This window comes from Pterocles gutturalis, unplaced genomic scaffold (assembly GCF_000699245.1).
Source record: "Pterocles gutturalis isolate BGI_N339 unplaced genomic scaffold, ASM69924v1 scaffold1898, whole genome shotgun sequence".
NCBI classification, from domain to species: Eukaryota; Metazoa; Chordata; class Aves; order Pterocliformes; family Pteroclidae; genus Pterocles; species Pterocles gutturalis.
Genome location: NW_010120104.1, coordinates 3,436 through 75,524, shown reverse-complemented (window position 1 = coordinate 75,524; position 72,089 = coordinate 3,436). Strand labels below are relative to the sequence as shown.

Sequence of the window (72,089 nt, the reverse complement as noted above, 5' to 3'; positions counted from 1 at the left end):
TGAAGCTAGTTCTGCAATATCCACCCAACTGGCAGCATGGCTTTGTAGTGAGCATCCATCCTTCTCTTTGCGTTCCTCATTTGCCCTTTGTGCTGGCTGTGAATATACGCTGGGAGCTATTTCTGCACACTAAACATGGTGTGTATCACTGATGGTGGGGGGGGTGAAATGCCAGATGACTGGGGCAAACTTAGAAAAGACTAAAGCAGCAGGATGACCACATTTGAATGTGATATGCAAAGCATTGAGAAGCTGCAGGTCATACCGAGGGATGATAAAAGCGGAGTCTGAAACAGGAATGTGTATGGACTGGAGTCATCCATGTGGAGGGTCAGAAATTCATCCCTGGGAAGAAAGCCAGAAAATGTGATTGCTAGATCAAGAAATGGCTAAAGCATCATCAAATGATTTGTTTTTGAGAAGCAGGGTCTGGCAGGTATCTATAAACAGAAAGCAACAGCAAGACTTATTCATGGCTGGAAAACAGGAGATGAATGGGACAGAAATATTAAAGATTAGCTTCAAGCTGTCATGGTGACAGTGAAGTAAATGACAGAAGAGGATTTAGGAGGAAGAAAACCCTAAGGAGATTTTTGAAGGCTTTGCACAATATAATGGTGAGCCTTCCAAGCTGAAAGGTCTGAAATGCTGGAGGCTGATGAGAGGAAGGCAGACTGTGAACACAGAAAGATCTGTTTAGTACAACAGCTGCAGCTGACCCAGCTCTGTTGGGACCAGACACCGTCTTACAAAGACAACGGAAAATGCATCTGGGCACTGACAGGGGACTGGGGCACTGCTGGCCAAAGAGCTTCATTTCATTCCTCCCATCCAGGCACAAGCCAGCTCCGGTGAACCATTGGGTCTACCATCTACAGGGTGGTAAAAGATCCCTACTGATACCAGTCGTAAAGATAGAGTTAAAACACCTCCTGAGGAGTGGAAAGGAATGACTGAACACAAGTCAGGCCAAGAGAGGGATTTTGCCATTTCTGGCGGTTGTTGCTATGATGTATTGCAATATTATGTTACAGTGCACCATCCAAGAGAGGAGAAAAGAATCCAGAACCGAGCAGAAGAACATCAAATCCAGCTACGCAGAAGCATGCATGAATCTCTTACGGGTTTTGTAAACCTATGTTTGTAGGCTTGCGTGCCTTGGGTAGCTGGCTGCAAAACTAAATAAACAAGGGTCCAAAATTCCTTCCCAAAATGGTTATAAGAAGCAAATCACAGAATCACAGACTAGATGAGGGTGAAAGAGAATCATCTAGTCAAACTTCTTTACTGAGAGCAGGGCCGTCACCTAGAGCCTGTTCCCTGGACGTGTCTGGTCCTGTTTTGAGTATCTCCAACTATGGAGACTCCACAGCCTCTCTGGGCAACCTGTTCCAACGTTCAATGGCCCTCACACTAAAAAAAAAGTGGTGGTTTGTGTTCAGAGGGAACCTCCTATGTTTCAGTTTGCGCCCACTGACTCTTGTCCTGTCACTGGGCATCACTGAGAAGAGTCTGGCTCCATTTTCTACACACCCTCCCTTCAGGTATTCATATACATTAATAAGATCCCCTCTGAGCCTCCTCTTTTCTCAAATTCCTTTATGCCGAAACATTTTATGAGGTATAAAATCTATCAGGTTGCCATAAGTCTGCGTAAACTATTCATAAAAGAGCAAGCAAGTGGGGGCTGGGAGTGTTGGATTAGAAGAGGGGAGAGGAGGGGATCTTTGCTAAGACAGCCCTTGCGCCTGCACCTCTGAGCAGCAAATGGATAAAGCAGGATAGGAGGAGGTAGGAATGTCCCTCTGCCAGAGAGGAACCTGCTTACTTCTCTGGCTGTGGCGTCTGCCTTTGCAAACACTCATGCTCCAGCCTAAGAGACAGAGGCTGGGTTTACTGACTCTGTGGGTGGAGAGCAGCAGGGCTGCTGGACCAGTACCAGTGCCACCACCAGGACCTTGCATGTTAGGGGTGGAAGTTCTCCATGGAAGGGCACATCCAGAACTTCTGTGCAGGTGACCATCATTAATTAATTTCATAGTTAATTTCTGGCATTAAAAAAGGAAGCTTCAGAAGACTATTTACTGTTCTAATGGCTAGTGTAGAATGTATGGGAATCTGCAATGTGGCACTTCTTTACTTTTTTCTATGCAATTTTTCCTGAATTGAAAAATGGAACCCATTGGTTCTCATGTCACTATAATTTATTTAGGAAAAAAATCACAGGTCATTACTATCTTACATTGCAGCAACAGAGGAAATTAATTTCCTTTTCTAAAGGGTTTTTAGCTTTCCTAATCCACTGTCTGGGCCATGGTTTGCAGGTGGTGGCTGTTTGTTCTACCACGTCATGGACAACCAAAGCATCCTGGATTGGGGAGGCACTCCAGTCTGGTTCCAGAAATCATGACCAGAACAGGACTTTGGAAGCAGAAAATAATATTAATAGAATCATTCTAGATTAAAGACATAATTCAGCAAAAGGTATAGTATGTACAATCTAAATTTCACAAAGATTATTAAAAGATAAAGACACTATGTCCAGTCCAATAAATACGCTCATTCTAAGAAGTAAAATTTTCAGATAAGGTAGGACATTCATTTTCTCTGTTTTATGCTTGAGTCTTTATAGCAAGTAGCAACTGGAACAAAAATTTATCTCTGCCTTTAGATAGCCAAGGTTTTTGATCTCTGTTGAAAAAAATTATTTCAGATGGGTCACTGCAAGATTTTTTCATGCAGTCATTGAAATGTTTGCTATGTTGATTAGTGTTATTAACATAAAGGTAAAAGATTGGTTAGGAAATGTAGCTTTTCTGCAGTATATGCTTATTTTACATTTTGGGACATAACTGAAGACAGCTTTGGTTAAAGGTATATTACAATATTAAAATTTGCAGTTGAGCTGGCCATTAAATCATCTCTCTATTTATTTTTCCTTTCTGTTAACAAAACAGTATTTTAAATAGATATTTTATGTATTTCTATGCATGGCAGAAAAATATGCGTAACAAATTTCTTCCACTTTGGTAATAGTTTTACAAAGCTGGGATAAAATCCTAGTGCAGTGGGTTGACCCACTGGGTTTGTTGCTGAGTGTCGTGTTATATGGTACGGACTATCCTTATGGACTCTTTGGGTCAGCTGTCCCGTCTGTGTCCCCTCCCAGCTTCTTGCTCTGCCAGCCTCCTTGCTGGAAGGGGGGGGGGGCTTATTTGTAGCACATAAATTCTGTTTTAGTAATCTGATAACTATGTAACTGATCAATGAATGATGGTTTCGGACCATTCCAGAGCCACACACACTGCTCAATGATAACGGCAGACTACTGAGAGGAACAATTTGATCCTTCTTGCTGCTTTCACCAGTGCCAAAGTGAGGTGTTGAGTGTGTTACTTAAAAAAAAAAAAAAAAAAAAAAAAAAAAGTAGATTAGTAAGGGTTTTTTAATGGCATTTATTTTTGCTTATCTGGTCATAATTTCACTTTCAGAGTGAACCTGACAACTTCAAACTTGTCTATGGTCATCTCAGGTTCAAACTTAAAGAGTAAGTCAACCCGTAGGTGTGTAAGTGGCTTCTCTGTCCATTGCTTTAGGGATGCTTTGTTTTCCTTTGCGTAGGCGGGGATGTGCCTCACTACCTCACTGCATCTCCACAGCAATCAGCCTGTCCACAGAGCTATCCAAGTAATGTTTTTTCACACTTCTCCACTGCTCCTGTCTTCTGTGGTCATCCACATCTCTGTGTGGTCTGTATTTTCCTCCTCTTTTGACAGTTGTCACACTCTCCACTATCTCTATCTCTATCTTCCCTGTGTGTACCCAAGCACACGGACCGGGACCCAGGTGTGGTGTACATTAGTACACAGTGCTCCCACGAGCCACCAGTGCTCTCCCAGGCAATGGCCAGGCTGCTCGGGGTGTATCAGTTTCCAGAGGGCAGTTTGGATGAGACCGCCCTGCTTTCCTGAGTTTGGGGTTTGGGGGAGGTGGAGGTGGAGCAGAAAGAAGTCCATAACTGTAGGGATGCAAGTGAAGTTGTCCTCAGGGCCAGACAATAGCTCCCTGCCCATTTTATTTACATTTTCCTGCACTGTGTCAAGATTTTTTCCTCTGCTTCTTCTTGCTTCCTTACATCCACAACCGTTCTTGCTCTCCAGTTTCTTGTTCTTTACATCACCCAGTCCCATCTTCTCTACAGTTATTTGCGTAACCCCCAAATAAATCTTCTCTAAAGGCCTTCTGTTTCCCTGGAAACGCTGAGAACTGATGCTGGTTTTACGAGGGCAGCAGCATGTGCAGTCGGCAGTGCCCACATCTTACCTCCTCTGAGCGGGAACTAGTCTGCAAACTGGGAATTTTGCAAGACTGCAATAGGGAGATTGTTTGACACAAGGATTAAAACACATACTATGATAAAATCAGGGGAGCTGGCCATACTGCTCATCTGGGGGCATTTGCCAGCAAGTGCCTATGTGTAAGGTGGCAGCTCAGCTCGTCCCCCTGATACCCAGAGAAGCGCCTCACCAGAGAGAAGTCTGGGATGTGACATCCCTTGAGACCCCCGTGCTGTGAACTGGTGCTCTGGTGACACCCATGTTAGATAGTTGCATGCTAGAGAAAAAAAGACGGGAAAATGGCAACCAGCAGGTCCGTGTTGACAGCGGCAGGTGCTGTGATGGAGCCCCGAGAAGCTGACCCCGAGTTTCTCTGGGGGACAGTGACACTGAAGTGACATTTACTCCCTGGGACAAAATTAAACGGGGCAGAGGACAGGGGTGCAGTGGTGCCAGGGGCCAGGAGAGGGAGTCTGAAACCGGGAGAAGGAAAGGGAGCTGAGAAAAATCCTCCTCACCTGCTTCCTTGGTGGTGGGATTGATGGTGGGGGACAGCAGAGCTGGAGCCAGGTCATTTCCATGGGGAGAGAGCCCGCCTGTGTGACCGTGCATCCTTGCCTACCAGCCAGGTCAGCAGGCTCTGCCTCTCATTTGATAAGGAGGTTTTCAGGGGTATCATCAGCCAGGCAGCAGTGAGTGGGTTTTACACTTGGGCTATTAATTACCGTGGCCACTTTGTTCTGTGAACATCAGGTATGTTGTTTCAGAGTGCATCCACTCTTTTCCCACCTTTATAATATGAAAATGGTGCAGGCTGTGGACGTACAGAGTTTTTAAACAGCATTTCTTTAGTTCTGTTAAATAATGCTTAAAAACTTCCCGACTTCAAAGTAATATGCACAGTGTGTTAACTTTTGAAAAAAACAGACTAAGACTAACCAAATGAGGGCCCAAGGAAGGGTGATGTGTTCATTTGTTTTCTATTTGTCTTAAGCTGAACTGGCCTCTATGGGTATATTTTTAAGAGTTTAAAGTAAGCTGAGGCCAGAGTCTGCTTTTGAAAATTCTAATTTGGTTTTCAAAATAGGTGGCATACTTTTGTCAAATTTATTTCGAGCCTTGAGATGTTCGTGCGCTGATCTCTGAAACCATTTTCTTTTCCTTACTCCTCCTACCCTTCTCCTTCTTGAACCCTCAGAGATAATATCTAGAAAGTATCCTCCCTCTTTTTCCTGGTATCAACATGTAAGTCCCTTTGAAACTACGAACAGATTAACAATCAGTTTTACTGGTGCCTGGCTGAGGGTAGAAGAGGGTTATACAAAGAGAAAAGAGTCCTAGGACCAATCTGAGAAATAACAGCAACAGGTTTTTCATCATCTTCGTCTTGTCCTTCCATAAATCCTTCGCAAGACAGCCATCACCTGAGTGCCACAAGCGTTTCCTAACAACTGTCAGACCACCACCATCACCAGTAATGAGTCTGACCTTGCTTCGGTCACCCTTGTGATGGTGCCACGGGTTTGTCATCAGTGGCTCTGACCTGGCCACAGGTGGGTTCTGGCAGGGAGCTGGGCACGGGGTATCTGCTGGAGCCCCCGCCGCCTCTCAGACAGGAAGGAGCTGGTCTAAACCTGGCTGGGATGTTTTAATAGTGTGGTTAAAACATCAAATTATACTGCTTTGTTGTGACGGACTAGGAATCATGATACCTAATACCACATTTTACATTTATTCTTACTGAAAAGCCCCAATCCAAATCAGATCTGTTCCTTGTGGACTGGGAAATCAGATGCCAAGATGTGGAGTAAAGGAATAATTAACCTTTCAGATGTGCCCAGCCCTTCTAAACACAGTAAATAGCTCTCAGCTGAAGACTGCATGCACAGAAACAGTTTGAGATGCTCCTGGCCTTGGTAGTGGCCAGGTGAGGTCAACATGGGGCACAGAAGCATTTGTGCCTGGTCACATACAGGAGTTTCTCTTATTTCTCCTCTCTGTACCTTAAACTAAGGAGGAATTCATTGCAACAAGCAAGATGTCAGCCTCATAGCAAGGCTCACTACTGGATTTCCCAGGGTTTCTTTGACTTTGGTTACTGTTTTTTGCTCTCCAGGAATGATAAATATTCCCCATTCCCCATCTTTCCCTCGTGCAGCAGACACAAGGGTTGGCTGGATGAAATTCCTGCCTTTTGGTGGCACCTGACCCACATCACAGGCTTATGTTGGGTCACCTTTGAAAAGTAGTGACAGCAAAGTTTCTAGGAGGCCGGTGTACTTGGGATTTTTCCTTAGCTCCGTTATTGTTTACGCTCAGCTTCCTTTTCTACCATGTCCTATAGGGTAAACCCCCCCAAAAAACCCCTTGTCATTTGCCCAGAAGGGGCATTCTCAGTTGAAGAAGACACGTATTAAATGTTCTGTGATTATGATGAATCGTGGAGCTGAGAGCAGACAAGTGTGCACATAATGTTTCTATTATATTGTCCTTTTAAAATTAAAGCTTGATGAGAATCAATGCCAGTGTCCTTGCCCTTGCAAGAAAAAAGGTAATAGTTCACCCAGAAGTGTGAAAGTAGTCAATACTTCTAAATGGAAAAAGTTAGGGATGGAGTATGTATGTAAGAAATACTGAACCTAAGGCGAAGGCACGTAGTGCCCACCCACTGTCTGAACATGGATAAAGATGTGATTTCTCACCCCTGTTACTTTATTGAAAGGATATAAGAGACTTTCATGGGAAGGCAGGCTGAGCTGGCTTTACTCTCCAAAAATGACAGAGAGAGAATGAGCAAAGTATATCTGCAGCAGGAAGGAAAACCAAGGAAGAGATAATTGCATGAAGTTATCATTCTCCGTTAAATTAAACTTTCACTTTTTTTTCTCGATTGACTAATCTCTGCAATTTGCCAGATTTTGAGCTGGTATTTTTTAATACCACAATGTAATGGTATCTGTTCCTCTCAATATGTCTACTTAAAAAAATTCTGCCAAGTAGATTTGAATCTTCTTTTAATGCAAATACTTTACTTCCAGCTTGATGCAGAAGCATCTGTACATGATGCTATGTTTCACTTGAAAATACATTCTCTAAATTAATTTCCTTAGACTTAGAGAGAATGTAGAAAAGTAAATCTTCGATTTATTTCTTTATTCTTATGGATGTTCCAATTGCTCTGTTAAGTTGAATAAAATCATGTTATAAATGTTTCAAACTCCCAATGAGTTATGGCATCTTAAAAAGAAGTTATGACTGTTTGGATTAATTAAATAAAAATAGCAATAGCTGTTCCTATGGTGGTGCACAAGGTAAAAGTTGCTGTTATCTGTTCTGGAAGGCAGTTCAGAGGCATTTTGCAAGGGTCGAACAAAAAGGTATCATAAAGCTGCTCCATGATGCACTTTCTATCCTATTGTGCAGTACAGTATTTTGGGTGCATTTTTTTATGGATTTGCTTTAGGAGATGCAGTGAACTAAGCGATAAACTTTCCACATTTTGTTACACCAAACACAAGTTTGTCTCCGGAAAGTCTGCTATACAGATCAGGCTGGACTGCGTAGGGTCTGCTAATAGTAATCTTTGGTTTTCATATTTTAATTTTTCTAATACAATTTGGAAATTATGGCCATAACTTTAAAGGCATTTTGCACTTATATTCCGTGATAATCCGTGGAATTAGACCTTGAAACAAAGGTAGTTGAGCTAGTTCTGTTATACTTATGTAGTTAATACACATAATCAGGTACCAGGTTCTAGCACTCCTGTGGGATCTCTGCCTCTCCCCTCATCTGTCGTCTTGCTATGCTTTCTTTTCTATTTATTTTTTCTGCTTTCCTTCTTGTCTTTCTTCTTTGCCATCTTTTACTTCTGCTTTCTGTGTCTCTCCTCTCCCTTCCTATACTCCTTCCTCTTTGCACCTTCATATTTTTTCTCTTTCTATATTCCTTTCCACCTCCGTTGTTCTTTATTGTCCTTCTGCATTCTCCAGGGTGTTCCTTTTCTTTCGCTCCTTGCTCTCTTGATCTCCCTTTCCCAAGTTCTCTTTTTCTTTTCATATCAAATTATGAGAGCAGAGTCAGCTGGACACCAGCATCTTTCGCCGTGGCTCCGTTCTAATGGCAAACACTGCCGACAAGGGTGAATGCTGATACCCGTGTTTGTACACAGACAGCATGTGAAGGAATAACACTGGTACTAAGGTAAATTGTGATAGGTGTCCTAGGTGGTTCACCAACAGAAAAGGAAACAGCTTCTCTGACCCAGTAACCTTCTAATTTAGCAGTAGAAGATGATGAAAGCTAAGCTTAGAAAGGCACAGGACATGCTTCCCTTAATATGTGGGTTTCCTTTGTGATTCCATCACAGATTTAACACGTGGTCCTGGGCAAGCCATTCAGTCTCAGCGCATGTGTTTCTTCATCTGAAAAGGTGAGGATCACGCATGCCTGCCTTACAAAATGCTGTGAAAGGAACATCAGTAATCCATGTCTCAAGTGTTATGGGAGGGTCCATTAGAATTGTGAAGTATTGGTATTTATTTTTCTCTTAAATTCAGGATTTTATCCATCTCTTGAAATACAATGCATGCAAGCACAACAGGCCAATTATTTCCTGATGTACTCAAGACGGTCTTATGCATGTGTTGTACTGCAATCACTCAGCATCTGTGTGTCTATAGGGATCAGCTTCATTGACTGCCTGATTTTTGATAATCACTGCTGCGTAATCTGAACCTCTCCACAGCCTTACAACCAGTTCTGGCCCTCTAAGAGCTTCTTAAGGATTTAACTCTCTGCACTGTTGAGACAGCTAAAAAAATGTGTGGAACAACAAACGCTCTGTACAGAGTAATTTTTGCTTGGGGTAAACCTCTCAAGCAGTGGTATCTTTGCATACTCACAGACATAAACACACAAGAACATAGACTTTATAGAGACAGAGGGATAAACACCAGCTCTGGTAGTGAGGGTCTTTGTTTTGCTTATCCAGTAGTTGTTCATGTATAGAGTGTGATACCACAGGATTCCTTTTTCACACGCATTTAAGAGCTGAAAACATTGTGTTTACTTTGCTGACACAATATGTCCCAACTGCTTGATCCTGGGGATCTACAGCACACTCACGTGTTTGTTTGGTCTGTAGCAGAGCCAGTCCAAGCATTTCCCGACTGTTGTGAAGCACAGAGTCACTGGAGTTGGAAGGGACCTCTGCTCGAGGCAGGAGCAGCGATGTGGTCACACAGGGCTGCTCGGGGCTTCATCCAGTCAGGTCTTGAAAATTTCTAAGGATGGAGACTGTTCAGCCGCTGCGGGCAGCCTGTGCCACTGCCTCACTGTGCTCATGGGGACAAAGGGGTTTTCTCAGGTTCGGTTTGAACCTCCCTTCTTTCAACTTGAGCCTATTACCTTCATCCTCCCCCTTCACCTCTGTGAACAGCCTGGCTCCATCTGGTTGATGACCACCTCGTGGATTCTCCAGGCTGAGCAAACACTGGTCCTGCAGTGCCTCCCCACAGGGAGAGTGCCCCAGCCCCTGGCCATCTCAGTGACCTTCTGCTGAACTCACTCCACTTGATCGATGTATTTCTTGTCTTGGGGGCTCAGAACTGGATGCAGCATGTACATGTGGCCTCCAGTGCTGCATAAAACGCAATCATCAGTTCCCTCAATCTACAGGCTGTGCTGGTAAGGATACCACCCAGGATGCCCTTCCACCAGAGCACATGGGACTCATGGGCCACTTGCTGTCGGCCACAGCCCCCAAGTGCCTCTTCATTAGAGAGGCTGTCCCACCAGTCTGTCCCCAGCCTGCGTTGCTACCATTCATTTTTCCTTCCCAGGGGCAGGACAATGCTGTTCTTATTGGATTTCATAAGACTCCTGTTGGCCCATTCCTCCAGCATGTCCAGGTCCCCCTGGATGGCAGCTCAGCCTTTGAACATAGTGACTGCTCCCCCCTCTTTGGTGTCATCCACACATCTGATGAGGTGTGATGGCACTTCCTCCAGGTTATTGATAAAGGTCCCAGGACAGGCCTCTGTGGTGCTCTGCTTCTCACCATCCTCCAGGTGGAGTACAACCCATTAACCACCACCCTGTGAGCCCAACCATCCAACCCATTTCTTTACCTCCCCAGTTTCCACCCCTCCAGACTGTAACATCCCAACTCGAATACAGTACTGTTGCACACAGACTCTAGCCTTGCTAGAGTCAAAGTAGATGACATCCCTTGGGTTCCTTTGTCCACTGTCCTCATCATTGTGGCACAGGAGGCACTCAGGTTGGTCAGGTACAATTTATCATTGGTCAATCCATGCTGGCGGTTCCCAGTCACCTTCTTCTCCATGTTCCCAGGAATGTGCTCCAAGAGCAGACACGTCACAATTTTGTGTGAAATAACCTCACTCTGTGTTGGCACAGAACTGCTGCTGGACAATAACCTGGACTGAAACTGTTTTGGTTTTGGCTGGATGATATCTGTGCTGCAGTTTCCTGCCGGGCCACACTTTCACATGGGGCATGACACCAGTGGGAGAGGTGTGGAGGTGGGAACCAGTTCAGGGCAGGGAGGGGGTATAAATGCATATGAAGCTTGCTTGGCTGTGGCTTTGTAAATGTTTTTACAGCTTCCTGCAGAAGATAGTAGCGTATTCAGTGGGAAAATGACACATTTGCAGCAAATAATTTTTCCCTTGCCTGTTTAGTGCATGCAGTCACAGTAAACAGAGTAGGATTTGTGTTTTCTTACGCTTTTTGTCCGTGTGGTACTGTGCCTTCATATGGTAGGTTGTAGTCTCTTCTCAAGTGAAAATGGTATGTCAACAGACAGTTTGGAGGAAAAGGGTCTTAGGGCTTTTAAAATATTTCTCCAGAGGGAAAAAGGAAGCCCGCAGCACAACAGTGAAATCTGTGCAAACTTCCTATATCCTAGTCCCGGTGCCTTAATGAATACACTTCTTAATAACTGCAAAACCTTGTGTTCTTCCATGTACTACCTCAATGAAAGACAAAACAAACAAGAAATACTATTTGTTGTATAAACCAAATTAAAATTTGAAAGTTAAAGAACTAAAATTAAAAAGAGTAAAATATCTGCTATGCTTACTTTATGCTTCTAAAGTGTATTTACAACTTACTTTATGCTTATAAGAAACAATGAGTTAGGACTGCATTTTGGGCAATCTTTTAATTTGAGCAAATATTCCAGCAAGCTTTTTTGCATAACATATACCTCAAATCTCTTTCTTTTGAAAGTGCCAAGTGAAGAGTGCTGAGTGTCTGTGTTAATTAAATACTCCCGCTAGTCCTTCTACGTGGTGTAGTGCGATCACTGCTATTTGTTGCTGCAAAGAGAGCCAGTGAGGATCCCAGTTCCAAGAAGGGCACGCAATCCACTTTTCTCTAAGTAAATTGCAAATAATAATGTAACCACAATGCTGTAAAGATATAAATGAAGTTGCTATAATTAAAGGTATTGTTTCTCACTACAAACTTATCCTAAAGTAAATTGATTTCTTTAGAGAAGTAGCAAGTTTTATAGCACTTTGGGTAGGCTGAAAATGCTAAGTATAAAGGAGATGAAGGCAGAGGTTACAAAAGAATAATGGACAAAAGGCAGCACAGGACTTTCTCTTTAAGACTTAGTAGAGAAATCGCAGTGCCCCAGGTGCCTCTAGATGCAACATAAACTCCAAAATGAATTTGACATATTTAAATGGTACATTTGAGTTCACTCTGCTAGTCTATGTGAACTCCATGTGAAGAAATCAAGAGAGTGTGCTCAGATCATAAACTCCATGCCAGCCCACTTTAATCCCTGATACCAGTTCTGTTTGAGTAAGTCCCATTGAACCAGTCTTCTTGTTATATGATCCATGGCATTACCCAAACCCTTTATGGTACACATGCTTCCAGCTCGTCTGTTAACAAACCAGTTGAGTCACTAGTTTCAACAGCTTTGACATCACCTCCAAGCTGCGCTCCTACAGGTCTCAACCGGTTGTTTCTTTCAGCAATGCCTGGGTGCCTCCCAGAGTGGGGGTGGTTGTAATCACGCATCCCCACCTCCATCGTACTGCTTACAGTTTCTTCTCTTGCACGTTTATATAAGAGGAGAGGTGCAAAAGTGCTAGAGCAGTGGGAGGCAATATTTTCCATTCAGAGTCATAGTGACACATTTGCTAACAAACGCACGTTTGGCACCTGCACTCTTTTTGCATGCTCCTTCTCGATGCTCTTTTCTATTCCTGATCCCTGCTCTGTAATTGACTGGGTTCTGCTGTTTCCCATGTGTTGTTTTATCAAGAAAATTCAACTGAGCTTTCTAAATTAAAACATGTAAGGCATTTAATGCCTTAAATAACTTTTGTAATCTCTCTCTTTATAGATCAGGCCCTTTTGTGTTGCATGACATCAGTCATTGGTTGAGTCAAAGAAACCAGTCAGTACTATTCAATGGTCTATACAGAAAAGTAGTGGAGGATTTGTCACAGGAACGAGGCACTGCACTTGATGAAACTAGAAGTTCTGTTACCAATAATTTATTTCTGGCACTGGCCAGTAGGAGAGATATGTAGGAAAAATGTGTAGGAATATTGCTCCCTCCTCTCCTGGCAGGTTCTTTTCTGTGTTGCACAACAGCAGCACAGGAATCAGCCATCATAAGTTGATGTTCTGACTGTATATAAGAGGGGAAAAAATTCATCAATAGGAGAATTAATCATGGAACAAGTATTCCAGAGAGGTTGTGAACCCTCCCTCCTTGGAGATTTTCAAAGCCCTGAACAGCCTGGCTTGTATTCAGTGTTGATCCTGCTTTGAGAAGGAGTTCGACTAGGTGACCCAGGTCCCTCCAACCTCAGTGATTCATTGATTCTAGAAACCTTACAGCAGTAATTGTCCCCTCTGCAATCACAGAGCTATCACGTCCCTGAGCCGTTCTCACCCTGATTGCATGTGTCTAAATCTGTTCTTCATGAAATGAACAGCTGCAGTTTTATCTGTTCTACAGGCAACAGTGTTTAGAGTATAATTTCGTAGAATTTCATTCTGTTTGAGGCCATGATTATTTTTATTTGAACGTTGGCTCCAATGTCCCCCTTAGATGCATGGACTGTCATCAGCTGTAGCTATCAAAAAGAAATCAGTGACATTTGCTGTACACTGTCTTCTGTGGAAATAAGTGCTCTTGATAAAAACGTTTTTTCTTATGGTCCCATGGGGCAATCCTTTTGAGTACAGCTGAGGTGCATTTGATGAGATGCATCTGCTAAAGGTATCTACCCTGCTTTCTGTAATAATAATGCAACATTCCTCTGTTTGTGCTATGAACAGTAGTTGCATCCTGCTTATCTCTTCATCCACATGTTCATGGACAATAAGAAGTACTTAAGTGTTATTAAGTTCCTTGCACATTCAACATAATCTGCAAACAGTTGGAACTTTTTTTTATTGGTGTGATGCTTTGAATTTCTAGAGCAAACTAGAACTTAACCCTGCAGATTGGTGCCTTGGCAGTTACAGCTTGGACCAATAGCCCTACTCAGTCAGAAAAAAGGTGTGCCCCATCCAGTAGTTCTGGCAAAGCCAAAGCAGAGCGCAGTTAATTAGCATGTAAGCACAGGGTCTTGTGAATCTCCATTCCAGTGCAGACAACTTTAAAACATTTTTGTATTGTGAATGCGAATAATTTAATAAAAGTATTCTGTTAATATATTGATTTCAGACTCAGTGAGTGAAGATGTGCCTTTTGCCTATTGTTTCTGAAAAGAATCCATGGAGCTAAGGGCATCCAATGCCTGTCAGATTTCAAGAGGTATAAGTCTATTGCCAATCCAGGCATACACACAGGTTTTTGTAGAACTTGACTTGAGATGACTAAACTAAAAGATTTCCTGTCATGTTTGATGAAGAGGATGCAAAAATCATTTGTCCTTTACAATGTCCTAGGAGGCAAAGAAGAAATTTGAGAGACTGTCCAGCATGGCTTTGATGAGAAAGTAATTAAAGTCACTGACTGAGCTGTCCGCATGTTTGAGTCAGATAACAATGTAGTCGACTGTAATGGTCCCTGTGCTGAAGGACAGTAATCAGAAGATAGATGTGACTGAAACCAAATTTGCTAAGGGAAACTTTATTGACATTTCTAGCTAGTAGTAATAAGTAAAAAAAAATAATTGTACTATATGCCAGAGTTAGGTAGGCTCTGCTGTGATGATTTTCGAAGAGAAAAAGAGACCATAATTCAGTGTCTAGGTGATTTTCTGTTTTTTTCGTTATAATAACGTGCTATTCATAGTTTACAGTTACTATTATCATCTCCTTTGTCTTGCAGTGGTTCTCACATGTACACCTCAGCTGTTCTACCAACAGCAGCGGACTTTGCAAGTACTGCTGGTGGGCTCAGCCTACACCACAGCCTCATCACAGCATACTGTAGCTTTAGGAGTTCATCTCCTCCCTCTCCAAGATGGTTAGAAACTAATTTTAACTACAGGTAATTTTGTAATTTGCAGGCAAAGAAGTCAGTTTGACATACTCCTCTTAGCCTGATTGAATTAATTTTAAATGCTTTGGCAGCTTTTCTCCGTGCTGCTGTTTAAAGAATTGTAGATAACAACACAACTCATAGTTGATCTCAATCCTTCCTCTAAAGGAAGGAAAGAGCAACCCCTACAAAAACCACAGCCAACTTAATACTTTTTGGTCGTGCAGCTTGAATTGCTTCTTTTCTCCCCCCAGTTTTTCGTCAATTCACAGTCCCATGGTTATCTGGGAATGTAAAGTACCCAAGCATACATATTCTGATTTTTTTACTCTATTAGTTTTACTGGGTATGCTTAGAAAAAACCTAACATTTTCTGCTTCTTATGTCAATTTTTACAAGATTTCATGCTCTGAGTTATGTTGTGAAGCAAAAATTGTGAAAAGCATTTCTTTTCCAGAGGAGCCAGGGTGACACAGTCTAACTATAAGCCATCAGTCTTATTTTCCTTCATTGCAGTTTCATGCAGCTGTCATTCATGACCAAGCAGTTCAAGCTGTGCAACGTTGAACACAACACCTAAGCACCGTACCAGCCTTTACCCAAGTGGTCCTTGAGCCTCTAACAAATCTGCAAAGGGTGCTGCTGTTTCAGCTTGTGCATCACCTCAGTAATTGATGACTCTCGTCTCAGTCTTCACATACTTCTAAACAACAGCTAGGGGAACGAAAGGTTGCTTCTTCCTATTTTTCCCTCAAATCAGCTGGGAGAAACATCTAGTTTTGCCCCTGAAACTCAGTGCATATTGGAGTATGATGGTCATAGTTCTCTGTCAGTCAGTGATGTCTCAGTCCTAGGGAAGTTTTTGCTTCTTACTTAGTCAAAAGAGCACCAAGAGACCTTCCTATGAACCAGGGTTTTGCCCTAAATTTCACGTGGACAATTCTCATAGTTCCTGTATCCTAAAAGCTTGTTTTGCTTTTGAGACTACCCTGAATTTCCATTACTGGCAGCAAAAGCAGCACACCTTTTAGTTGTCCTTTCAGTAAACTGGGTTTGAAAGAAACAAATCCTGCCCCTTAGTTTTCTTGCAGTATTGTTCTTCCAATAACTTTTCAGCAAAGAACCATGCTTAAGGCACCATTTTTAAAGGAATCCACAAGCAGCCTTTAATTTGCATGTAAACTAATCATTTGCACACCTAAGCAGTAGAAAGACACCCTCAGCTTCCATTGTGTTCCCTTTTTACCTCAATTTTGAGTGACCTGAATAATGCTGAGAGTGAAGCAGAAAAGCTGTGCAATGTCTAATTTTCAGTGTCATCTCAGCCTCTCAGTCACTGCAAGACCTTGTGCTCATTTCCTAACCTCCTCCTCACCTTGTTTGCACCTCAGATAATATTAAAACAGTGAATTCCCTTACCAAAACCTGCATGGTGCACTCATCTCAGTAGCAACAGAGCAACTGAACATGCTTCACAGAGGCTTAGCAAGGATTACTTCTTTTGGACAGCACTTTGAAGATTAAAATAATTTATTAAGTTGTAAGGCACAGTGTAGGCATCTTACTTCAAAGGGTCAGTTCACCAAAACGAAAGGAAAGGAAACAACCTCCAAACCAGCCACGTTGCCCTCAGCGCCCTGCAGATTCCCAGTGCGTCCTGTCCTGACTGCGTGGACCCGTCTCAGCCTCATCTGCTTGCAAATACCAGTTCCTTCAAAGTTCCTGTGCCCAGGAGTTTTTGTAACTCAGCACTTCCCTCAGCATTTCCACCAGCATGCAGGCCGTTAGGGATCACTCCTTAAGCATCTACCTCATTTCACACCTCACCTAAGCCACGAGCAAAGCACCCGTCTCAGCGCTGGGGATTGCACAGCACCACACAGCATCCCGGGGGCTGAGGCTTTGGCGACGGGGGGTGAAATTATCAATGCAGTGTGAGCTATGTTTTCTAACCAGTTTCTAACAGATCTCATTTCCTTTCTGACCACTTTTCATCTTCGATCTATGCAGCAGCCCCTCCTTTTTAGGCTTTGCAGCCTTTTTTGTCTGTCAGCTGAGGTAGTGGCTAATTGAAATGATTGTCCAGTAGCTTCTTCAAATTGAAAATTATTTACTGTTTGGGGTGCAGAGCAAACAGAGGGAGAATAGACCCTAATTAAATCATGGTCCTTATAAGCTTCTACATCGGAGCAAGTCACCTGCTTCACTGTGCCTGGAGAAGTCAATGCTGTCACCTGCTGTCCCTCCCTCTCTCTGTCCCACTGTTGCAGCACCTACTCTCCCCAGATTTTGAGGAGTTTCTCTAGCTATTTAAGACTTTAAAGCTGTAGCATAAGTCATGGGTCCCCCAAACATGTGTACGTAAAAGCCATGACAGTATCTTCACCTGCTTCATTTTAGGAATGAACTCTTTCTCTGTTTGTTTTTCATCCGCAGTAACTATGCATAGCTTCTTCTTATTACCTCCATTTTACATTCAGGGAAGATGTTTTTAGGTATATAAAGTGAATATCCCATTTTTATCCAGCACAAAGTCGAAAACTCAAGGTCCCTAATTGCTGGGTCAGCGGTGTCTGCAGTACCTAGAATATCTCTAAGGTCTTAAGTTTTATGTTTTATTTCACTTAAATACCATTAACTGGAATCCTAGTGAGGTACAAGAAAAATTGAAAGTGGTCCAGAGCTGGACTGTTCTGTTACTTAAGTAGTCATGATACTAAAGAAAGGTGAGAGGAACCTTGGAAGAATTAGCGATGTGTATTGAGAAATGGCTAAACACTTTGGGCCATATAGTCCAGTACAAAGCACCTCGGACCCAGATTTACTGAGCCACTGAAGCATGATTTTCTATAGCCCTGCTAGAATCCCTAGAGCTATGGATCTGGAGCTGTTTTATTTAAAAGGTATCTTTACAGAAAGGATATACTAATGATTCTGGTTGTGTGAGCAGATTTTAGTTATAAGACTAAAATGATCACCAGTCTTTCTCTCTGTTTCTTCATGGCTGCTTAATATATTTCTAAATTAGGAGAATAACAGAACTGATGGTTAGTTGGGTTATGCTGTGGGGTTTTTTTTTTCTTAGATAACTCTCTCTCACTCTGCTTTAGTTTAACCAACAGTGAAAATTCATGGTCACTGAGTTTAAAATTCAGATCTGAAGTGTTTCTCATTCTGTCCACTCTTCTTTGTCACCTTATGTTAAATGTCAGCATGCTACTGGAGATCCTTATCTTTTCTTTGAAAGGCTTTTGTACCCTTGAGTACTTGGGAGTATTAATAAGCTCCTTGTTCATTCTTAAAGATGGCATTTTTAAGAGGAGTGCAAGGAAAGAAAAGGAAAGACAAGACCTCTTTGACATCAGGAGGCCACCAGTAATCTTTCTAATGCTGTAGTCTGATAGAAGTAATCATAAAATAAGAATTTCTCAGGCTGTGCAGAGTATCAAGGAATCAGCATTGGAAATGAATTTAGATGTGCAGATGACTGTTACCCTAAAACAAATGTAAATTACCTAGCCCTAGATGGGTAACTTGTTGGCATAAATGAATTTGTCACTTAAGTTTTTATCAGAAGCTCTTCATATCTGTGGTGACCCTTATGTGATTGCAAACTGTTGAGTCTGTCCATAAAGTGCCTGGTTAATCAGTGTTGTCAGCACTGTCAACGAGGCTCTTAGGAATGAGTCTGACATTACTTTTAAAAATGCGTTAGAGAGCTTGAACGCTACCTTTGAATGACGTAACTTTGGTTAAGCAATTCCAAGCATTCTGCCTGGTTGCATAAGTCCTCTTAACAGCTGCAATGGCAGTGCTGGATCAATTCATGACATACTTATCTGATCCACTCTCAACAGACACATTTGAACCGGTTCACATCCATACAGCACATAGGCAGTGTGCTACCTAACTGTGTTTAGATCAGCAGGGGCTGAGAAAATCAAGGCAGCTTCTCTTGTTACCTTTCCAGAGCCAAGAAGAGGCTCTGCTGTGCAATGGCATCGCAAACTCACAGCGGGCAAAGTACAGAGGAACGGGAGAAAGGAGAACTCGTCAGTGCAGACACACACAAGCGTGGTAAACCAGCGGGTCGTCATGGCCCTATGGACTGAGCCCCAGTGGAACACCTATTTGTACCGATTCAATACATGACATGACCTAATGTAAAGCCTTGCTATTAAAGGGGATTTCTGGTGCTGGATAAAAGCCCAAAGGCTTGCACCGGCCACTCCCTGTGTTGCCCCAGTATTGCAGTGGCCTGCAGAAAACTGGCCAAGGGTGTGAGCAAGACAAGAGAAAATATTGTGCTGTTTTCTGTTTCTGGTAAGTGGAAAATGGTTAATTGCCACAGTTTCTCACCAAGTGTTCATCAAGTTTATGAGCCAAAATCATACTGTGTGTCCACTGTATCCCTAACTGCTTCCATAGATCAGTTGTAGTTGTAGCTGGACTATCTAGAGGAGCCTGAAGTAATTTGGTTCGGATTACACTAAATAATATTATAACCATATAATGTTATCAGCACCTTTTAATATATATGGAGAAATACCGTGCCTACATTTGAAATATTTTTTCTACTAAACTTTCATAAGTTAGGAAAAGCCTGTCTCTTTTTAGAGTCATATTTCAGTTTAATTGAAATACTTGGATAAAAGTGAGACCAAAACTTTCACACTGAGGCATTCAATTAGAATATTTTACTTTTCATAACACCTTTAAACTGCTTCCAGATCTGACCTAGTTTGGCCCTCCATAGCTTACAAAATCCTCAGAGGCAAGTAAGAGAAAGTTCTAATCTCTAAGTAGGCTGTGAATGAATCATTTCCAACAAAATTTCTTTATAATTATGTCAGCTTACACCAACAAACATAATTAATATTATTACTACTTATATTTCTTATTTAATTGGAAAATTTAAGTATTCTTACGTAAGGACTGAAGGTCCTGAAAGCCTTCACAACAGAAATGTCTCAAAGGTATTAACTGGTTTTGGTTAAGGCTTGGATCAGCGATATATTCTGCATCCCATTACAGAGTATGTAGCAGATCCTCTTGCACCTGTGCCTGGGTTCGTACAGTGCTATCTAGCAAATCTGCTTTTTTTTTTAGCTCAGGCTGCAGTATGTTCATAATTTATAGTTATAGAGGTCCCTAGTTTAATCTTTCAAGTCTTGGCCAGCACAGATATCCTTATGGTAATAAAATACTTCAGCTACATAGCATTTCAGTGATACATATGACATCTAACTTTACCTTTATAAAATGCACAGCTTCTACTTACTTCAGAAACTATATCCAACACAAAAATGTAAACAGGATGCATGCACAAATGCAGCGGAAAAGCCTTAGGTGAATTCATTCTAATTCTGCTCACTTAAAAGCGAAAATGAGTTTTCAGACTCTGGGGTCCCTGACTGAATACACCTTCCCACTGACGTGCCTGTCAGCTACTGAAAAGGAGCTGTTAGTTTAAGCATGCTTTTTGCAGGTCCTGATGGCTATCTGATAGCAAGGATCTAAGTCAAATAGAGCTTTGTGCCTTGGGCTGTGCCTGTGAAAACCTTAGTGTATAATTAAGCAACTGTATCAGAGATCATAAACATCATTAAACACTGTATTACTGCTTTTAAATGCTCACCTGGTAGCCAAAGAAAACTTGGGGGTTTGCAAATAAAAGAAACATGAGAATTAGAAATTCAACAGCCATTCATGGGAATCTTAAAGTTATTGCATGCTTAATTACTCTTTGCATTTAACTGTTCTTATCTAAGGAGCCATTTGGCTGTTCAAATTTGCCAGGACTGCAAGACTATATTCATCCACAACAATAATACAAGCTGCCGCTCTAGTATTTTTTTTTCCTCTAATGTATCTTTGACACTTTTAGATGGGACAACCCTGGGATGAATATCAACTCCCATTTCCAGTTAGTATTCCTAATGAATAATGTTTACAATCAAGATACACTATAATGCTTCTGCTGCCAAACCATATGTTGTTATTTAGGAAACCAGAGGCAGACTTTTCTCTCAGATGATGCTTTTTTCTGTAACCTGATGAATTCAGAAAATCCCAAGTTCACTGGCCATGAAGCAGCACTCAAAGGGTTATCTGTTTGTCAAAGTCATATTCTTGTTGATTGGTTACAGTGGCGGATGGGAGCAGTTTTTCTGTTGCTGTTTCTTCAGTAGTAGGCCCTATGATGTTATTTTGAACATTTCTACAACTCATCACTCTTTTTTATTTTTCCTCATAGACTTACAGATGAATAGTCAGAGGAAATATCACGTGCACCAGCAGTTCACAATATCAAGAGTGGTTTCTTTTGCTGCTCACAAACTGACGTAGCTAGGTTTCCCTCATTTAGTTATTTTGCAGATTAGATATCTCAGATCTATACTGGCATAAAAACAGTACTGGAAAGGCACCAGTCACTGAGTCAGCTTTTGAGTGTGTCAATGCATGTTCTAGAATGACTTTCACCTACCAGACTGTGAAGACCATGTGCCCATGGTTGTTGGAGAGGGTCAGTGCTTCTCCTGGAAGGGAATGGATGAAGCAGTTCAGCTTTGCACAAAAACTCTTGACCTTTCATGGTGAAAGTCTTGACTGTTCTCTGAATTGCTCTTCTTCTACTTGTTTATGGAGGTCTTTTGAGAGGAGTTGCCAGGGTAGTTTTAGCTTCTAGTTTTCTTCTGCTTCTGTGATTGAACATGGAAAAGTAGTTGCATGTAATGTTCACTCATTCCTGGCAGCAGAAGGAACAAGTTGGAGATTTTTCAAACAAACTGGGATTTTTCTCGTTCTGCGAGAAGCTGTGAACTATTATGATGAAGGAGACATTGCAAGTCCTAACAGGGTGGGTGGTACAGTCCTTACATTGTTCTGGTTTCCTCCTCTGGCAGGACCTAATGAGTAGCTGTGGGTACTTGCTCTCCTGTCACGAGGTCTGTTTAACAGGGATTAGATGTGATGTACTCCCAGCTGGAGGGAGGTATGAATCAACCCAGACTGAAAGGTGATAAATGGAGAAAAGCTGGCAGAGATAGAGATATTAGCAAACAAGGATTACATGATTTGTGTCACAGGTGAACATACTGGCCTCCTTCTGCTCCGGCTACCTATAAGCAAATGCAATTTCTTGCACTTTTAGGCGGCCGCTGAAGTGCGCTGTCATTGCAGAGTTCAGTCTCTCACCTTCTCGCACACCACACAGCAGGCGCAGATGCCAAAATAACTCAGGAAACAAGACTTTTTCATGTTCTCTCTTTCAAGTAGCATGCCAGAACAACAGCTGTTATCACTTCCAAGCTGAGTAATTTGGTGCAACTCATTTCTTACTGCTGCAACTGGTATTGCTGAAGCACCGCAACTCCACTGACATCAGTAGGTGCATTCGGCCAAATACCCTTTGTGATGCACTTGTGAGCTCTAGACTGTGTCTCCTACATGATCCATTAAGACCTGTGTCAGTTATCTTACAAACTCTCTGGAAAGCTCCTCTTTAGCATAAGGCATTTATAGAGGGAGCTAGGTGTAGTGCCTAGGATTTCATTTCATTTCATTTCTTATTTGTCAGCGCATTTATTGTTGGGGGAGGGACTAGACTGATTGTGAAATTAAATGACATGAAAATACCCAGACTGTGGGGCAGAAACGTATTTGTGCTATGAATCTAAATAATGCAATAATTAATAATTCTTCAAAATAAAGCAATGACTCCTACATATGTTTTTGATAGAAACATGTCCTATCGACTGACTGAAAGATGTATTTATGACCCATAATTCAGAGTTGGCCTGGCCATCAACTACTGGCAAAAAAAGGAAGCAGAACAAAGCTAACCTTTCTACAAGATATCTTCAGTGAAATTATATTGAAATGTGTCAGGACTTGTCTTACAAAGAATCTAAACCTCCCTTAGTACAAAGGCTCCGATTGCCACACTCAGTCACCATAAAGGAAGAGAAAACTACCACTACGTCATCTAGTACTTCATTCAGGTAGTGCAAGTGAATCAGATATATGACATTTCCTCTGCTGAAGAATTGTATTTCTGGATAAGAATAAAATGGATGTGTTGAGCAAGTGGCTGCCGTAACTAAGGTGAGCATTGTATTCTGTTCAAACAGCAAACCGTTCGGACTTCCTACAATGGAAATTAAAACATAGATTCTCCCAGGTTGAGGGTTCTTCTTTTTTTTCCTGAGTTACAGGCAAGGCTTACTGAGATAAAGTTTTTTTAGTGTTCATTACTATGTGCCATAACAGTACAATATACTGAATATGTGTATTCTCTGTACCTATTTTCAGCTGGTAGTATATGCTACAGTGTACATTGCTCTTATTGCAGAATGTCACTTGTGATGAAGTTCTGCAAAACCATGCAAGAAAGGCACAAGCTGGCAATCATTGCCAAGAGAGCAGTGGCCGTTTCAGTCCCTATGACATACACACACGTAGCCTCCCTGCGAACCAGTGGGGAAATTTCCAATACAACCCATAGAAATACGTGCATGGAACTGCTACAGGAAAAGAAAAATCAGTTGCATGGGCCCTAATGCTAAAGTACATGTCACCAGTACTTTCCAAAGCCAATTGTAACTGCTGTTTCAGATATAATACTGTGACAGCTCTAGCGCTAACACTTTTAAAAAATTGCCTAATTGCCAAAATCGATTCTAAGCCAATTGTCCAGGCAAGCAGCATTTAGAGACTTTGAGGGCAGCAGGTCCTGTACACATTTTGTTGACTTCACCACGTTCTTCGGCTAATTCAACATAATCGCTGCTCTTACAAGAAGACTTCAATTTTACTGTTCTTATTTTCTGGAAGGAGCAGGAAAAGATAATCTAGTAATAAGAGAAGTTGAGGTAAGCAGGCTTAATAGCTTCTTTTTGCCTTCCATGCAAACCAGTTCCAAATGTATATGTTCAAATTGTGTGTTTCTTTTGAACTGTTTTCTTAAACTTCTTTGACTCTTCCTATAAATTACTTCTGGAGGCCTGAAACCTCAGACTTCATTGGCTCATCAACAGATACTGAGCGATGCTGAGCAACTGGTATGTCGCAGGTTTCCATTTTATCGTTTTATTTCTTGTGTGTCTAAGAAATACATGAGAGTCTACTGACTCAAATAGACCTGATTCTCTTCCAGTATCTTCCCTCATCAACAGGATGTGTCTGATGTATTAGTGTGTGCTGTGAGATTTGTACAGACTCAGAAACTGAGAATAAAGTAAGAAAAATCTCATGTTAAAGCTGTTCCTGCCAGAAGCTCAGTTCCGATGAGTTGGAAGGTAACTTGCTCTGTGTTTGAGGCTGACATTTTGTTCTCCAGAATCTCAGTTTAGTTATTCCTAAAGTTCCTAATCCCTATAGTCATGAAGTAAATTAAACCAACTCCAGATCAAGAAAGTGATGTGTGCCTGTGTTTGTAGAAAGTCTGAATAGATGCTGTTGAGGGCTGTGAAATATCTCCATTGTAACAAAGTGTTGTCAGGTGTTTAGTGGCAGTTACTGAACTAAAACCGCTCTGTTAACTATTTCACTGCTGATTACAGTACATAAAAATGAAGACCAATCTATACATAGAAAAAAGTATTATACATACAGATATTTTGTTTTGGTCTCATCCTTAGGGAGTTTACTTAAAAGCTTTATAATTTTCTCCCTCATCTTTCTGACTGGAGCAGCCCACTATGCAGCAGGAAAAACCCAACGTTGGCTTTTGTCCACACTCCACAAGGGATGAGTCAATCCTACGGTGCCTGATTCAGCTCTGCAGTCTCTTCGCTGTCCTAGTGGCAGTTCTTCTTCTCTTCTCTGGAGGACAAAAGTAGATGTGTTGAACACATATGGGCCATGTTTTCAGCCTCTTCTGGAAATTGAAAGATAAAACTGTATCGATCAAATAAGAACTTGTGAGTGCAATGAGGGGTGTCCCTGCTTTGGTACAAGGTCTGACAGTTCAGAAGGGAAGTTAGCAGACAGTAGGTTCAGAATGAATAAAAAGATGTGGCTTTTCATAGAGGGTGTATTTAAGGTGTGGAGCTCCTTGCTAGAGGATGTTCTGGGTGGTAAATATTGTGCAAATCCAAAGAGAAGCTGGGAGCGGTCATGGAAGAGAAAGAGAATTGAAGGTACCTAAAACATAAATCCACACTTGGGGAAAGAAGAGAGTATGGCTGTCCCATTTGTGTGCTTTTTCCTAGGTGACTGATCTGGACCTTTGCCCAGAGGTACAAGGCTCCATATACATTTGCCTGAGCCAGTGTGGCAACTCCTGTCTTCTTAATCTTGTCTTCATGGTTTATTATTTATGTGTGAGAGAGGTTTTTCTTTTGCTTTGCTATTAATAAAAAATGTTATCACCACTGTTCTTTGCAGGTCATCAGGTGCTTTAAAAAGATTCTAACAAAGTGGGAAATTATCACAAGATGGGGTCTCTGTCTGTTGAATCAGCCACCTAAATATTACGTGGTTTCTAATACTTCTGCCAACTAAATAAGCAAACATCCACAACACTTATCACCTCTCAGCAGCAAAGCCTAGATTTCCATCACCCTAATTCCCCTACCTAAAGGATGGTATGGACTCCTGCAGAAATTATATCAGCCATCTGAAACTTATCCCAGCCCTAACAATGCTCCAATGTCTTTGGAGATGCTCCCTCAACTCCATCAGGGAGTCAGTCCTGCTCACGAGAGGCAGGATGAGCCGGCATAGCCTGCCAGAAGGATGGGTGAAGGGTGGGGGATATGGGTACACGGGGAAATGGTCCTGCAGAGCTCATATCCTGCAACATAGGACTGCACACCATCCTGGCTGGTCTGAAAAGAAGACACTGGAGATGACTTAGCTTCACTGGTAAGCCTGCATCTGCCTGTATGCAATTAGCTGGTTCTTCTGGTTTGGCCTGCACAGGGCAGAACATTCTTTTGAATTTACTTTCTCTTTTAGTAACCCTTAAGGGCAACATTTTCTTTCAAGGCTTCTTTTTGACAATACTTTTTTATCTTTAGAATGTTTACAAAAACACCCTACGAGGAAAAAAAAAGGTGGAGATTAGAACACGAGTGAATGGCTTTTTTTTTTTTTACTCATTTTTTAGTGATCAGATACTATCGCTAGTACATCTCTATATAACAAGCAAGCTAAACAATGTGGTTTTGCAGAAAGTTAAGATGCCATGGACTGGTAATTTGCCTCTTTGAATTGTACTTTTGTGACCATCACAATATATTTACGTGAAAAAGAATATTGCATGTTCTCAAGCGTATTAAGTGCCATTCAGAACAGCTTCTAGTACCCTTACAGTGATCCTGAGTAGTGCTGCTATGTGGGAATAGGGCAGTGCTATCTAGCATGAGGGATATATGAACTCTGCCTACAGCTTTTTATCTTTCATTCACTGGAGATTTAAAAAGGCACGTATTTTTACCTACATGTGACCGATATTATCAGTTATACCGTATCTGCTCAGTGGGTTTTTTCCATTCATTTTATTCTTATCTTTTTGTCTCCATGGAACACACTTTCTGAAACATCAGGGCACTGCATGCATTTGAAGATTTATTGATGGGCTTAAGGGAAAAAGTCTGATGCTTTCTGTAAAATAGTCTTGACACTGGAATTGTCTGTTCTTCTTAGCAAGAGCAAATAGAGCCTTGTAGAGAAGGAATTACCTGAGACACGCAAAAATGGATTAATTTTGCAACTTTTCCCAAAGGTCATTCTGTTGGTTTGGACAGTTGCTGGTTCATAGAAATTAGGGTCCAACTATCTGTATACCACTATCCATTAAGTTTTACCTAGATACCTTATACCGAGCACAAGGACTTGAGTCAGATTGCATTTCATTTCTAAAAATACCTAACCTGGCAACATGGAGAGAATGAGATGAACTGATGGTTCATCAGTGCCCAGAGTATCAGAGAAGCTGATGAAATAAGCTACATTTCTTAAAGAAGTCTATGTATGTCTTGGGTTTTAATTTATAAAATGAGAATAGAGACATAGTAATACTTTACAAGGGTGTTTAAGGTTCAACCATAAATACTGAGGAGACTTTAATTGAGAGGGTTGTTTGAGAGTGTAGGCTCTATTAGCTGGGAGAGGAGTGCATCACAAACTGGATTTACTGACACAGCTCATATTTGCTTAGGAGATTGTCTCAGGACAAATGAGTGTGACACGTGTTTATTTTAAGTCTGCACTAAACTAGACCTTGAAAATCTTCCGAAGAATTTTGCATGCTTGCCTAGGATGACTGTGCTAGATGCCTTATAATTTTTAACTAATACTGTATTTAAAATGTATTTATAATAGAAATATTTACATACTCTCTAATGTAAATAATTGATTACTTAGAATAAACATTCATGATCTCGTGCATTCGACTCAGGATTACGTCAGTTGTGAGCCTATTCCCAGTCTTAACATCCATATCATTGACCTTCTTACAACACCCTGCAGATTTTCCATCCCAGCATTTTAAGTTGTAAATTGTCATCCAAATAAGCAGCTGTCTCCTTTCCTGCCATACCCACAGCTCTTCCTCTCTGGTGTTCTCTGCAGCCAGCTGGCATCCACAGGATGTCAGAGCACATCACAGCTGAGGAGGGTTAACCTTTCAAAACTGTTTACCTCCATATGTGACCAGTTTTTGCAGCACTGCAGTGTTGTGGCGCAACCTCTAAGTATAGCCTTCAGATGTGTTTCTAGGAACACTGGTGTATAAATACATACATTTGACAGTCTGCTGATCAAAAGCTTATATTTACCACAGAGGAGTTGACATGGTGTCATGTAGCATTCGACAATTAACCTTGAAAATTCCTGGAGTATGTTTGACATTTTTTTAAATTTTTTCTGAGTAAAACCAAAAATTTTTAAAATATAAACTTACGCCACGATATTCCTTTGGATTGCAGAAGATAATCACAAATGGTAAGCAGGCAATAATGATGTAATCTCCATCACAATCATGAGTAAGATTTTTAAATGATTTTTGTGTTTGCCATTTGATGTTTCCGCTGGCTGTACATTAGTGAAGCAGGCTGATAGGTTACTGCCTCTTCTGTTCCTCTGTATTCAGTTCATTCAGAAGAAAAGTTGGCAGTGTGTACTTGTTTTTTTCTATACCCTAGGTCTTTGCCAGTAATAGATCTGGTCAGATGGGTGACTGTCCTGTGTTTGGGGCAAAATGACCCTGGGAGGATATGCCAGAATGCTACCTATGCTTTATCTTAAATGCACAGTGAGCGAGCCCCTCTTTGCATTGGCCTGGATTTGATGGTGGGTAGAGCAAATTCCTGTGTGACTGCTCAGCTCTTCAGTAGTTGAAGGGAATTGCAAGGAATTAGCAATTTGTCAAGGGACTCTTGCTCTAGAAATATATTGCCTTCTGAACAATGTGTTCTCCCTCCTGGAAGGTTGTTCTAATGGTGCTTTTATCTTCTCTTGGATTTTTTCATTTATTTCTATTGTTGTTTAAATAGGACCTTCAGCAAAGAGGAGAAGCAAGTCCATGGGTGCGTGACTGACCAAAGGCAGAAAGGGACACACAAGTGTCTCAGCTAGAGAGAGCCTCTTTGTCTGTCCCTGGAAACAGCAGAGCAAGGTTGAACATTTAAAAGTTAGCAGAAGAAAACTACCATTCAAAACATAGTTCAAGTCTTGGGGAAAGTGTAATTTTCCCAGACAGGCAGTGAATGTGTCCTCAGCAAGGGACTGGGTCAATGTGCCCTCAGGTTACATTTCCAAAACTATTTAGTCTTCACAGTTCAAAAACTGTAGTTAGTATCTTTGAGTCAAAATGCTTGAGACACCAAATCTGTTTTTGTCTGTGAACAAGCCACAGCAGCCTCTGCTTCTAAAGAAGTGCCAATTTCAAATAGTGAAGTGCTATAAAGCAGGGACAGAAACTAGTGTTACATCAGGACATTGTTGCTAGATATTAATCTTAGTACAATAATTATTTTTTAAGGCCAAGTTATGAGTTTTATGGTAAAAACAATGAAAAAAAATCAGAAGCACCTAAATCCTAGGTAAATAAGGCATTTAGGAGATGTCAGTTAGAATTTTCTAGAAAATATCAACCCTGATATTAGCGGCAACCATCAACCCACCCTTAATCAGGATAAGCTATGTGAGAGAGCCTTTTCCACTGGCTTCATACAGTGAGCTGCACACACGCTTCATACTTGCAGTGCAGAGCTCTTCCACAAAGAAAGTATAAAGACTTGGATATCAAGGAGAAAGAGCTGTGAGGCTGGTGGTTCTGGACATCCTAAGCCTGTGATCTGCATAATTGTGTAATCCCTAATTACACTGCAAGAGGAGGAAGAATGACTGGTGGTATCAAGGTTGTAGTCTGAAGTTCCAAAAAGCTTTTGTATTGGGTTTGTGTGGTGGGGTTTTGGTAGCAGGGCAGGGGGGCTCCAGGGGTGGCTCCTGTGAGAAGCTCCTACAAGCTTCCCTGGCTCCAAGTCAGACACATCGCTGGCTAAGGCTGAGCCCATCAGCTCTGTGATAACATATTTAACAGGGGAAAAAAAAACCTGCTGTGAACTTGCAGTGGAGAGAGGAGTGGGATGCGAGAGAAACAGCTACGCAGACACCAAAGTCAGTGAAGAAAGGAGGGGGATGAGGCATGCCAGAGCAGACTCCCCTGCAGCCTGTGGCGAGGTGGCAGGCTGTCCCCCTGCAACCCATGGCGGGTAATGGTGGAGCAGGTCTCCACCTGCAGGACCCCTTACCTGAGTAGGTGGCTGCGCCCAAAGGAGGCCCGTGAGGAGGAAGGGACCCACGCTGGAGCAGTTCGTGAAGAACTGCAGCTTGTGGGAAGGACTCGTGTTGGAGAAGTTCGTGGAGGACTGTCTCCATGGGAGGGACCTCATGCTGGAGCAGGGGAAGAGGGTGAGGAGTCCTCCCCGTGAGGAGGAAAGAGCAGCAGAGACAACGTGTGATGACCGCAACCCCCATTCCCCATCCCCTGTACCAGTGCAGGGGAGGAGATAGAGAAATCGGTTGTGAAAGTAAGCCTGGGAAGAGGGGTGGAGAGAAGGTGTTTTTTAAGATTTGGTTTTATTTCTCATTATCCTACTCTGATTTGGTTGGTAATAAATTTGATTTTTTTTTCCCCCCAAGTTGAGTCTGTTTTGCCTGTGACCATAATTGATGAGTGATCCCTTCCTGTCCTTGTTTCGACACACCAGTCTTTCGTTCTGTTTTCTCCTCCCCATCCCACTGGGTGGAGGAGTGAGAGAGTGGCTGCATGGTGTTTGTGCCAGCTGGGCCTAAACCATGACAACTTTCCAACTTGAATTGGACCTGGCACTGAGGATTCAACATAAGGTTTTATTTTGAGCTGTAGTAGGGGTCTTATAGCAAACAATGTTATTTTTAAACATTGAGATCCTGGCACATAGGATTTCATCTGAAGTACTTTCATGTCTGATTGCCATTGGCATCAGAGGGGTTAAGTACCTAAATACTGCCAAAGATCCAAGTTTAAGTTACTTTTGAAACTTGAACCAGGACTTTTCACAAATTTCAACTGAAGTCTTTCCTATGATGGATTTAACATGACCCTACTGTATTATGTGTTGCTTTTGCAGCTTGTTGTACCATGCGTCACCATTCATCAAATGAAAGTAAAAAACTTTACCCCTAAGGTGAAATGTTGGCAGGTACAGTCAGCGCAAGAAAGAGCATTGTATTGAGAAACAGCTCTTTATGTTCCTTTGCATTGCTGTTTTCCTCCCGTGTGACTATGTGCCTGTACTGAAGGCAGTTCTGGAGAGCCTTATTTTTCCTCATAGAAAGAATCAGAGGTGTTTTCTAGTTGCGTACAACCCATTAAACCTTTGCTCCACTTTCCTCCCTCCCTCCCTCCCCCTCTTCTCTCTCAAACATTTAGCTAGGTGGTTTTCTGGGGTTTTGATGCTTTGTAACCGAGGGAAAAGCATTGCAATGCTTGGCAGGCTGACCTATTTCACAAACACAGGCAATCAATCCCGCCACAGAGCAGCCCTTAATGCACAACCCGGGACGGCAGGATTCCTTTCCAGTGTGCAACGATCCCTGATGCTCTGGAAGGCGAGTAGCTGTTCCCTCCCGTGCAAAGAACATGGCCCCGGGAAAGGCGACGAGGCTACACTCCTCCAAAGCTCATCAGCTGAATCAATAGTCCTTTAAAACTGTCAGCAGCAAAGGCATCTTCAAGCTGCTTTAATTTATACCAGGTTAGCATATTGGCAAACTCCCTCGCTCCACTCTCCAGCTGCTCTGAGGATGAGAACCTACATTACCTATGACAAACATGTGTGATTACTTAATCAGTTGTCTTCAAAGGTGCAAAGGGTGCTTTGATTAGTTTCATCCCAGGAAACAAACAAAAAAAAAAAAAAAAAGCATGCTAATTATATTAACAAGTTATTAAATTACGTGGCCAAGGTATGAAGTGTTTGGCTTTGGGGATGTAAAGCATCCTGTGCTGTGCTGTAGGTGCCTGCAGCCCACCTGGATTGGCATCCCATTTTTCCTCAGTTCTGTTATCAAGCATGCCTTAGAAAGTCATTTATTATACAAATTGGCTACTTCAGTTCCTTTTTCTGGATGGTGTTTGCATTTTTAAAATGCAATGTGGGGTGTTCGCTTATTAGCCAGTTTTCTTTAGCTGTCACTCAAAGTGACTGCATGACTTCATTCCCTGATGGTTAAAAAAAAAAAAATTCACAGAGAAGCTGCCAGTCAAGTTTACCAAACAGTCCAACAATAGAGAAATTGCAAGCCCAGAATATTCTCCAGTTTCTGTAATTATACACTGTGCAGAGTAATAATTGTGTGATAGCCTGGCATTCATTATGTGAGCTTAAATGCTCGCATTATAGACTTCTATTTTGAGGACATAATTACCATGCAGTAATAATTCTGTTCAGGTTGGTGATACCTAGTGTACATTTACTTTTATAGAGTTAGGGAAATTTGTTAATATTCTGACTTACAAATATGCCAATAAAATTGCTGCTTGATTTCTGTTCTAAAAATGCGAAAGAATTTTTTAAAGACAAGTAGCAAATCTTTCACTCCATTCATCTTGAATATTTCAGAAAATATGGATTCAAGCCAATATCCTTATTTAGCCAGCGTTGCTATTAAATTGCTATTTAAGCAGCAGAGTATATACCCTATGGCAACAAGTACAGAAGGACCAGATGTGACTGTGCTGGAATGTGCCATTGGCCAGAAATAATAAATTCAAGTCACAGTGTTTGACTGAATAATTTTGCTAAGTATATCAGAGAAGACAGTTTCGAAAGGCCCATAAGGTTTCAGCGAACCAAATTCTGCTAATGATCCATAGAATTTATGCTTATAAATACCCAGTCCTCAAGTCTCTGTCAGATGAGGAAAACTATTGAAATTTTACACTTCTGTAAAACTAATCTAAGAATTAGTTCATCTAACAGTTCTTGCCAGTGCATTAGCATAAAACCCATTAGAAGTTTGTTTGCACAAATGTGAAGTCTCGAACGAATCTATCACCACTGCGATAATCTTGTGAATGACATCTCAGTTTGGAAAAGGTCCAAGAAAATTTCTCTCATACTCACCCAAAGGGTGAGCACAGGCACAGAACTTCACCTGCAGTTGTAAGAAGATAAACTAAGCACTTCTCGATCTAGGCGCTGATAAGATGGTTTTATTTGTATAGCTATTGAGAAAAGCTAATTGTGGTTGTTCTGAGTTGTAATTGTTCTAGCCACGTGCTTCTAAGAACGAGATCCCCGTCACTGCCCAACACTGTTGAAGGATAATTTGAAACCGTTTTCTCCTTGTTGCCTTGACCTATTTTCCAAGCCCAGCTACTCCTGTTAGGTTGAATGGAACTCAACTGGCTTTCCCAGTACACAAGTTGTTTATCTTTTTGGTAACCTGATCACTCAGGAAGTAAGTTTCCAAAGATCCAACTCTATGCTGTAAGCTAAATTTTGCAGTGCAGGCAGATTGCAATGCTGGCTCAATGGGGCTCGAGCCCACTCATAAGCACAGGACCAGTGCAGACCAATAATTTGTTGTTTGAAATTGTGGCCAAGGAGTCTGCTGCAGAGTGGTACTGAGGTGCCACTGAAGGCATGTTCCTTGTGGCTAGGGTAACAGACTCTGCTTCAAAACTCCTGGGTTCTTCTTGAAAAGACTTCGTACGGTGATATTTCAGGCAAATCATTCAGGTCCTCTTTGCCTGGTTCATCTGTCAGGAGAATGGATGTCATACTGAGCTATTTGAGGAATAATGTAATGACTGTAGAGAATACTGAAATATTTTAGGAAAAGGTGTTAGATCTGCAAAGCATTGTTAAAATATCCCGTTCACAGGAGTGTGCGCATTCTGGGAGCTAATATGGTGCTCAGCTTGGAGAGCTTAGAGGAACACAATGGAGCTATAAGGGAAATTCTGTCACCTTTTCAGCCCAGATAAAGGAGACAGAATCTTATACTGGGGACAGAAATAATGTCTTTTACCAACCGAATATTGTCAGACATGTCTTTCGCCAGAACATCACTCGCATTTCCTATAAGCCTCTGAGATAAGCAGTTTATGAACTCTTGCAATTGAACTGAGACTAGGGTGTATTGAGATCACAGCTATAACTTTAGCTGTTTTAACACTAAATTATGAATTTATGGATCTAGATACTCTGTGAATAGCATAAATTATTTTAATGCAGACAGAAATACAATGTGACAGCAAATAATTACAAATGTATTCCTGCATTCGATGGAACTTCACCTTGATTACTTGACTACTGTATTCAGATTTTTTCACTACATTATGAGAAAGAGGGGTAACAAAAATGAATAGAGGCACAGGGCAGGGGTTATTCTGATGACGTAATTCAGCAAGGAGGAGTGTTAGTCAGAACAGAAGAAAGTGAATTGAAATGCCCTAGATAATGGGAACTGCTTTGGAAAAAGTAAGAAGCAGTGAATGCCCTTGCTCACTTGGTAGTTACTCATACAAGCAGACCTTTGTCCTCAGGATGACATCTCATAATAAAATATGAGGCAGTTAATAAAGCTAACACTTTCTTTACAATTAAGAATATTAGTTTCCTACAGAATTCATTGCTGTAGGACGATCTCAAAGGAAAAAAAAACAAACCCACACGCCATCATTGAAGAGGATGTGGAAAGAACTGTCTGTTTAAGAAAGGAAGGAAAAGATGAAGAACCAAAATGAATGAGATGTGAAACTATCCCTTCTGGTGGTTATTTTGTGAGAGGACAAGGAAGCACTGAGTATCTGAGAAACCATAAATTGGCTCTTGCACCTCACTAGACCTTACTGTTCAGAAACAGAATAAGGAAAAAACTCTGAAGAAGTTTGTACTCATATATTGTTCTAATCCTAAACAAAACAAAGCCCCTCTGCCTTCTGCCTCCCAAATCAGGTTAAGATTAAAAGTTAGTGATAATATGAATGATTTAGGTGAACTAGGTTATTGCAAGTGTTGCATTTATTCCTAAGCTAGCTTCAATGTCCATAATTGGTTGTTCCAAAATAGTCAGTAACAGAAAAATTTTAGATTCATTAGGGTATAACCAGGCCATAAAGTGCTTAGAGTTCAAATTAAATGCTACTATCTCAAAATATAGCTTATTTTGGTATCCTAACATTAAAAGTTGTAGAGACAATCTACATGCATACTGAATGGATTTCTGATTAATGTCATTTTTTTTTCCTACCAGTGCCTGAGTCTTTGGGGAAAGTTATTTTGCATTTGCTCTAACAAGAACTTCAATTATAACAAAAGCTTTTGCCTATTTACTTCATCTCTCTGTGGAAGATCACTTAGTCAAATAGATCATGACAAGTTTGGTTTTTTTTGCTGTAACTGGGAATGTGAACTCTTTGAAGCCTATTTCCATATTACCTTTCAAATCTTGAAATGTGATGTTTGTTTGTCATGATATTGGTTTTGATTCTTTTTTTTTTTAGCAGTGTATTTGTGGCATGGCTCAGAGGGATTTCTACGAACCCTGTTTTCTAGGAAATATTTCGTGATTTTGGGTCACTAGTGTAGATGGAATGCTTTGTTGTTGTTAACTGTTTGTAAAAATGCACCGGTGATGAGAATTGATAACTTCTTGATCACCTTCAGTATCGGAAAAAATGCCTTGCTAATCTGCTGTCACAGCATATCAACAAACCAATACATCAGATAAATTCTAGGTATGCAGCTGAGTGCCCCTTCCCCCTTTGTGTCTGTGTAGAGCCTGACTTAAAGTCACGCTGCTGTAAGACTAATACCCGTTTCTTTGGTCTTTGAGGTAGCTGCTCAGTAATCTCTAAAACGTAATCTGAGTGTCTGAGTTCCAGTTCTGCTTCCAATCTGAACTTTCCTGTCTCCAGCTTGGAGGATCCTGTTGCAGATGTCTATAGACAGTGAAATATGCATTTTTAACCAAGTGTTGGAGAAGCAGGTGGATTCCAGAAAAGCAGAATTTCTGTTAGTGTAATTTCATGGGTTCTTCAAGCAGCAAAAATAATGAAGACTCATTTCCTACTGGCTTCTTTCTATCCCTGCTATAGGAATAAAAACATCACAGCCTTCTCATACAATGCTGCCTGCTCCTATCCTGCCCTGAACCGTTGCCCTCAAAATATCTACAGTTTTTCCTCAGATCCCCTGGACTGCTGCACTGTTCACTCCCCTGCCTTGTTGCCAGTTCTCTCTCTTGACTCTGGGTTTGGATGGGTAAGAGGCAATATCTGCTGGGGTTAGCTCAGAGTTATGTCTATGTGGATCTGCCCGCTGCCAGGAGCGTATTTATTCACTTACTAATTGGTCCCTGGTTCTTGGAATAAAAATGCCTGAAGGCATAAAAATGCCTGAATTCTGCTTTCCTTTCAGTGGGAACACTTCTTCAGACCCTTGTCTAGCTGTCGTTTTCCCCAAACTTTAGAGAACTTGGTATCTTTGAGACATCTATGCCTGTGTCAGATTCTGTTGGAATCACTCGATCATTCTTTAAAATTACCATGGAGCAGACATGTGCTGATAGGTAAAGAAATGATTCTTAAAATGATAAAAGAAAAGGTGCACAGAGCTAAGAATAAGTAGAGGTTAGCCTGACATTAATTCAGTATAAAATAATAGAAAAGTTAAATGCATATCCAGCTAACAGTTAATTAGAAGCTAAATAGCAGAATTTTGCAAACAGTTGTTTCATGAATGTTAGGTCCTTTTACCCAGACCTGCTATCTTTCATTGACAAGTTCACAGGTTAGAACGATGACAGCAACTATAACAAATATTGTTTTGATTTTTTTTTTCATATGAGATCTTGGTTTGAAATAGGAGTGACTGGGGTTCACATTAAAACTAAAAGCTGTCTTCTAGATGGATATGAAAGGTAGGAAAGAATGAGTGAGGAAATGCTTAGCAGCACCTACCAAGCACTTGTCCTTGCTCTCATCTTGTTTGATAACTTTATGAATTAGGATGTGTAATATTTGCTGGCTGGGTTTCCAGTGACTAAGTTTTCCCAGGCTTTGCACAGAAATGTGAGGGTAGCTGACAGTGAGTAGGACAGATTACCATCACAGATTGATCTGAATCGTTTGGTCAAAATGATCACATCCAACTAATTATGCTTTAATACAGAAAAGTGTATTTGGCAATCGGAAACACAGACAATGCATATAGGATGGAAAATGTCTTAAAAAGCAGTAATTCAGATGATGGCATCGAAGTCATCAGAGAGAAGAGCTTTTTTGTGAGATCTCAGTGTCAGCTTGTGGCTCCAACCCTTATTTTAATCCTTGGATGTGGGAGAAGGAAGACACAGAGTAGACACGCTGAAGTGATCCTATCACTGTGAACACCACCAGTAAGACCACTGTGAAAAGCCTGTGCCCTCTTCTGTGACTCACACCTCCTGGAGGATGGAGCTACTGAAGGAGGCTCAAAGAAGAGAACAAAATCGTCCCAGAGGCCATCGATAAACCGTTGGGATATAAGTCTTTAAGGAACTGATTGGCCCAGAATATTGTGCAAAGTTTGAAGAAGTAACTCAATCACTCTCTCTGTGTACGTGTACGTGAAAAAATGTTTGATGGTCGGAGCCAGGGAAGCTTCTTCAATCTTCTAGTCAAGCACCAAAAATCGAAATCAGATTCATTTAATCTTACAATGAGGTGCAAATTTTTTTGCACAAGCCATAGATAAATATTGAAAAAGCTTTTCAGAGGAAATGTTGAGTCATTATTTTGCTTGGAATCTTCAAATTGCACCCATTTCTCTGTCTGTATGTAGTATATAAATCTAAATATATCATGCACACGGAATGTACACAGATACACAATATTTACCTACATATATCATATGGACATATCCTAGCTATATCAGATAGAGATATAGCTGGAGAGCTTCCTTACTGGTAATCGGGAACTTTTTAACTAACAGTGAAGACAAAGATATAAATATGAGATTTAAATAATCCAAAGCTGGGCATGAGCTAGAACCAGAATTAATCTACTGAATTCCCAGGATACCCAGAATAGTCTTCAAATCAGTTAGTTAGACTTCACTGCACTGTAGGTGAAAATATGGATTTTCTTTTGGGAGGGAAGAGAGGAGGTTAGTGATTATTTTTCCACTAACGTTAAAAAAGGGCTGCTAAATTAATTATTTTGAAAATGTATTTGAACTTTTTAAAAGTGAAAGAAACATAGGAAAAAGTGAGAACTATAATATTTCAGTTTGATCCAAAGGAAACTTGAATAGCATCATGTACCAAACAAAGCTAACAGCTCTGGTTTTCCCTCTGCTAAGCGGGATTGCACAAATGCTGCATCGATTTCTTTTTCAGAGTGATACTAATTGCCTTTTGTCCCAGAGCACCGTATCGGACATTATCCTCTGCATCTCTTCAGAGCTGAAAAGCTTAGAGAAGCTTAAAAGGCAAACACAGAAAAACGCTATATATATAAAATATTTCTTAGACAAATTGTGTCAAATGAGGCACTAACTTCAGACTGACTTTAATGGGCAAGGGGGAGAAATATCAGATGCTTAATGAGGCTGAAATTTATCCCTTCTCAGAAAGCCGACACAAGCCCATGAACCACTGAAAGCCAATCCTAAACTTATGGCTTAAGGGGAGTAATGGCCCCATGCTGCCTTTCTTCATGGAGTCAGGGTTTTGTTGCCAGTGACCTATTGATTTGTAATAAGACTTAGTATAAGGTATTTGGGATATTTTTCATGCCAAAACATTTATTAGCTTCTAGTCTTCTCTCTGTTGGATGCTGGCCACTGCTAGTGCAATATCTTAAAACAACCCACTCTCGTGTGTTTGAAATATTGATTTAGCCCTTCCTCTTCCAAATCCTCAACAGACATTTCTAGAGCCAGTGTGATACTTCTATGTGTATTTTATGATATTCAGTATCTCTTGAAAAAAATACTTACATAGTTTAGATCTGCCAGATACTATTTCTGATATGTTCCACCATACTGCAACCCGTATGGTCATTTCAAGCTGTTTTGCTTGTGGGATGCTGGTGGAAAACCCATCAGAAAGCTTGGTTATTTTTTACCAGCTCATTTCAGGCTTAGGAAAAATGTCTTCAGATTTTTAAAATTTCTTTTAAAGTTGCTTTGTCCATGCTCTTGACATTTCTATGGATAATCCTTCTGCCACGCAGATGATTAAGAGCCTAAGAGCAATCAGGAATAATGCTTCAAGCCCTCATTCTGAGGACTGTGTATGATGGGATGGGTGACCACAGTGACTGTGTGAAAGAAACAAATACTAATGTTCTCCCTATTCGTGCTCATACACTATTGTAGAGTAAGTACAATATCTTTTTGAAGAAGAATGTTTGCATATTCCTAAAGAAAAAATATATTTTCTTTCCAGAAAAGACTGAAATCATCTAAACGGCATTTACTCAGTACTTTTTTTTTCTGTTTTTTCGTTTCATTAATGTTTTTCCAAAGTGTTTCCAAAACAGAATGCCAGTTGATCTGTTGTTAGCAGCCATGGAGTGAAAACCTGTGTGGCTGGTTCCTTCAAATCAGTGGAATATACCAAGAGAAACTTCATCCAGAAGTTGCATAAGCAAAAGCATATAAAAGCTCAACAGAAAAATAAAGGTAAAATCACAGAAATGCGGATTGACAGAAAGGCATTTCCTCAAAACTTATGTTTTAATGGGATTTTTTATGTGTCTAGGAGACTACATCTTTTTCTCTGTCTCCTGCTGGGCAGCAGGGAGAAGCGCTACAGCTTCTGCCGTTGGCTGATGGAAGGTGTCCGTATCCGCAGTGCGTGGGACCGAGCAGGGCAGGCGGAGCCTTTTCCCGTAGATGGTGCCCTACCTTCAGCTTAGCGTTATCACCATGTTGTTTCTCCTCAAGAGGCAATGGCAGAGGTTTTGTTCTGCTTGGGGCTTGCTGCAGTTTCCAGATAATCCCTTGATTACTCTAAGCTACTTGCAGCAACCTCAAGATATCAAAAGCACTTTTTGCCAAAAAGAAAAGTACAAATCATGGCAATGAGCCTGTAGTCAGTGGGTATGTTTATGCTGCACGTACTTCACTGGAATATAAAGATATAAATTACCTGACGGGCAAGGAGTCTAACTGTGAAAGGGCCGAAATCTAAGTTTAGCTTCCTAACAGGCGAAATGATCCCATGCTGTCTTGCCAAGCCTGGCAGCATACAGACATACACAAGTACCGGATGGTTGTCGCTGCCTGGGAAAGACTGGACTTGATGCTAAGTTGACTTTCTTTATCTGTAGTGGATTTTATTGGTAGTTTCCAAAAGAGCTCCTCAGATACTAACAACAAAAGTTGGGTGGAAGAAAGACTTAGTTTGGATTTGGGGGAGAGGTGATGGGAAACTGTTCTTGATGTTAGCTTGCCATAAAATTATTACAGTCCTTCAGCTGTAGACCTGTTTAGAGCTATGAGCAGGATTGCTGCCCAGCAGAAGCATCTCAACAGAATGTCCAACAGTTAGATTTGCTAATTTGCTACCAGAAGTATTGGTAGAAAGCAGCTGAAAGGAATCACGGGATAAATTATTCCTATATATACTGGCACGTTCCTAAGCATTATGTTACACTTAGGAAAAGTAATATCAGACATAAATCTGATTTACATTTCAACAAGGAAGAGTTCCTGTCATCTCTTACTCTGCATTACCCGACCCCAGTACGCAGTGGGAGAAAGTTAAGCCGAATGCTGGCAGATGGGCTGATGAAACCATCTATATTGCCTTGAATATCCCCCGTTGTGAATGAAGCCTGTGGCAAACACTGGCTATGAAAGATGAACTGCTAGAGATGCATCCTTAGATGCTATCACCCCCCTCTTTGTGGGTAGCGAACAGTCTAAGCAAAACTACAGGAGTGGAATATCTCTGTAAGGTTCCTTTTCCATCTGGGCACAATCAGATCCTGTGGCCTCAAAGAAAGAAGAAAAAGGTCCCTTTCTGACCTCAAGCATCTGTTTTAATTGCACAGAATGCCTTTGACTATGATTTAGAACAGCTAATGTAAAACAGACTTGCTGATGTGGGAAATAGGATTATCTTGGCAACATGCTTATGGAGAATGACCCTGGACAACACGGCCACAAAGCCTCGAGTACAGAAAGATATGTTAAAATCAGCATACAGCACATTTTAGGGGGTTGGACCTGGCTGCAGACATTAAGTTAGCAGTGCTTCCCTCTTCTGAAGAAAGAACTGTGCCAGGAAAGACTGTCTGAGCAAGGATCCTTGTACACGAAATGTCCCTGACTCTGAAACCTGATGGCAGACACTTCAGGCTGTAAGGACGGGCTCCAGGACGGATGCTTCAGTACAGTGCTACAGCTAGAGAGGGCTACTGTTAGAGATCCTTGCCTTCGGTTCGGAGAAGCACCTGGCAGCTTAAGTATTCTCCAGCTGGGTAGGAAGCTCAGAAAAATAGACTTTCTTTAAAAATGTCTCATAGGCTCAGATTCAAGGCAATGTTGTCATGCTCAGATGTCCTGCTGTGTCTGGTATTCCTGCTTTTACATGAATTTACTCCTGGAAATGGTGAGATGAGTACAAGTTGAAGAAGGAGGATGAAGCAGAGGCAGAAGCCTTGGCAGGAGTTTGATTTCTGGAATCAGGTTGAACGTCCAGGTGCACTTTGTTGGATCCGTTCATTCATTTGTAGGGTTTTCAGCTGACCTGAGATATTCTGTACTTACTCTAGATAGGATTTATGGACTGATGTGATTAGAAAAAAAGTAGTTTATGGACCTGAATATGCCTCTACTCTCTCAAGTACAAATCAGGAATAAGATAAAATTTGTGTGAGAACAAGACCCATATTTTTTTCTGTTACACCCCAGTCTAAAGGTTCTGTTGTGGGAGTGGGAGGAAAATACAAGCTAGTAAATCACATACGCTGCTTAGACATTGAATTGCTTTCCTCAAAGTTAAATAAATTAGGAGAACCATAACGCAAAGGTAGAAGTGTCAGCAGGATATAATTAAGTTGTGAATTGCCCAGCAGAGACGTGATACGGAAAACTCTTGCCTGTTGTGAGCAGTTCGATTGGGATTATTCGTTCTTTTCAGTCAGATTTCTCACAAATACTGTTGAGGAGAACTTCGTTGGCTCTCCTGTAGCTAGTTGAGCTTGCTTGCCTTGATTAATATTACATTTGTGGGTGTATCCATCTCTGTATACATTGTCTTTTCCCTCATATCTGTTTGCTTTCCCTTGTGAAAGTCGAGTTCGTGGGTTTTTATCTTGTCTTTAATGAGCTCGTCGCAGTGTATTATGTATCTAAAGTGCCAGTACAGACCTGCCATGCTCTACAAAATGCAAGAACATCTCCTATACATGGAGACATGAATCATTTCCAGGGAAAGAAGTTAAAAATATAATCCAATCAAGGCAATTCTGGTTTTTGGGTTGGTTTGTTTTTTGTTTTTTTTTTTTCAGACAGGAAGTGCACTATCTTAAGGACATCTGAAACTCATCTGTAATTACAAAGTTGTCATTCCTTTATAAAAATAATACAGTTGAGTGATGCAAAACACTAACAGAATAAAAGGGGTTAAATTGTCTTTTTCACTCGAAACAGACTCTAGTTAGTTCCTGCCTGTCCTGATACAAGGCATGATTGGACAGTTTCACTATTGAGACTGTTGTCACTGGGCTAAGCTGCAAAGGCTGGAAGGGGGTAGGTATGTTCCTCACCTCAGGGGGTTTTCAGAAACAAACAGAAGCATCATTTGCCTGATGCAAGATGTGAAGTGATCTTTTTCCTGTGCAAAGCCTGCATTACTTTCCTCATCAGGACAGAACTTGAGAGACTAAGTCATATATTGCAGAAAAAAATTGAAGATTCAGCTTTAGAAAAGGAAGAAATGGGAACATGCTTTCGTGTTTCCAAAAGCCACTTTACAGAATTCCTGCTTTCCTGGACTTTTAATAGTCTGTAACGGATGAGCATATAGTTTCTTGAGTATATAATCACTGAGAATGGCTGCTTAATTTCCAAGATCAAGACCCTAAATACAAGACTCTGATATACAAGACTGTCAAATACAGCAGAAGCTGCTGCAGCACCCACGGAGAGGGCAGAGGCTGCAGCTGAGCGAGCAGGAGAGCTGGTGCTTGTTCCTCATGAACAGTGGCTCCCCAGCTCACGGTCCAGTCTCCTCCGTTCATTTCTGAATGGCTGTAAGCCTTCCCGAGTGCAGAAGTTAAGCCACCTGCATTGTTCCAAATTGTTTGTTTTCCATGACGTCTCTAGGACATCCTTTTTTTCCTGGTGCTGTGTTAGTGCCTTTCATGTTTTGGTTTGATAGTAATAGAAATTTATTTTAGTTCTTCTTTTGAAATATAGATAAAGAAGTTTATATGAACACATACTCAGCAAATGCAGCAATATGTTCTAATTAATGAATTATCCGTTCAGTGCTACAGTAACTCCCTTTATCTCTAACCATTCCAAGGGAATTATTTATGTAGTGACATTTCTTTATTAGCAAACTGCTGTTTGCATCACTTTTTCATTATTGCTCTCATTATTAATTAGATTTTTAATAATCCTTTAGTGCTTGGTCTCATCAATAAAGAAAAACAGACGGTGCCGATGAAGCATTTAGCCTTATCTTAATTCTATATCCCTAACACCATTGCCAATAGCACAAGAGTAGATACGTAACCCTTTAACTGACAGTTCGTTCTTTTTGTACATTCTCTTGTCTCCTTTTCTCTCCTCTATGCCAGTATTCCTGAGTTTGTTCTGTAAAAGCAAAGGATGCTTCCCTACTAATGACTATTTAAATAACAGAATTACCTTGCTATTGTACTTGCTTCTTTCGGTCCCAGACAATGACTATGAATTAATTACCTTTATGGAAATTCCGATGAATTTTAACATTTTATTTGGAACAGCCTGTGTGCATTATTGAATGACTTTATACCTCCTAATGCAAAACTGATGATATCTCTGCAAACCTCTGGGGGAGTGTGTGAGGTCATTAACGTTAGGTTTGCAAAGAAAATACATGGATTTCTCTCTCCCATTATTCTTTCCTGTGCTGATAATGCTATTTTTGAGCTCTTGCTCAGTGGCTCATTTGTATTGAAAGACTCTCTTATACTTTATCCTTTCCAAACTTTTCATTTCATAAGGGAAATGAACTGTGGTTTTCCAATACTTAAAACATTCTTACAGGAAAACGAGAGCTTAACATTTTCAGCTGTTAGTGTTGTCTGCAGATTTACTGGTCCCTGAAAGGCAGCCCAGCGTGAAAAGCAAATATACATGTCAGAAATTAAAATAACATTTTATACCATCTCTCCTTCCTGTCTTCATTGCTGACAGTTTATTCTCTCTGTGAAGGAGGATTCTAGAAGTAACGTTGGTGATTTGGCATACAGGCACCAGCGTGGGAAGAAAAATTATGAAATTTTATTAAAAATTCTCCCTGGACTCCTAAGTTTGTTCTATATTTTTGCTGGTTTTTTTTTTTTTTTTTTAATTTCATGGAAGTCATGGATTCATGGGAGCTCACAACATAATTAGCACCCAGCCGGTGACTGAGGGAGAAGCACTGGCAAACACAATCCCTCCTGAAAGCAATGAATCCCTCTGTACTAGTTCCTGAGCAAAATCTTAGTGTGTTAAGCCAGGTGGATTGCTTAAATAGATCTTTTTCCTTCAGAATCAGGTATTATTTCCATAACCTAAATTTTTTCTGTTTTAAAATAAACTTTTTTTTCCTAAAGTGTGTATATAGCAATATGTATTTAGGTTAAACGTACCACTCTGTAGTAACAAAATTTGCATAGGATTTATAATATTTAAATAATAGATTCTTGTTGGTTAGGCTCTAAAGAAAGCTGTTGAACGGGGAAGAAAAATGTTGTCTATGCATCCAGAACCAAAGGTTGTTGAAATGATTAAACAGCTTTTAACAGCAGACAAAATAAATGTTTTCTTCATTTCAGTTTGATTTACTTCAATAACTAGTTCAAAGTTAAAGAACTGTTTAGAAATCGAGTAAGCTGAAGCATCATTATGCTTGTATGGTCTATGAATAACTTCTCAGTCTGGGATGTTGAGACTTATGAATTCATTCATTAACTGTATATAAAACTTGCTTTGGTAATAAACCAGTTTTAAGTATAAAATCTTTTGATACATTTTTCCTCTGCACACAACATATTTATTGCAATTTTACCTAGATAATAAATACATTTAAAAGGCTGGGGTTTTTGCATTTCAATTGAATTCCCATTTCCATCCAAAGCAGCTTGATCTGAGTCATAAGCAAATAAAAATTAATCAACTACTAAAGAAGAACTATCATTCATTTCTAACTGAATGCTATGTAAGTGTTAAGCGTTTGAATAATTATGCTGAACTATATCACTGCTTAAATGGGAAGGTAAGGTGTTTTTCTGGTAGTGCATGGAAGTAATAGATTAGCTTAAAAATTAGATTAAGTTGCAAAGCAACTTTTTTTTTTAAGTTTACTTACCAACAAAAATCAAATGCACTTGAGGAAAAATAATACACATTCAAAATAAGCAGAAAGGGGTTTTTTTAAAAAAAAAAAATGGTTTTGTATTTAAATGTTAATAGGAATTATTTTCACAAAAATAATATCTAAAAATCACATGAGAAGTAATTTTATATTTAATTCTTTTTGTGAAAAATATTTTAAAGGTTTTCCAGAAATACTATAGTTCAGGGCCTTATAAATAGGCTCTTGTGTGATATATGGAAGACAGAATGGCTCTATGAACATTAACACATATCTCCCTACTTTAGGAACAGCTATACTCAGAATTTTAATTCAGTAAAATATACCGACATTTATAAAATTAATTTAATTTCCCACAGCAAGAAAAGAAAGTTTTGACATTATCTACTTCTTAATATTCTGTTTAAAAGTGGTGGAAATATCAAAATGGGCAACATTTTTTCCCTCAGCAAGAGTAAAGCCATTAGTTTAAACTTTGATGTAACAAGTGTTACATTAGTTTATTTTAAAAATGTAGATTTATGCTCACTTTGTTATTGATTTAGTTTATATGTATATGATGCTGGCATTTTAATTAGAAAGACTTGGTTGCTTTCTATCAAGCTTCTTTGATGACTTATCAAAATAATAAAATTCACATTCTTTAAAACAATAAGCACAGCAGATCTTGTTAAAGATCTTGCTCGAAGTCGTGAATTAATGAATTTGTTTCAAACGTCAAATTGCTCGAGGAGCATTGCAGAGCATCGTTTGCTAGCCACTCTTGTTTGTGCGAATCCAACACACCAGTGAGTTTATCAGGGGAATGAAATCTCAGCAGTAGAGGTCCATTTCTCAGTGTCGGCAGAACTAAAGGAGAAGGAAGAGATTTTATTGTGTGAGTGGTGAAGAGCACGTTTACAGCAGCAAGGATCTCCCGGGTTTCGACTAAGTGCTGCTATACTAATTATGCCTTAACTGCATCTCCTGTTTCCTCCTAGGTCTTACTGCTGCAGCATCTCTTGTCTCCTTGGCTTGGGCTTTGGCTTCCTACCAAAAGGCTCTCCGTGACTCCCGTGATGACAAGAAACCCATCAGTTATATGGCTGTTATAATCCAGTTTTGCTGGCATTTCTTCACGATTGCGGCGAGGGTCATTACTTTTGCTCTGTTCGCCTCGGTTTTCCAGCTGTACTTTGGGATCTTCATCGTCCTGCATTGGTGCATCATGACCTTCTGGATCGTCCACTGCGAGACAGAGTTTTGCATCACTAAATGGGAGGAGATCGTTTTTGACATGGTTGTTGGGATCATCTATATCTTCAGCTGGTTCAATGTCAAGGAAGGAAGGACACGCTGTAGGCTTTTCATTTACTATTTTGTGATCCTTTTGGAAAACACCGCCTTGAGTGCTCTCTGGTACCTGTACAAGGCCCCACCCATCTCGGATGCATTTGCCATACCAGCACTGTGCGTAGTGTTCAGCAGCTTTTTAACAGGCATTGTTTTTATGCTAATGTACTATGCCTTCTTCCACCCCAACGGACCAAGGTTTGGGCAGTCACCAAGCTGTGCTTGTGAGGACCCTGCTGCCGCCTTCACCTTGCCCACGGAAGTGGCGACAAACACTCTACGGTCCATCTCCAACAACCGGAGTGTCACGAGCGAGCGGGATCAAAAATTCGCGGAGAGGGATGGGTGTGTGCCTGTGTTCCAGGTGAGACCCACCGCACCGTCCACACCTTCATCCCGGCCGCCAAGGATTGAGGAGTCCGTCATTAAAATCGATCTGTTCAGGAACAGGTACCCAGCCTGGGAGAGACACGTGTTGGACAGGAGCCTGAGGAAGGCAATCTTAGCGTTTGAATGTTCCCCTGCTCCTCCACGGCTACAGTATAAAGATGATGCCCTTATCCAGGAGCGCTTGGAATACGAAACCACCTTGTAAACCAAGCAACACCACAGCTTGGAGAAGCTCCGACGTTACGTTCCCAACGAAGGGTTGACAGTAGGGCTGTAGGGTTAACTAAACTGCGTACTACAAGTAGAGCAGCAAGCTGTAGTGTTCTTAGCCTGGCTATCATCATGATTATCATTTGATCTGTCTGCAGGACACTGATACAGCAGCATCACCTGAAAGCCTCAAAAAGACCCCAAAGCCTGACCCACACGTAGATATATCGGTTACTTCAGCTGGGGAAACTCACCCACGACTCCTTGCTGCTGTGAAAGTCTGACTGCACAGTGCTTACAATCAAACCACTAGGAAGGCTCCGACCAGAGCTTTCAACTTTAGCCAGTAGTGCTTTTTATTTTAGAAATGAATGATTGGTATTTGCATAATCAATAGCAAAAACAAACAAACAAACAAAAAAAAACCCTTTTCAAAACCAACAAAACTGTAGCACTCAATGTTGCTGTTATGAAAACTGTTTTCTGGGGAAAAAAAAAAAATAGGAGCATAGAAGTCTTCAACACTCCCGTAAATCAACCATTCAGGTTAGAATAGGTTTGCAAAATAGTTCTTAATTAAAAAGATACATCGTCATGTTTGTAAGGCTGTCAGTGGAAAATAAACTAAATTCTGATTAATTAGGTCATAAACATTAATACTACCAGAACTGTTTGTTTCCTGTGGAATTTCAAAGTCTTTTAAAATGCAATTTAAGTTCATCATGTTACTTTCAACAGAAATCCTATGCAGCTCACTTCTGGTTTTCAGGAGGAATAAGGAGCTCTAGCACGTAGTGATGTACATTAAATGATAATCATGATTCAGTGTTCAATTTGCAAAAAAAAAAAAATATTATATATATATATGTAAAAGAACAGGGAAGTACAGTTTTCATATTGTAAACCTTTTGGAGGACCCCATTCAAATATTTCGGAAGAAATTCCAAGGAGATGAACACACTGAAACGTCTCTGTTTCAGGACTGAGGATGCATGATTCAGTGTGTGAATGTATGCAGGGGTGACAAGAGACTGTGCCATGCCATACCCTTCTAGTGCCAAACGTTGTATAACTGCAAGGTCGATATTGCCTGAGGGACAGATAACAAGTGGCACAAGCCCTACCAGAACGAGAAGCAGGAAAGACCAACCAAGTTCTCAACGTGTAGAGACAGCTCTGATTTTTCCCACCCAAGGTGCAAGTGATGTCTTTTAAAAGCTTTCAGCCACCTCTTAGTAAGTATATTCACCGAAGTATAATAGAAGCGAGTTATGTGGAAGACCCTCTTCTGCCTGTTTGAGACTTGTGTCCAGATACGTCTGAAAATTCTGTTGAATCTCTTGTAACAGAGTGTTTTTGCTGTAAGCTTTTGGGTTTTAAATACCTCCCTCTAGTCAATGGTATCCTCCTTTATGTTAAAAGTATCCCCTGATGGTGCTTTCAGATGCATTAAAGGTGCAAGTCAAAATTTGATAGTATTTTTTTTAAGCTGGTGCAGAGTGAAAAACTCATGAATTATTTCAATATTTTTGTAAAGTAAAAATATGGTATAAAAAGGTTACTTTTTATAAACCTCAAATCTTTTAATACATTTCATCCTATTTCTAGCTTAGATTTTAAGAATTGGTCCATGAATTTTAACAACTGGCTTCTGCGGGTCGATATAAACCTGGCTTTCACACATGATGGATTTGTTTTGCAGTGTAATGCCATATGAAAGCCTACATGGGTACTTTTAGAATATTCTATAAACTATGGATCCTGCTTCAAATGTAATGGCTTCTAAAGACATCAAGTGATTCCATAAGAAACAATTTGCTATAACTATTTCCATCCGTTTTAGGAGAGCAAAACAGAACGGAAGAGTTACTGTTGTAAATGGCATTGTCAGGATGGAGAAGACCTGATGATTGGTGTTGTAACCTTCACTGCCAGGTATATTCAGCGTAGTCACTGCTGTATATGTTGCTGGGTACATTTCAGTCTTTCCTGTTATTAATCTTTGTACTACAAAATGGCCAAGGTTACACAGCCTATGTTTCTTTGTATGCATTCAATTAGCCATTATTAATGTTATTATTTTTTTTTAATTACTGAAACGCTCAATGCCTAGTGTTCTTTGCTGGGGCAAGTTCCTCAAAACAGAACATCTGTGGAAGTGCAGGAATCTTGTGGAACTTGTACACAGATCAGAAAACACCCGTGCTTCAAGGATTTCCTAGCTATTTTCAAAGTAAGCAGTGGCCAACTGCCTCCATAATATTTTTTTTAATGAAATAGTTCTTTGATAGTCCAAACCTGAAGCTTTGTGCAAAGTGATTGCCCTTCCCTCCATGGAGCTGGTTATTCAGAGAAAAGCATTCATATTCTTTTTCAGAAAATATACCACTGTAAGAACTGCAAAAAAAAGAGATTTTGGGAGCAACTGTCAAATTCAGTAGAGCCTTCACTCCAGAATCCAATGCTAGCTTGCACAAGAAAATTGCTGGTTCTCTTTACAAACAAGGCAAACTTTGTAAGCCAAGATGTGAGGGTTTCTTTTACAAACAGTTCAATGTGTTTGCTGCTGGTTTAACAACTCAGAAATTTTAGCACGCACAGCATGCAGCACTCTCGAGCCCTTTGGTCAGGGCTTGCAGAATCAAAGAAATGTTGCTTCATACAGAATTTAAAGCGTTGGGGTCTGGACCAGTGCTTGCGTTGCAAGCTTTCCGAAGAAGGTTTGGGGTGAATTTGTTTCATTTGCTCTTGTTTGGTTGTGGAAGGAAGGACACAGAGGCATTATTTATCCATGTGGTTTTTATTATCTAGCATTTACTTTCTGTACTCTCCCAGAATTTTTAATTTTTTTTTAATATTTTTGTAAATTTATCTTAAACAAACTATGGCAGGGTCTGAGTGCACAGCGCCAGAGGTGGCAGGACGTATACGCAGCTTGTCTTCAGAAGTCAATCTGGCTGTTTGAGGAAGGGGGAGAAGTCATTTTATACGAAGTCAAAATTTGCTCTCCAAAATCTTGCTCTGTTACGTTCATAGGGTCAGTGATTTTTGCACTGAGAACAGGATGGCCATTGAAATCATAATGCTCAGATGACTACATGGACAGTTTCTTGATTTGCTTCGCTGTGAACAGTGGCATTAACAGGTGTAAGAATTTTTTATAGAAGATTAAACATAGTCCACGTTGAAATCCCATGATGGCCTTACGGACAGTTAATAATCAATATGCACTCTTCTTTTTACCACAGACAGTTTTAATATCTATTAATGAAGTTCAATTAAGACAGCAATAGCAAAAAAAAAAAAATTGTAAAAAAAAAAAAACTTCTGCTTTTGAAATAATGAAAAAAATCAAAGTCTTTTAAATTTCACTACAGAATAATACAAAAATATAAAAGTTCATAATTATATTCTGGTAAAGAAAAGCAATTACATCTCTTTTTTAGAAGTAAGAGTCATCTAAGTATTGTTCTAATGAATCAAATTTGCCATCAGATCTAACAGTAACTTGTCTGGTTAAAGACTTGGTTCTAAAATTTGGAAAGTTGTGGATTTGTATGCTACAGAAAAGACAATTTAAGTGGTGTTCACTACTCTAATTAGATAAAGGACAGGTAACACATACCCATGTTCATTCAGAAAACATACAAGAAAACATAAGATAATCTTTTTTAAAAAAAAATAATTATTTGAAAATATGTGCAATACTTTCTTCATGCAGATTTAATAATGAAAAAGCTCATTTCCACTGTTGTTTATGTCAGTTTAAATATGCTTCCTGTGTTAGAACAATGTGTCTGTGCTTGGGTTATATGGGCTTAATGGCATATAAATGCTATTTTCATTGCCAAATCAACAAACTGTCAATTAATTTCTAGAACATTTCAGAAAATTTTCCTTCCATAATTAAGTGCTAGTCTGCAGCTGCCTGATTTTGTAAAGTTTTAAACAGGGGAGGTAAATTATTGGAGCTGCAGTTTTAATAAGTGTTAAATAGCTATTAAACCCAAATTTGTTTAAAATATATGATCATCTAGCCAATATATCACTATGTCCCCAAAAGAGCAATTCATGAGTGGTACTGAAAGTATGAATGCTGCTTTATTTGGAAAGAGACTCCCAATCCCACAATATGTTCATTTACTTTTTATTGGCTAGCAAATATTCACAACTAGCCTGTTGGTTTTTTTAGAACCCAGATTAAACAATTTCGAAGTGTCTGTGATTTGATCATGCAACAACTCCTTAAGAGCCTTAAAAGTGGCGCTGATTGCATTTCAGTGGGCTCTGCCAGTGGTTCAGCTCCCAAAGCTCTGCCCTTTCTCTGCTCCATCCTTCACGTTGTGCAATCTGGACTGAGATGCCGTGATTTACTCTGCACCTCCTGCACTGCCTGCACAATGCCAAGGAAAAGACTTCAGCGGATTGCTGGGGTCCTACTGCTGCCTCTCTTGCTCCTGTGCACGGTGGGAAGCGGAGTAAATTGCGTTTGCGCATCCATCTCAACATGCTGATTTAGGTTAAGTTGCTACAAGAGGTGCGTGATGAAAATCATCACAACACGTGTCCATGACTTTACAAGCCCAACACTGTAAATACTAATTCTGTAGTATAACAATACAGAACGTGGGAAGAATTGTCTAAATACACAATAAGCCATTTAATTTTGCTAATTGTAGCAATTAGACCAGCTCGCATGAAGCCCATGCTCTCAGCAGAAAGCCAAATGGAGTAAGTGGCAAACAGCCATTTATATAGCAAGAGACATCATGTTATCAAATGCTCCCTTGATTGTTTATAGAACTATGTCTTTTCATTATGGCATTGAATCCACTTGTCTTTATTCCAAGAAAACAGATAAAATGCAAAATGAGAACAGAATTATGTGAATTAAAAAAAACCCACAACAGATTACTGACGCTCACATAAAGTGATTTTTTGAAACAAATTCCATCATCATTTTCAATTGGCTGCAAATTGTTGAGTGATCCGCTTCTAAGATGATTTCTCACATCTAGTATGAGCAGATTTCGTTACCAGAGAGACAGAGGTGACCTGGTAAAGCCTTGCTCGTGCCCAGTTAGGGAAACAGCATCACTGATCCACATATCATTTACACGTGAGGGGTCCCCTGGGACCATTTGTTTTACCATCACGACCTCACTGCAGGTGTTCGGTGGGATTTCTTCACAGTTACAGGGGTATGAATGTGAGAAAACTGGGCTCCTGGCCTTGAGCAAGTAACTGCATGAATTCAGACCACAGCAGTGAAAGTCTTCACCTCCCAGCTCCGAACTGAAGGCAGCTGGAGATCTGCTTCCTACCAACGAGCCTGACTGCCACTTGGCTCAACTAGAAGTGCATACTCTAAACCTAGTGCTAACTCAGCATGAATTGAAACAGTTCTTCTTCTTTCCCGTTTAGTCCAAACATTTAAGAACGTACCCATTTTGACCGAGTTGCCGTTTCGTGATCCTTTTAAGGAGACTTGGAACAATGTCTCTGAAACCACTCATTTCCAGTGATCCTTACAAAAGCCAATTGCTGACCTCTGCATTCATTAAAAGGAACTTTTTCTAAACATGTAAGCTTGGCTCCTGTATTTACTTGTTTTTTTCTGAATGCTTAGCATTTAATTCTCATGCAGAGGATCTAATATACCCAATTAGTAAGCCGTGTGCCTGCTCTGAATCGTGGAGCAAAGAGGAGAGGTATGGAGGATGCGAGGGAAAAAATCCTCTTCAGCAAATTATGGGGTGATTTGCATGAGCTAGAGAGGTAAGAGGGAAGCTTGTGTTTAATTACAACAGAGTTATAAATGCTGTATTCATTGATATTTACAAGAAATTGTGAGAGAAATGGCCAGCTAATAGAAAGATCAAATCTAAACTTCTACACGCAAGGCCCACTAAAATAAAAACAGCCAAGAAACTTTATAAAGTGTAACCAAAAATCTCATTTTTAGGAATGGTTGGGATAGAGTTAAAAATGTAGCAGATTTGTCAATGTAACTAGATGCTACATTCGTAGAAAGAAAGACATGACTGCTATGGATACCAACATTTTCTGTGTGGGTAGATTTCGGTCTCTTATTTCAGATATCTTTGGAAGCAATTGCTTCTGGATCTTACTTCTGGGCATGCCGTAGCCCTAGGCGTGCTAGCAGCCTTTCTACACCAGATCTGTTCTGCTGGAAGAAAGCCCACATCCTTTTAACAAAGTGTTGGGTTTGGGGTTTTTTTGCACTGAACTAAACCTCACAAAAGCATTTCTAGTGTGACATAGGTGTGACTGTGTAAAAGGTACTGCAAACAGAACTGCACTGAGAAGTTATCTCCTTGAGGTAAGAAAAGCTGCTAGTTGAATGTCTAGAAGAGGCTTCGGAGATGTAGCATTGCGCTAAGGCAAGGTGTAGGCTGTGTTTGGGGGCTACGAGTGCTCAGGACCAGTGATAGCCCAGCACTGTCTCTCCCACCCCATGCACCAAAGAGTCCACAGAGGGGAAAACCAAGTGCATGGGCTGGATTAAACCCACAACACACGGGGAGCAGGGACCTGCCATGCTGCGGCACGCCCGCAGAGGTCCGTGCAGGGACATCAGAGGCTCAGGCTAACACTCTGATCCTCCAAACTGCACTAACCAGGAGCCCCTGAACTTTCTATGCTAGACACTCAAGCACCTGGCCTTGGTCAGAAACACCTCAGCACAGATTAGCACAGCTCCTATCTCCCACCCAAGCCATCCAGGATCCCCTGAGCAGGTATTCTTCTGCCCATCTTAAAGGACTCAGGTCCTCTAGGGTGCTATTAGGTGGAGCTTTGCTCAGAAATAGTCATGACTGCTTTTCCAGCAGTAGATTTGTGGTAAGCAGAGACCAAGGGGAGCGCCAGGTTCACTTATCTCTTCAGCTAGCAGTGATTCACATTTCTAGCTGCGATCTCTCAGGGGAAGGCTATAGGGCTGCACATTACTGAGGAGAAGGGCATGCTCCCTCCCACGGATTTTGAGGCTGTTCTTCCTCCTTGTGGAAATCATAAAGGTTATCCTGTGCAATGTAGGCATACTTCTAGAATTTTGATGTATTTGGGCCCCTTAGTGTTGAGGACTCTGAAGCAGTTGCGCACATCCAGCGCCACTGCCCGCGTACAGCCAACGCCTACAACAAAAACTGGGGGCAGATGGAAAATCACTGCTCACCTTCCAACCTGGCCAAAAGCTGTATGAACATGGTTAGCACTGTGACAAAGCCTTGAATCAGGTCTGTTACTGCACTGGGTGCTACTCTAGCCACGTTCACCTGGTTTCTAGTTGGAGCTCAGGCAGACTTTACGTGTGCACCAGAGCTACACCATGGAGCTTGTCCGCAGTTCCCTGAGCCCACGGTGCACTCCCTTTGCAACCACAGTTCTTTTGACAAACAAAGATCAGTTTGGACTGAGCAAGGGGCAACCAGGCTCTGTGCTGTCTGGTGAAGCATGTGGAGCAGACGTGGTTTCTCTGGATGGTATGTCTGAACCACAGTTGTGGGCAAATTGGCAAATGTGAGAAGTAAGTTCAGTGCCCACAGTTTGGAGCATGCTATAAAGAGTACTCCTTGTGAAAGTGTTTGTTTTTCTCATGATAAAAATAATAGGATTGTGTCTCATACTTGGGAGAAATTTTACAGTACCAAATGCATTTATATCTATATATATCTACGTGTTTGTATATGTGTGTGCGTGTGCATATACATGACAATGAGTCCTGAGATTCTATTAGGATTCAATCTGACATTGGGAGGTGGGCCCGTGCTAACTTCATGAAGTTCAACATGGCCAAGGGCAAGGTCCTGCACACACAAGCACAGATACAGGTTGGGAGGAGAATGGATAGAGAGCAGCTCTGAGGGGAAGGACTTGGGGGTGTTGGTTGATGAGAAGCTGAACATGAGCCGGCAGTGTGCGCTGGCAGCCCTGAAACCAGCCGTGTCCTGGGGGCATCAAAAGCAGTGTGACCAGCAGGTCAAAGGAGGTGATTCTCCCCCTCTGCTCTGCTCTCGTGAGACCCCACCTGCAGTGCTGTGTCCAGCTCTGGAGTCCTCAGCACAGGAAGGACATGGACCTGTTGGACCGAGTCCAGAGGAGGGTCACAAAAATTATCAGAGGCTGGAGCCCCTCCCATGCAAGGACAGGCTGAGAGAGTTGGGGTTGTTTAGCCTGGAGAAGAGAAGGCTCTGGGGAGACCTTAGAGCAGCTTCCAGTGCTGAAAGGGGGCTACAGGAGAGATGGGGAGGGACTCTGCATCAGGGGGTGGAGTGAGAGGACAAGGGGTAATGGCTATAAGATGAAAGAGAGGACATTTAGGTTAGATATCGAGAAGAAATTTTTCACTGCGAGTGTGGTGAGGCAGTGTCCCAGGTTGCCCAGAGCAGCTGTGGATGCCCCATCCCTGGAGGGGTTCAAGGCCAGGCTGGATGAGGCTTTGGGCAACCTGGGCTAGTGGGAGGTGTCCCTGCCCATGGCAGGGGGGTGGAACTCAATGATCTTTAAGGTCCTTTCCAACCCAAACCACTCTGTGATTCTCTGATTCTATGATTTACATTCTAAGCTTAAGAAAAGCATCAGGAGCATCATCATCAAAGGAAATCAAGTGATAACTGCAAAAGAAAAGAACATTATTGGAAAACACATTCCAGTCCTTATTGGAGACATCTTTGCAATGTACTATACCAGTACTTTAATGAAAAGTTGTGGAGGAAATAAGTCTAATTCCATATTTCATCATCTTAAATATTTTGGTAAAAGAATAGAGTGGGGGGAAAATAAATTTGTACAAAATAAATAAGGATTTATCATATCTGCTTAAGGAATAAATAGTCAAATGGCAAAAGGATCAATTAAACCCTTGTTTCGTTTAATGTTGGTTGTATTTGTTTCACTCTGTTATCAATGTCAGTAGTTTACAAAGGAAATAACCTGCAATAATTAGGATGTTTTACTTGAATTTTGACTGAAGAACACTAAACAGTGTTTGTTACCCAAAACATATGCAGTTGCCTGATACATGCTGTCAGAAGGAAAGATTTGCTAGTTCATGGATTATGTACTGAAGATAAGTTTCAAATGCATGTATTTGAAAACAATACCCCTGTTAATTTAAATGTACCATGCATGCACAGTAGCTACTTCTGAAATTTTAATTACTGATGCTTTTTTTTCAATATGTCTGTGTATCCCAGATTGTTTCTTAGACAATGTCTGATAATTAATTTTAAATTTTAGAAGCTGAAGAAAAGACTACTAGCCAGTGAAGGCACTTGCTGCACTGAAGTACATGCGGAGTTCCTGCCCTGAGTCACCATTCAGCATTAAGGATAGTGTTTGAAAAATATGGGAACTTTCCAACAGGATCTGATTTATGGACAGATCGATCTAAAACGTTCACAGAGTCTGGGTCAGACAATGGCAGTAGCTACAGAGGGAAGGTTCAAGAGCAGTCACGCCCAGCGTCATACCCTACATTCCCGTTTTGGGATACATGTTGCCTTCCTGTCAGCCAGCATCCGCACGTGCTGTGATTGGTCCTGGTGCTGGCACTGCGGGTGTTTGCTCTTGCTGAAAGGGAAGACAACGTAGGCACTTCGTTTCCAGCTCCAGTTCCCACTGGGTTGGAGCTGGCCCACAGGAGAGGCATCACTGAGAACGCTTTAGCCACCGGTGAGATTGCCTCACCGATCTGGGCAGCATTTAGCCTTAGGACAGCACTGTACAGACAATGAAAAATCTTCCTTTGTCAGCAGAGAGGGCAGCTGCCACTATTTATAGTCGCAAAATGCCAGCATATTGTCATGTATCTACGGCTGCTATCGATTCCTCCTTTTTTATTTTATTGGAACAGCTTGGAACTTGTCAAGCTTTGCTTAGGTTGATTTGCAGCTAATTAATTCAACAGACATTTTTAATCTTGCAAATTTGTGACTTGTAATACAGTAATCAAGCTCCCGTGAGCAAACATTAATCAGTTAGGAGGAAAAAAAAAAAAAAGCCGTTGTTAGCCATGTTCATGGTGCCCACACTGGAAGGAGAGATCTAGAAATGCAACATTAGTAAATTCATCCTAGCTAAGCTTTCATCCTTCATCTTATGAATCATTCATCCATTTAATTTCTTTTGTACATGCAATGATTTGTATTTAAAAGACAATTGCTAGTTACCGTCAATAGGGAACTGGCCAAATTTCCTTCTGGTCAGCTATTTCCTTATCAGCCAAAAAGCCATTCTACCCAGCAGCAGTACGATTTCATTTCTGAGATGACTGCACTGGTTTTGGAACGGTTTATCCTGGAGAAATGACTGTGACATAACAAATACCACATTTAGCAACAGAACTAAGAACTGGGTGAATAAGGGGAGAAAATATTTTATCCATTGCTTTTAACAGGTGGATTTTAGCTACTTTGACGTGAAGCAGGGAGAAAAAGAATATTGTGTTGCTTATAGCGTACCTGATCTCTGAGTAAAGAAAGGCTTGTGATCAGCAAAGCCTTTAAGTCCTTTCGTAAGCAGGAAGGATGTAGGTTAGTACACTTTCAGTTTATAAAAATCCGTAGGAACGAGTGGGTGGTTTAGTATTTAACCTAACTCTGGTACTTGGAGGAACACCGTTACAGCAACATGGGGCTCGGCAAGAGCTCAGAGCTTGGCTGTACCCCTCCAGGTGCAGAGTTTTCAAGCAGGGGGCTGTCACAGTCCGCTCTGCTCCGTCTGCACGGGGTGCGTGTGTATGTACGTCAGTGGTTAATCCGTGCACCTTTTATTGTGGCAGCATCTCCACTGCTACCCTTGGCAGGGAGGCCAGAGATAAAAAAGACACAAAAGCAAAGAAATGATTCCTCCAGTCAGGATTAAGAGATGTTTGTGGGAAAGCTGCCCCTGCTGTGTCCGTGAATAAAGGGAGGAGCAGAGTCTTTTAACGGCAAACAAAACCCCAACAAACCTTCATGCCAAAATACTATTTATGGTGCAATGACTCTCTCCTCTAGGAAAGATGCTGACTGAGAAAGTTCTAGATATGTTACAAACTGACTGGAACACACAGTGAAAGATACTTCTTAGCTCTAACTTCATTGCTATTGACAGGAGTTGTTTGTTATCAATAAGATACAAAGGTGTCTCAAACTAAGGCCTCAGAGACAAGGATTTGGTATGGCTATTAATGCCAGTGATTGTTACATTTAGCAATCAGATGTGCAAATAGTGGATTTGCAAGTGCACGTTCTCTAGCGCTAACAGTCCTCACATCAGCTTGTTCCTGCATGGCTGAGGAGCACATCTGGGGGGTGGGAGGAGCTGGGTACACGTGTAAAGGTGTGTGTAGAGCAGGCAAAAAGCAGAGAAGATCAGTAGATGCTGTTCTGGAAGCCTTATTGTAATTAGGGAAGAGCTGTGAATCTCTAAAGTGAGCCCTCATGGTGTCTGTTCCTGCTCAGGTATGCTGTCACTCAGCTCGCCATGGGAATCACTGCTGAAGGACTTTCAACCATATTATCTGTTATCAATTTTTGCTTGTTTAGAAGCAGGAACTGTACCACACTGACTCCAGTAGAAATCACTATGGAGGCATCCACAGCCTCATGCATGATCTCTAAGGGTAGCATGTCATGACAGGTCTGTTTTCTTCAAACAAGTCAGCAAAATTTACTAGAAACTTTTCTCATTTTTTTTTTCCTTGCCTTCATTTTCTTCCTATGCTTGCTAATCTCATATGCAAACCCCACTGATGAGAGAAAACAATGCTCAGGTTATCTAGCAGATTTTTTTTTTTTCCTCATGCAGTACTACAAGACTCAAAAATTTATTTGCATAACACCTGGCTATTGAGACAACTTCTATAGATAGAGAAAGAAAAGCAAGTTAAAGATGCAGATACTGAAGTCATTTTACTGAGTGCAAAGCAGGAACATTTTTAAAGATAGCTGTCACATTTTGCTGCTCAGCTGCTCTTACTTCATCATTCCAGAAGCCTTGGTTTATGCCCGTATGTGCTGGCTTTGTCTGGGATAGAGTTAATTTTCTTCACAGTACCTTGTAGGAGGCTATGTTCTGCTTTTGTGCTGAGAACAACGTTGATAACACAATGGTGTTTTAGTTGTTGCCAAGCAATGTTTACATTAAGCCAAGGACTTCTTCAGCCTCTTATACTGGCCCTGCCCTCCCATCTTTTTCTCTCCAAGAAGCTGGGAGGAGACACAGCCAGGACAGCTGACCCAAACTGGCCAAAGAGGATATTCCGTAGCATAAAACGTCATGCTCAGTGTCTAAGCTAGAGGAGCTGACAGGGGGCACGATTGCTGCTTGGGGACTGGCTGGGTGTTGGTTGGCAGGTAGTGAGTGGTTGTATCACTTGGTTTTCTTGGGTTTTGCTTTTCTTGTTTTCATTACAATTCAATATTATTATTAGTAGTAGTAGTAGTAGCAGTAGTAATTTTTTTACTTTATTTCAGTCATTAAACTGTCCCTTATCTCAACCCATGAGGTTTCTTACCTTTTTCCTCTGATTCTCTCCCCCATCCCACTGGGGAGAGGGAGTGAGTGAGCGGCCGTATGGTGCTAATGCCAGCTGGGATTAAACAATGACACCATAGCAACCTAGAAGCAAATATCTTTTTTTTCTGGGATCATTTCTGACTCACAAAACAGCCACTAACTGGGAATCATGTTGGATTAGCAAGCATAGATCCACTATGCCACCGCAGTTCTTATTTAACAGGACTGCAGTTCCTTTAAATCAATTCCCATTGATTCTCAAGGGCAGAAACAGTCCCCTGTGTACTTTGTTCTATTTGAGGGGCAGATATTTTGCTGTCTGTTCTTTGAGTTGTGTATTATTAACAAGCTAATGTTTATCCTAACAAATGAGCATCACTGTATCTTCCTGCAGGTTCCATTCTGTGTATAAGGCTGTCTCAACAGTGAAAGCTGGCTCTGTTCTTCTTCCCATGCTCACTTATCTGCATATTTAATGAAATGCTAAATTAACAATTTTTATTTCTCATGCTTCAGAGCCACGCAAAACCCAGTGTGACTTCTGGATTTGACCCATGGCATTAGCAAATGGGAGAGTCATCTTCTCACTGTAAGCCCAGTGCACTGGAAATGGTACCCACTGGGATGCCATCAACATGGTTCCTTACCATGCTGATTTTATAGTAATTTTCCAGAGTACAGCTGTGCTTTAAAACTTTGTGCAGCACTTTCTAATCTTTTCATATCTAAATATATATCTATATAGTTGTCTTGAAATTTGTGATGTGCAAGGAGCACGTCAGTTAATTCACATTGGACATTCCAAATGGATTCCTACAAAAGCTATTAATAAACCCAACAGTAATTAAAAAGAGCATATTCTCCAGTCATTACAGCAAAATGTATACTCAGATAAGGCTAAGTTGTGCATGCTTCCACCCTCCATCTCTTAAGATACATACTCAAAGTTTGTTTTCAGAGTGACTGGCAAATTTGCTTTGTTTTCGAGAAGTATGTGCAATTCAGGCTATTAGTAAAAAAGGTGAGCCTTCCAAAGCAATTTCATGTGAGGCAAACAGCCCTAAAACTCAATAACAGCTGTGCTTACAAAACCTTCCTGAATGACCTACAGCCAAGCAAAAAAAAAAAAAAAAAAAAAAAAACACAAAACAAACAAAAAACCACCAAAAAACCAAACACCAAAAGACACTTTTAAAGGACTGCTAAAGAAATTCTGCCTGGTGAACACGTCAATAAGTCATACTTACACCAGCAGTCTGGACAGAAGCATTTATTACACTGGGATTTGCTTTGATTACGTGTTTATAAACATAAAGGGCTTCCCTGAAGGTCCACCATAGCAAATGAATGAGTTTCTTTTGACTTTAATGGCTCCAATACGCCTCAGGAGCAAGCATGTGGGCATATTGCTTTTAAATTTCACAATGTCTCTTTAAGTGACATTTATTTTTAAGGAATCTCTCTAATAGCTATTCAACAGCTCACCTGAACTTTACTATCAAGTGAAACTGTCAGTCATTGTGCACCCAATACTGATCAGGCTAAGTCAATGGAAATGTCTGAGGAAGGAATATCAGGCTTTGTATTAAAAAAGAGTCCACTGGAAATAATACTAAAGCATTTCTAGGTCTTCCAATTCTGCTAGTCACTGGATGAGGCCATGATACCTGGCTGGATTCCAGGAAAAATTTAAATAGCTGTATAAATTTTCAGATAGCTTATTAATATATTAGTTATATTTTAATATTTTCTATGGAAAAGTATCCTTTAAGCTATACATTTCAATTTCAAGAAGAATCCACATCTCTCTATAAAGCCCAAGTCACAGGGGAAAAAGTAGACAAGTTGGGGTGATGAAATTTTATCCTAAGCTCAGGCAAGGGTCTCCCTGCTTCCCCCCACAAGACTGACAGCCCAGCCCGCCACGATACTTACCTGTCATGCTTTCACCAACGAAACCCCTGAAAATGGTTCTAGGATTTGCCAAAACACTGAACCATCAAGCTGGCTGCCTAGTCTGTACCAGTTAGTGCTAAGAACACAAACGAGTTTATCAGCTGGTGCAATGCAGTCCTCAAAAACGCAGTTTGTCGTTTTCTGTCCTTTGCAAACCGATACACATAGGGAAAAATAAAGGATTGCCTTTATTGGTGTTTCACATGAAGAAAAATATTTTTACATTGTGTTCAAAGGTGTGCCTTTTAGCATCTTTGTGTTTTAAGAAATAAGGCCTGAAAAACACTTCTCGCCCCTTCAAAATCAGAATATCTTTTTCTGCTTAGGTTTACATAAAACTGTAAAGCCTTGACTTCTCCAAGAGCCTGAGACTCTCACAGCCCCACTCCCCCCTCCCCAAAAAAAATGTAACTAACTGAGCAGGAACGCCTGACAAACATTTTAGGGAAAGGTGCAATACGGTGCCATGCCAAGCCATCTCACACGCCAGTTTCCTAGTTTTCCACTTAGTTCTGTGTCAAGAGCAGGAAAAGTTAAAGGCCAGGTTGTGCAGGATGCGCAAGTGTAACTGGCACTTACCAGTGGCTCTGCCACCGCAGTACGTAGGTTCAGCACGCGGTGAACATCAGTGGCTCCTCATTTGGGGCTGCCAGAGATGAAGCGGGTCAAAACCACATATCACTTTTGAAAATCATCCACAAAATACAGGGAGCTTAGAAAGGTAAAATTAAGCAAAAAAACACAAGGAGTTTGAGGATTTCCTTGTTTGATAGAAAACAAAAATGAAAGAAGGCACAGATACATTTTTCTCTTTCATAAGTTATATGTGAACCATATGTACACTTCAGAAGTACAAACCCTACGTTTTCACAGGCTAATCAAAAAAACCCCATGAAATCCATTTCGGTTTGTGATGCTCCCTGCTGTAATTTCTTCAAGTCAGGTGTCTGGTGCAGAACTCATGATACCAGATTGCATGTACCCATCTTGTGACCATCAGCAGGGGGATCTAACAGCGGACTCAGAAGAGCCAGCACATCGCACGTTCAGTAGTAGGATGTATTGGGTGATCCCCACTGAAAACAGGAACACATCTCCAAATCTGCCTGTCTCCTAGAAGTAGGGGTTTTTTTTTGTTAAATTCTTTCCCAGAGCCTGAAGTCTCTTCTTGCACCTGCACACTCAAGTAGAAAAAACCTGCCTTGCTCCTCTCCCTAGGCAGGAATGGAAGGGAAAGCTGGGCTGCTTCTGTACCAGGGGCTGTTAGCTGGCGCTCTGGGGCCGTGATGGAGCCCAAATGCCTGCTCATCCTGAGTGGGCTAAAGCCAGCACTTTCTTGGAGACCGTCCTGTCTGCAGGAGGGGGAACACCATCTCTCTCTCCAGACAATAAAAGGTCAGGTTCTGCGTGGCTCCAGACATGTGGGTATATCCCAGGCAGGCTCTCAGGACATCCATCCCATCAGTCCCAGGCAGATGCAGGTCTGGGACCTTTGGCCCTGGGGCTCTCCAGTGGCTTTAGTGGTGGGTAGGTGTGTGTAGAAGTTTGCCCCAGCTGAGATGGTGGTGCCTCTGGGCACGCACAGTGGCACATCTTCAGGCACTTGCAGTGTGTTTCTCCCTTCTCAGAGCTGCAGTCCCAGATGGTAGATCAGATCTCATGCGATGCCTGATAAAAAGTAAATGACTCCCTGATACTATAAAAAGCCTGTAAAAAATGCACATGCAAATAGACTCAAATACTTGAAACTCAAATTCCAAGAGTATATTGTGTGTTCAATCCTATACTATTACTAAAATAATTTTCTTTTATTTTTCAGAAATCATAAAGTTTCCTGCTTTAAGTTGTTGCATGATATAATGTTAATTCCAAATGAGTGTATTTTTACTGTGCATGTCCTGGGTTTAGTTTTTCAGTTATTTTTCGTAAATACATTTTACATCTAACTACCTCAGCTGCCTTTTGTTTTGTTTTGGCACATATGACATCATGCACTTTCTATATTTGGGGATTTGGGGGGGAGGAGTTCTTTCCATTTTGAATAACCAGGTTCAAAGCCATGTTGATCAATTTATAGAGGAGATCAATTTAACAAGACATAATTATTGACAGTTGCAGAACATACATTTTATTTTTAGGTTCCTTTGGGGTATAGTTTAACAAAAACCACCATAAGCTGCTTATTAATTTGCCTTAAAAAATGTGTGCTCTTTCCTATTCAAGTCGTGTTATTTAACTCTTCTCTTGTACACAATTTATGTGACAAAGACTAACATAACGGTTGGCAGATAAAACAGCAAATTGAACAGAATGGACCAATAGTTTCTCAGTTCTCTGTTGTAAACTGTTGCATTATACACTGATTGTGCTAAAATAATTGTTACTGTGCTTATACTCCTTAGTCACCCTTGCGGAAATAAAGCGATGGAAGATCACATTTGTGTTTATGGAACAGCATAGATATTCCCCCAGTACAAGCACAGTGACTTGAGGTGAATGATAATCATTGCAGAACTTGTGCTTTGACTTGTAAACATTGTAAAAATGTATTTGGTATTTTATTTGAAATGAAGAATCAAAATAGTTATTAAAAAAAAATCTTCCTGTAAATATATATATTCTGAATCCATGTATACAAACATTCCTTTAGAGTTCAGATTGTGAAGAGTGTCTTTATTGGCTAGAGACCGCTGCCTCCAGTGGCAGAGGTTACATGTGCTATAGTAAAGAACACAGTGTGTGAAGTATTTGGTGTACTGCAGTACCATAGTTCTTTTGGTCTGTTAAGTAAGTTGCAATTTGTGATGAAATGAAGTTGAAAGTAGTGCTTCATACTAACAAATTTCCTTGGTTACAACTTGATTTTTCTTGTAAAACTTAAAAGGAAAACTTGAAAATTTTATATATTTGGATTTTGTAGATTTTTTTTATTTTATTGCAACACAAGGTACCAAAATCATTAAATAAAGTACACTGTGGTCATTTTACCATGGCTATAGAGTCTTTTTTAAAGCTCTTTCACCCTGGTGGATCGTAACAGGATGTTAACTTTTGAGCTGCTGAAATTATTACCAAACAAGACAAAACTTGGCCCAGCTTGGGGGTTGAGCCAGATGATCTCCAGAGATCCTTTTCACCGTTAATTATTCTATTATTCAAGGCAGTATGATCACAGGAGCTCCCATCCCTGAGCTCAGGAGTGGTATGCGTGGCTCCCGGGCAACCTCCTCTGGAGACAGGAGAAGACTCGACCTGGGACTTGGACAACCTCACCAGCGTTCTCCCAGCAAGAACCCCCAGGAAACCGCCAGATACCCCAACAGGCAGCAGAACTGGGTGGTCTGGCCACCATGGTGTGTCCTGAGCGCTGTCTTGAAGGAAGATCTCAGAAAAAGCTGAAGAAGGTGCTCTGTTGCTTTTATCCCCCCTCAGGCTCCTGAAAGCATCGTCGTTCCGTGAGCCCCATCGAGTACGGGAGGAGGGAGAGCTGGGCCTCACCCCAGTCTGGTCCTGAGCCCAGTATTTAGGAAAAAAAATCCAGGGAAGGTGCAGCCGCTTCCTCTGTCTTACTGTGTTCAAACTCCCTCAGGTTGAGGAGGGTTTAGTTTCTTCTCCATCTGCCTCCTCAGCGAGTGCTTTAATCATTGAACTGTTACACAAGTTGTTGCTGTCCTTGTCAGCATCTCCAGTGGCCTTAATACCCCTCTGGGACTTCGTTGCCACACTGGGGTGTGCAACGTCGCCCCAAGCACCCAGAGTTTGTGCAACGGAGGCCAGCACCCTGATCTCTTAGCCTTTCTCTCCCACTCCTTAGATGCTGCTTCTTGGCCTCCCTCAGACGACCAAGAAAGAGAGACGAGGGGAAAACCACCCACCAAACAACAAGGCAATTGGCGCGAGGTCAAAGAGAGGAAAGAATATACATATATATCTCTTGGGTAAGTGAATTTGCCTGCAAGTAGGGATGATATGTGACTAATAGGTTCTTCGAGGTTTTGTTTTTCACATGTTTCTTGTTTGGCTAAGAGTATGAAGGCAGCAGTTTGTTGCTTGGCAAAGTGTAACGGAGGGAGCAGCAGCCCAGCAACGCTGCTTCTAGCTGTTTCATTTCAAATGAGTCCTAAATCCTCCGTCCCTGTAACCCTGTGACTCCCCACCAAAGACTCAGAAACCAAAAGGCAAGTCATAGAAACACTTAAATCATTTTCTTACCCAATCACATGAACCAGGGGGCGAAGACATCAAAGCCACCATCTTGAGCCCTGGGAAGTCATTTGATGAGACCCCATAAGCAGATAACTGGGGAGGTGAAACAGCTCCCCCCAGAAAAGCAGCACAAGGAGCATTTTGGGTCTTCCCTGCTGCGCCGCACTGTCCCACGGCCCCAGAGGGACACTTGCCTGGAGCAAGTAGGGTGGCTGGGCTGCCCAGTCTTTCTGAAGCCAGGAGTCTCCACCTAAAGATCTTGTCCTTGCATTTAAGTATCTCTGAAAAGAGCTGGAAACCTCTCACATGGGTTCCTACTCCTCTCCCTAAGGGCGAGGCTTCATGGGACACATGGGTGTGTAGCTGCCACAGCACGGGGCTAGTTAGCTTGGGATAAAGGGGATTTACTTTGAATGTTTTTAGGCAAATTGTCAACATCTGGGGCAAAAGCTTTATTCAGGAGGCTTTTGATGTAAACCATTTTAGGCTGAAGAAAGGTAATAGACAGTTTAATTAGATTCTTAACAAAGGAATGAGATACAATGTTTGCAAGTGTCTTGAAAAGTGCTTATTCAGGGGACTTCTTGTCTCTCCTGCCTTAAAAGAAGAGAGAAATATCTACAATTCCAGTAAAAAAAACAAGCTGAATAACTAAACACAGGGACTTGGTAACAACAGCCCCAAGTGTCTTGGCAAAATTATTCAAGCAAGGTTTTTCTCCTCCTTTACTTACCTTGGGAGCTGGTAAGAGGCTTGACTTAATACTGCTCATAATGCACCTAGAAACCTGTGTGCATGGGAAGGAGCAGTGTCTGTGTACCCCAGCAATGGGAAACCTGGAAAGGGTGATTAGGGATGCGAGGTTATCCTCCTGAATGTTGCACAGGTATACAATGCATGTGTTCAGTGACTTCAGTAAAAAAGCTGGGAAGTAGGAAAGTAAGTACTGATATTGTATGGTATTGTTGTTGTGGGAGCATTTCAGAGCCATGGTTAAGCACAGAACCACAAGTGAATTTGACGTGAAGGTGGCTTTCGCTGCGTTTGTGGCCTCCTTGCACACTGGGACGTGCATATCGTAGGCTTCACGTCTGTTCTTAAGCAGTCGGTTTTTCCAAGATGGAAAGATTTCTCATCCACAGGAGGCTACACAAAAAAACACCTTAGGACAAAGGAATGTTCATACGTATTGTGTCTTCCAGTAACCAAGTCGTTTATTTTTAATTGGGCTCCTGTTAACTGCTTGTGAACATAAACTCTACTGTCATGATCACACCCAAGAAATATATGGTGTTTCCCGCTGCTGTGTGACTGCTTTCTGTGCTCATAGGACTTACATTATTAACTAAATAGACCCGTTTATGGAAGGCAAGGTCGCTGATAATGTCCCAGAATACGGAAGGATAATCTTAAGTACACTGCCATTATAAATATTGGAACTGAGCTAATGGATTATTACTGCTATTGTGGGCTGCTGCAGTTTACCTCCAAACTGTCCCATAGTTTTAAACAAGTTAATCTTCTATCAGTTTTAAGTGTCTGTGAAGACTATAACAGTCCAAATTTGGAACTTGATCAATTCATTAAACTCCAAAGGTCATTTAGATACTGATCTAATTTCATTTTTATCATCCGTGACTAATGGAGCTCTGGCAGTAGTCACTGTGAGTAGTTCTGCTGTATCTTCCCTAGTACTGGCCCTACTTTATTACATCTGTTAGCTCCATGCACCCTTCTGCCATGCCCGTGGATCCCCCATTAGAGTGAAACGAACGTTGTTTCTCTTCTCTGGGCTGGTGTGACAGAAGAGGCACTACAACCAGCCTCAGCTTAGCCACCGTCTGCAAAGCAGCAATTTCACAACTTGTACTTACATGAGAGTACGAGGGAACATCTGGAGGCTCCTCCAGACTGGGCGAGCAGCCTTATGCAACTCAGCCCTTCCTTATTACACATTTCTCCCTGCTGATCTTTTTTTTTTTTTTTGTCTGATTTTGTAACTCTTCCAAGATTCACCCTTTAAGGCTTCTTTGTGTTTGTGTTTGTTCGTTCGTTTATTTTAAATGCCCATTTGTCTCTGTTCCTTGTTTTTGCGTTTTCCTTTGGGCATTTGTTTTTGCTTTGGGCTGTGCTTGCCATCTGTTATGTTTGAGCTTATGTTTCAAATGCTGTCACCTTTTTGTGACGATTTTGATTCCAGCCGACGGTGTTGGTGCAGCAATGCCAGAGGAGCTGTGTGGTTACGTTATGGGTGTGTGGTGGCATTTCGTCAGAGGTCTGATGTCCTGAGGAATGTCCTCCCAACATCCTGATAAAAGCACGAAAATTAACCCATCTCTCAACTTCGCTGACTGGTCAGTGTTTTGTTAGGTACCCTGGTGCCACCTTCTGCCCACAGTTTCAACCCAGGGTGTGTTGTGGTGATTTGGAATTTCTTTGACTTTTGTGTGTGGCTCCACCTAACCCATATTTTAAAGTCTAAAATCAACCCACCCTAAAAATAAGAAGACCCTGCTTTAGCTGGGTCATAATGTCCTAAAGCACTCACCATTTCCAAGGAATGCAAATAATTGCCATGTGCTTGACCTCTGCTGTAGCATAAAGCATGTAGCATGCCTCAATGAACTCCCTTAATGAGCATCTCCAAATATCGTATCATGCATACACAGTGCATTGCATTTGGTGTTTGTAAATGAAAAATGAGGCTGATGCTTAAGTTCCCTGTTATGGTATAAAGGTAGAAATGGGCTCGTTTGCCTCCTGTGTGAAACACTTGTGCTCACACAGTGCTTACAGTTCTCCCCTCTCTGCTCCAACTGATAGCAGGCAGGACATCATTTTGACAGCTAAGAATAAAAATGCCTCATGGTTATATCTTTCTTTAAAGTGACATAATCTCCTACATGTGATTTGTAACTGATAACGAATCAAGTTTAGCCTTTAGATGGGCTTTTTCTTCTATATCTGATCCATCTGACCTTTCAAGTTAAAATTATCCTACCCTATTTTTACATTTGAGCATGTTACCTTATCCCAAACTCATGTCCACGCTGGTAAGACATGAGATTTCAGTGATAACAGCTTCTTCAACACCCCAGTGAGATAGGATCTACTTGAAGTGGTGTATTATCCAGCACATAAAATTAATTTACCTTGCCTGTAGAGTACATCTGTGAGGCAGAGTGAAACTTCTGTCTTTGATTTCCATGTATGGATTGTATGGAAAATATTCAATTAAATGAGAAATGTTGTTGGAAATTCAGGGATCCAAAGAGTGGGGTCCTCAGGGTTCATTCTCAGTTAGACTTCTGACACATCATTTGCTTTTCCTCATCATGGTGAGACTTTAAAATGTGTGCTGGGGAGCAGGGAACTAAAGGACCATTTCTGCTACTGCCAGATCCCATTACCCAGCCACCTACATGATGCCACTTGTGGCTTCTGCCCACGTAAAAGGTTCTTTTGCCTCCTGCTTGGCACAGAGACATTGCTGCTTGGTCTGGATTTGTCTCACCCATCGCACAGCCCTACAAAATTGCACAAGGGCAAGCTGTCTGGCAGGAATTTGCCAGCTTCACCCGTGCGTGCCTCGTTTTAGATGGCGATATGGGCTAACGACCTGACCCAGTGCGGCACATCCCCTCCCCGAGCGGTGGCTGGCAAGTCACTGCACTGCATTGCCAACCAGGTGTGCCACTCCCCTGGTAGCGTGGGCAAGTAGGACAGGAGAAACCTCAATTTTAAATTTAACATTGTTTTGAAGACAGTTCTCATAAAACCTTTTCTCTAATTAGCTTTTCTGGCACAGATAATTCATTTTCGCCAGCAGGCTGTGCCACGGGATGCTTCCGACTGTGCATAGAGATAATGTAAACTCTGTTTCCACCTGAAGCAGAATTAAAATAGGAAGGGAAGCATTTGGCTGCACTTTTATCCTTCAGAGCACTTTTTCTTGTGTGCACATGTGCAACATCTTTTGAGATCACAGCTCTCATATTTCCTAAAGGAAGAGGAAGAAAAAACAGGGCAGCCTTAGAGAAAAAAAACAAAAAATCTTGGAAGAACATAAAAGTCTTGTGTTCATTACAATTCGCCTTGAAGAATTGATCTGACATTTCTCTCAAACCTGAGTTATCAGAAGCAGTCATTTGCTCTGCGTTATCTACTACCTCAAGTCAAAAGAAGCACTGAAGAGGTGCCATTCGCACTCACAGCGGAAGCCAGACCTCACGGGAGATGCTCCGCCTCTATGAAGGCAGATGGTGCAGGGGGAAGAAAGTGGAGAAGCTTCTGGGCTCAAGAACTCTCTGTTTTGCAACCTCCTGGGACAAATACAGGAACACTCTGTGCCTAGGTGTCAAGGTGTAAGCTGTACAGATCAGATCACGCAGCAGGAGCGGGCAGAGGAGGTGCAGCCGGGCAGACGTGGTAGGGAGGGTGAGTGATGGACCCGGGCACTGTCGCCTGCTGCCTTGCCAGGGCTGAGCTGGGCACTTGCCAGGTCCCACACGTCCATTTTTTTTAAGCAGAGGCTGCAAAGAGGACTTTTTCATCTTGGCTCTTTCAGACCATACCAGGCTGCATGAGGAACCGGCTCCCCACGTGCCAGCTTGCGTTGCTGCTGCCGGACAGCACGCAGCGCCGGGCTGAGCTCTGCCCACAGACTGTCGGGACGCAGCTGCAGGGTTTGGTGTGAGCACCCAGAGATGCTCAGCTGAAGTCTTCAAAGGAATAACCTCTGCTTCAGCAATGTGGTTTTCCACTTGTGCCCAGGCAGCAATGCTTTTACATCCCCCATCGGAAACACTGGCTGCAACTTCCAGCCAATATGCCTGGGGGGGGGGAGATAAAAAACTGGCCAAAATGTTAGTAAACCATCCCTTTCATGCTGTAAACTTCCCCATGCAAAGATCCTTGCTTCACTTGCGTCAATGCCTGCAGAGGCAATGCAATGTGTGGGTTTTTCCACGCTATGTGTTAGAGCACCTGTCAGTGTGAAAGAAGCAGACCTAACTCCAAGAGGTGGGCAGGCAGGGCTGCTTCCAGGCTGGCCAGAGCAAACATCCATGGGGATCAGGCATACCAAAAAAGTTTTCTCTTAATCTGAAAAAGAAGCATAACACGCTGACCCATCTTGCATTTTGACAGCTTTTCTAGCTTAAGACAACCTGCCTTGCTAAATATTGACCCATCTCTGCGCTGGTGGCAGCTGACATGGGTAAATTTTTGTGAGGATGGTTGCAACGGGGCAGCACTGTTCATGAAAGAAATGGCAAAATGTATGCAACAGAATGGAAAAAAAAAAAAAAAAAAAAAAGAAGATATCCCAGCACCCTGTGCAGGATCAAAAGTTTCCATTCCAGATGGACTGTTGTAAAACAAGTGGATTCTTGGGAGAAATAAACCTTCAGCTTTCTCTTCTGAAATACAAGGTAAACCCAGCATGTGCACAGAGCAGTATGGGATCCTGGGAAGGGAAACCTGGGTCACGTGCATATGAGTTACCTGGAGCCAGTCGTGTTTTCTTCATTTGATTTTTTTCATTTATTTCATGCAGCTGCCAACACTTGCTGCACTTCTTAAAACTGCCTCAGCCCCACCCCAGCAGCAGGACATTTACATTGGGATAAATCGCCACCACCTTCTCCCTGTGCAACCTTCCCGTGCTCAGCCAAGCGTCTTTCCCTCTCCCCAGTTGCAAAACAGTAGCTGATCCCAGGAACTGAGCATTAAATCTAATTAAATTTGATGGAAGCAGGTCCTCACTCTGTCCCGAAAGAGCCGATACCATAGGCTGACGTGTTTTCCTTCGCCTGCCTGTCTCTGCTGCCGTCTCTTGCTGGCGTGCTGCCCGGAAAGGTGGAGGGACTGCACAAACAGGACAGCTCGCCAAGGAAATAAAGCTCCTTCTGAAGGACAGGCTCTTTATAAACATTTCAGGCTTTTTCAGGAGGTCTCCCGTCTACAGGCGAAATTGCAACTCTATATTTATCTGCTTCCCTCATTGTCAAACCTGCTAGTCTTCTGTGTTTTCCTCCGGAGCTCATGAATATCGGTATTGCAAATATTTGTCCAGGTGGCAACACTGTTCTGGAATCTGAGGGTTTCTGGATTTATTTGCCCTGATGTGAGCATGCTGCTAACATCGATGCTGTCTCCACTTTTAGACATCAGAAATGGGGCCCAAATCCTCAGAGGTGGACAAATTCCTCGTTGATGAAAACGTTCCCATAGACTTACCCCCTACACCTACAGAAATCTGCATTAAAATCATTATTTGCTTGCTATCCATGTTTTGCTGCATGGTTTGAAGAGACAATCTGCTAGAGATCAGCACGTCTACAGAAACTACTTAGTTCACCAGCTAATAAAAAATGATTAAGCGTAATAACGACACAGCAACATGAAAGAGATCATCTTGATACTCACAAAGCTACAGGTGGATTGAAAAATACTGGTCTGCTGTTTGCCTTGCAACAGGAGCTACAGCAGGTTCCTGTTTATACAGGAGAAACAGAGCATCACATATACCCACGTGTATACGTATCGATGCTGCTCTGTAAATAATAACA

General features: G+C 41.4%; 1 protein-coding gene across 1 annotated transcript; it reads left to right on the top strand.

The window, feature by feature from the left end:
• Nucleotides 1-29,552: 29,552 nt before the first annotated feature.
• On the top strand, nucleotides 29,553-46,825 carry XKR4 (XK, Kell blood group complex subunit-related family, member 4). The gene is made up of 2 exons (XM_010076748.1): nucleotides 29,553-29,748; nucleotides 45,879-46,825. The coding sequence occupies exons 1-2, from the start codon at nucleotides 29,553-29,555 to the stop codon at nucleotides 46,823-46,825; spliced, it is 1,143 nt and encodes a 380-aa protein (XP_010075050.1).
• The last annotated feature ends 25,264 nt before the right edge of the window (nucleotides 46,826-72,089 follow it).

What these genes read in the sequence shown, in the direction of transcription:
- XKR4 (XM_010076748.1), top strand. Translation starts at nt 29,553, where the DNA reads ATGGTGGAGCAGGTCTCCACCTGCAGGACCCCTTACCTGAGTAGGTGG. An exon ending in TGCTGGAGCAGGGGAAGAGG is followed by an intron (nt 29,749 to 45,878) that starts GTGAGGAGTCCT and finishes GTTTCCTCCTAG; the next exon opens with GTCTTACTGCTGCAGCATCT.